General features: G+C 34.3%; 2 protein-coding genes across 3 annotated transcripts in view; both read left to right on the top strand.

Annotated features, from left to right (window-relative positions):
• Positions 1–6,046, top strand: part of LOC148943194 (uncharacterized) — a 12,069-nt gene extending 6,023 nt beyond the window's left edge. For both annotated transcript variants that reach the window (XM_089101568.1, XM_089101569.1), the window contains exons 2-3: positions 2,306–2,467; positions 5,573–6,046. In XM_089101568.1, the coding sequence (XP_088957694.1) occupies positions 2,306–2,467; positions 5,573–5,983 (573 nt within the window). In that variant the 3' untranslated portion in view covers positions 5,984–6,046. The remainder of the gene's footprint in view (positions 1–2,305; positions 2,468–5,572) is intronic.
• Positions 6,047–27,827: 21,781 nt separating this feature from the next.
• LOC148943193 (uncharacterized) lies at positions 27,828–68,476 on the top strand. Its single transcript, XM_089101762.1, has 3 exons — positions 27,828–27,908; positions 55,459–55,518; positions 68,066–68,476. Exons 1-3 carry the CDS (start codon positions 27,828–27,830, stop codon positions 68,474–68,476), a joined length of 552 nt encoding a protein of 183 aa, XP_088957888.1.
• The last annotated feature ends 3,613 nt before the right edge of the window (positions 68,477–72,089 follow it).

Genomic DNA, 72,089 nt, shown 5'->3' with positions numbered 1-72,089 from the left:
AGTTCACTCCCTGGAAACTTCCCTCCCCATGGAAAATAATCCCGTGGAAAAACCCTTAGCAAAAAATTTGTCCTCCTCCACCCCAAAATGTATGCATGCATCGCAATAACAAATATTACGCGTAAACAATGGACAAGTTTTTTGACTTAAAGACCTTTCCCCTGGGGCTTTGGGAGGCTCGTGTTATACCCAAAGGCATAGTTATTGGGCCTTTCCACTATGATGAACAAAATGGCTATCTCAAAATTTTGATCGGACGATTTTGGAAAAAAGGGGCGGGGAAGGGGGCTTCGTTGCCTTCAAATTTTTTTGGTAACTTAAAAGGGCACTAGAGCTTTTAATTTCCGTTCGAATGAGCCGTCTCCCGATATTCTAGGACCACTGGGTCGATACGATCACCCCTGGGGGAAAAGAAAAGCAAGCAAACAAATAAACGCGCATCTTTCTTCGGGAAAAAAACACAAAATTCCACATTTTGCAGATAGGGGCTTGAAGCCTGTACAGTAGGGTTCTTTGATACGCTTAATCTGATGGTGTGAATTTCATTAGGATCACTTGACTTTTAAGAGGGGTGTTTTCCCCTTTTTTTGAAATCAGGAAAATTTTCTCAGGCTCGTAAACTTTGATAGGTAAGATTAAACTTAATAAAATTCATATATTTGAAATCAGCATAAAAACCCAATTCTTCTGATATATCTATTGGTAACAAAATTCTGTTATTTAGAGTCTCGGTTACTATTGAACCGGGTCGCTCCTTACTTACAGTTCGTTACCACGAACTGTTTGATTTCTGTTCGTTTTTCAAATAATGAAGGTAAATCCGGCTCCTCCATCATGAGATAGACCCTCCCCCTACTTTTCGGGAAACTCTTCGTGAAAATTTTCATCAAACAAAAGGTACACACCTCTGTCAAGTTCCCTCCAGACAGTTCCATCTTCGCTGAGAATACCCCCTCCCTGTAAAATTTCTTGCGAACGATTCAGCCTGAAAAATTTTCCCTCGAACACTTTGAAAGACGCTTTAATCTCTAATTAGTTCCTCGATTACTCCGAAAATACCCTATTCCCTAAAATCTTTTTTCCTAAAATCGAAACATGCACAAAATAGCCCCCAAATATTTCCTCCAGAGCTTCTGCACACGCAAAATTGAGCTGGTAAAGAGAATGTAAGACAATTTAAAAGAATGTCGTATAGGAATTCTGTCAAATCCACACAGTTTCCCTGGAAAATTTATCTCCCTGGAAATATCCCTCCCGAAGGAAGATTCACTCGCTGGAAATCCACTTCAAGCAAAAATACTCCCTCTTCTTAAAAAACGTCTGTATACTTCCCAATAAAAAACACTATACGTAAACAAGGGTCAAACTTCATAACTCACAGGCTCCTTCCCACGGAGTGTAGGGGGTCATTTTACCCCTAAAGAAATCTTTTAACTATACTGAAAAAATTGCTATTTGACAAAGTATGCAATTGAATCATTGCCCCCCCCCCCCCCAACTTCTCTCAACTTGCTTTAAAAGAGTGTTGCAAACAAGCTATAAACAAAATTGGAATGGTGAAACGAGTGAGGAAACGGTCGCAGGAAACTTTTTTGCCTGGCCAATCAAACAATTAGAATCCGAAAAAAAATATTTTGGTTTCTTTGGTGCCAAGAAAATTTGTTTGTTTTTTGAAAATTTGTTTGAATTGTAGCAGACAAGTGTTAAATCTTTTTTCGAATATACCAAATTAACAACTAAGTCAGAAATCAGTGAGATGAGCAGTTGCAGTCCTGGCCTCTCTAGCGACCGGGGAAAACATTGATTAGCCCCCCCCCAGGTCTCTCATAAAATATTTAGGAGAATTTTCAGCCAAATTTATATCTTTTAATATAATTATTTTCAATCTATCAATAAATTAATAATTCATTTTTAGTTATTTTGTAACATATAATTTAAAGATTAACTTATAACTTCATATTATAGATTAATTTATAACTTCATTAAGTTGTATTCAATTGTTCTAATTTTTGTTATTTAATTATTTTTTAATTTAATTTTATTTATTGATTAATTAATAATTCACTAATTGTTTGTTTATTTACTGAACCCTCTACTTTGTCTTGATTAAAATAAAATTTCAAAAATTATAAAATGAGTATAACCATTCGATTGCTTATTTAAAATTTTTCACCCCTAAAATTTCTGTACCTGGACAAGTGCACCCTCCAAAACTGCACATAGGCATGAAAACTAACTATTTTACTTTATCAGGGTTATTTTCTCTCAGCGTAGAGTATAATACAAATGATAAATATTATTTCAGTTATACGTCTCAAGCATCATTGGGCTTGCTCTTTGTGCTCCAAAAGGTGTTGATGATGAGTCACGCACATCAATAACTCAAGTTCCCATATCGAAGAAAGTTAACGAACTCAATGATGGCTCAAATGCCTTTGGTTTTGAAGCCGGAGATAGTATTTCCAAGGTAAATATCATGCTGTATAAGTTATATATTGAATCATGATTTAATTATGATTTTAAAATAATATTCTGGATGATTTTAAAATAATATTCTGGAACGGCTACTTGTTCATTGATTAAATTGTGAATTATTTTTTGTTTAATAAAGTTTAATTCAATTCAATTCGAAAATTCAATCCGTTCCTCATGATGAAAATATAGTGTATAAATAGATTAATACAATACATATAGCAATTACAAGGTTAATGGTGGAGAACTTGATTAAATTACTGCATATTGCACATATGTAGCCATCATGAAATAACTTTACATAGACAGTTGCAGATAAGAGTAAGTTCAAAGGATTGACTTTGGGCTATAAAAAAACTAAATGTTTCAAAAAAATTAGGTTAGTTTTTTACTTCCTAATCTGCTTGCTACCTGGCTTCTCCATATATAGGTTTAAAATTACTATATATAGGGTCATTTGGAAATAGGTGGCATCTGCTCCTAGCATTTAGGCCCTTCTACTGAGGGGCGAATCTGCTGTATTTTTATTGAAAGGCAAGAAGGGACCATATCCGAATAGTCAAGGGGCTTTGGATATATAATATTTTTTTCTTCACATAATTGGCGGGAGGGGGTCAAAGAATTGAGTTTGGGCTACAAACAAACTAAATGTTTCAAAAAAATAGGTTAGTTTTTTACTTCCTAATCTGCTTAACACCTGGCTTCACCATAGCCTATATACGATAAAAGTACTGACATAGGGGTCATTTGGAAATAGGTGGCATCTGCTCCCAGTATTTATGTCCTTCTTCCCATGGGCGAATCCTCCCTCCGAACGACGCCTCTGCTTCTCCCTAGATTTCAAATTATCATTTAATATTTTCATTGAGAAAATAGTAAATTTAGACCAATCTTGACTTTGAAATCCAACTTTGACCCACCCCCGAAATTTTGATGAATTGAAGTCAGTACTCCTAGCTATTCTTCAAGCTTGTAGTTATTTTTAATGGCATTAATAGATCAAATGAACGTTACATAAGATTTGAACCTTTTGGAATAGCTTCTAAAGTTTTTGTAAAGAAGAAATTTTTGTTTTGCTTAACTTTTTTGGCTTTAACAGAGGCAGCTTTCTAGCGTTAAACTTAAGTAAACAGCCATAAGGCTTCGATACAAGATTTTCCACAGAGCCACTTTATATGAAGAGGGGGGGGGGACTCTACAACGGACTCATTTGATTAGAAATTAAAATTTGTAGGGTGATTTTAGAAATTTCTAGTTACGTCTTTTCTTTCCCATTTAAATCTTATTGAAATTTTGAGATAGCCAATTTGTTAAACCGAAGTCAAGTATAGCTAAACCTCCCAGCTAAACATACCCACCTAAGCCCTTGCGACAAAGATTCTAAGTTATGCAATATCTAAGGAGACAGTAACGCCTGGGCCCACTAGAAGTTTCATAGTATGTTAAAGGGGATGTTAAAAAGTAGATGGGGTTAATCAGCACCCACCCATACCCTTTTTACCTGTCATAACCTCAAAGACATATGATCAAAATTTTGAAACAGTGATCTTGCTCAAAACAATAAATAGGTCAAATATCGAAGCCTCCGGGGACGATATTGCCCCCTACAGATTCTAGGTCAAGGAATGAAAGTAATATAAGTTGCTCATCGTTTATATGTAAGGTTAGTTATTGGAAAAAGGGGGAATATTGCTCCTACGTCTAAAAAGGGATATACATATGAGTATTAAACACTTTGGATACCCGTCAACTAAAGATATCTATTGTCAAAATAATAATGATTAAAGGGTAATTTTTGAAATAAGTCATTTCCTAAGAATTAAAATGTATTTGCTACATGAACTTTTAAATTTGATAAATCCCTTTAATTTCCTGTTGTAATTTTTAAGGCTAGAGAACTATTGGTTCGCCAATTTGCAGTGTGTTATACATCCAGTAAAACTTGAGATCAAAAGATCTGACAGATATAGAACCGGCAAATGATTTGAAAAGTTTGGAAAAACTGTGATTCTAGAGTTTCTAAGGGGGTAATCCTTAAACTCACACTCTTTCCTGGTTGCTCTAAGAATTACACCAAATGAAAACTTTCTTCTCAGTTTTGTAATGGCTGGTCTAAAATCAGCCCAGTGCCTACTTCTGCGCTCCTATCTTAAAGCTTGGACTGCAAAGTTCAAGCTTGTAAACATATTTATGGTTCCAAAAATGTGACATAAATCCATCCTTCTCCAATAATAATAATAATAATAATAATAATATTAATAATAATAATAATAATAATAATAATAATAATAATAATAATATTAATAATAATAATAATAATAATAATAATAATAATAATAGTAATAATAATAATAATAATAATAATAATAATAATAATAATAATAATAATAATAATAATAATAACAATAATAATAACAATAATAATAAAAAAAAAACAGTTTCTGAATTCAAAACTAAATAAGTTTTAAGAGCCAAGTGATAAAACATATCGTCCATACCAAACGGTCTTAGATTGCCTAGTGCATTTAGGTTGGCTGGCCCCTAGCCCCCCATTGCACTTCCTGGCTGAAGGGCCACGAAACGGAGATCAGCACCGCCGGTTTGGACCTTAAGGGTCTAGTGCCGCATCCTTTACCTTTACCTTTAGTGCATTGCAGCACTCAAAACTTAAACAATCCCATCTCATTCCAAATATATTTTCCTTATATAAGAAGGTCAGTTGGCCTTCTTATATAGAAGGCAGGGTAGTTGAAATCAGTTGCATAACACTAGATTTACTAAGTGATATAAAATAAACTTTCCTGTACGTCTAATTTGTAGCAGCCAATAAGATCTGAAAATAAATGGAATGGCTTAATATATTTTTCTGTTATTTTTACCTATGGGTCTAAATAATAAGTATACAATGGAATAAAAACTTTCACTTGATTAAAATAGCTTTGATGTCTGTCTCCGTAAGATTTTATGGTTACGGAACGGTGATAATAGCAAGCGTATTTTCTGTTAACGTAAGTTATTGACATAGACCTTCTTATTTAAACGTCTTTGCACCAAATTTAAAAACATGTATCTAGAAACTAAAATTTGACTTCTGTTACAGGCCAAAGAAACAATAAAACTAAATAATCCTGAAGAAGACTTTAGCACGGATGCTAATGAAAATGGAATTCCAGACGCCTTGGAGAACGCCCCAGTAGCTAGAGTTTCTGCATTACCTGTTCAAACGGTAGAACCTGTGCTTCAACAGAAGGAAATAGATCCTACTTTTGCTGCTGCTCCACAAACAGTGGTTAAAACCTTTCAATTTGAGCCTTTTGCATTCATCCAGCGAGCTTCACAGGGATTTCCGTTCTCCTTTGTCAGTCCTGCTCCAAATACAAAACTTGAACAATTGAATCAAGCTCAATCTCCTCCACGTCAGGTTCCTCAGCTTGTGATTGGACAGTTCCAGTCTCATTCTTTCCGGCCTCAATCTTTTCAGTTCAACCCACAATTTACCACTTTTAACTAGGGACATGGATGAGAAAGTTTTTTTGGTGCATTTGCTTTATTTCTTAAAAATAAACAAGTTCTTACTTTATTTTGAAAAATCTTTCCAAACTTCTGTCATTAGATAATCGTTATATCATCAGCAGTACATCAGCAGTATTATTCTAACCTGGAAATGCGGTACCAAATCATTACTGACGTTTTAACGTCCAGACCCTAAGCTAAATGTCTGTATTGCAATTCCCATATCTCCAGAGGGCACCCCAAAAAGCGAGAGACTCTGATATGCAAGAGAAGAGCAAGAGAATTGGACAATAAAACACATCCCTCTATAAAATAAAAAATACTAATTATTTTTTCATCACAAATATCCAACGCCATTTCGACAACGATTCATTGTAAACATTTGTTGACGTATATCTACTATTTTTTATGATAATCTGTATTCATTAGGTAGTGCAATAGTGGTGCTTAAGAAAAGAGCGAAGTGGGCAAAATATGTTAATAATTGATTTTTTATTACTTTATTTTTCACAACAGCACTTTGTATGGAAGTACTTGTCATAGAAAATTTAAAAGCGGCTCATTTGATTGGAAAGTGAGAGTTCTAGTGCGCTTTTTAAGGGAACTATTCTTTTTTTCAAAGAAATCCGACGAAAATATTGAAGTAGACATTTTGTTAAACATAGTTGAAAGGTCTAATAACTATGCCTCTGGGGATGACAAACCCCCTCCGCCCCAACAGCCCTTAGAGCAAGGCCTGTAAGCTATAATTTTCACTCATTGTTTACATTCAGCATTGGTCATTGGGAAAGGAATTTTTGTCCTTTTTTGTCCAAAAAGGCCTAGGAATAACTTATGGTATTAATCTGGAACTCTTAGAAAATTATAAGGGTAACTGATCTATCAATCTCTATCTTAGAAATTGACCAAGAGGAGATATGTGTACAGTAATACTGCTATGAATACTTCTATAACTGCTACTACTACTACTATTACCACAACCAATACTTTTACAGCTTCTACGACTACTACTTCTATTATGAATACTGCCAAGGGGTAATATATTGAGGTGAAATTGTGAAGAAAAATTGAGATAGAAGTTGAACCAAATCAATACACACTGTTTGCATACCGGTTGTCAAATGGGTGCATCAGCAGTGTCTTAGGAGTGGCTTATTGCATTAAGTTGAAACTTCCAGGGTATGAATGGGGAAATTTCCAACTGACCAAAAGGCGATACGTACTTACTGAAACTGCTACAACTTCTAATCTTACTACTAACACTACTACTACTTCTACTGCTAATACTGCTATTACTACTATAACTACTACTATTACTACTGCTACTACTAGTATTGCTACTACCATGGTTAATGTTACTGCTACTGCTTCTAGTGAGGTTCAAGGTAAAAATTTCAGGAACAGTTGAGAAGATCTTAAACTTAGTTGAAACACGCTAGGTGTAAGGAGATTGTTAAAAGAATATTTCAATAATGTCTCAAGAACCGATTACAGTATCAGCTGGAAACCTTCAGCGTATGTTGATAGGGATGATGAATAAAGGTCCTCCGTGCATACTGCTACTAAGGCTACTGCAACTGCTAAAATTATTGCCATAAAGTATTACCCACAGGACTACTAAGTTTTTGGTTCCAAAATGATTTTGGTAACTATAGTGAAAATATGCAGTAGCGATACTATTCTGTCTTGACCCTCTTTAAGTCACCTTTATTTAAGTGTGTATAACCTCTCCCATACAAAATAAAAGATAAAAACTGCAGAAACTCGAATACAACTTTGTTAACGTTTGCCGATGGAAATGTCCCCGATTTCCAACAGTTTCAGAATACCCCAGTTAAATTTATTCTAATTATCCTGAATTATTTGAAAATAAAAAGAAATTACAAAAGAAAAGCTTGCAAAAAGCTTACAAAAAGGAATTACAAACACAAACCCCAAGCCATGGAAAAGAGGTAGGTTTTGATACACAAAATGTGCTACAATCCACCGGATGAGACAAACCAGTTCCATTAAATCACATTTAGAAACATGTAGAAATTAATCAATATTGGAAATGCAGTGGTGACGGATCACACAGAAGGTGCTAAGCCAAACTTAGTTTTGTTAGTGAGAAGCAGGGACATCCCGAGCCTCTTTTCAATGTAGGGGGGGGGGAGATGAACTTCGTAGATTTTTACCAAATCACTGCCTGATTTTTATCAAATTTTGCAAAAAAATAGATTGACCTTTAAATTATACTTTAATATCTAGAGATTTAGTAATAAATATAGATCGTAATTAGAGAGAAATTCCCCTACTTTTTATTCATGTCCACTTGTGAACTATTTGAGATAAGTATCACTGGTCAAAATAATCATTTTGACAGGCTAGTGTCAGCAAGTCACGAAGTCGTTTTTTTACCAGCTTGAGCAGGTTAAAATTTCTTTTTCATTTAGCCGATGTCACAGGGACGGTTTTTGCCACCTGGAATGCTTCCATACTAATGGAAGAACATTTGTCAGTTCTATTTCAACAGTGAAAATGTTTTCAAATGCTCTGTCAATGAGACATTCTTCCACATCATGTCTGAAGGGACGTCGTTGAGATTTGAATTCCTCTCTCGTCAGATTCAGTATGGGAGATGCTTGCAAGAAATCATCGCACTCTGTGAGTTCACAGTTGACAAGGCACTCAACAATAAGAAAATTTTTGTTTTTATTTCTCCGATAGCCTCTTTTATTTCTGAGACTAGGACTGCTGTGACTGATCATATTTCCTAAATATGGAACTCCTTGAATGTCAAGTGGTGGGCAGCTTAAGAAAGTGTTGCATCTATAAATCTTATTAGAATAGAAAATGAACTGTGGTGGTGGTTGCAGTCTGTTTCTAGGCTGTAATCTCTAGATGTTTATATTCTGTGCTCGAATCTGAAACGATACTCTTAGTAAGAATCACCGATGATTCAATCTGTTATTCGATGGCTGTGTCAGTGATGTCTGCAAATGATTTTAATCTTGATTCCATCAATCGAGTGGCAGCCAGAATTCACGGCTATCAGTTTGGAGACAAACAATGAGATTGTTGGTTTGTTTCACCAAAAGTCGCATGAAGCTCAGTGGGTAGGTGAAATAAAATCGGATAGTAGCAGAGTAGGACACTCTGGGCTTTACCTCTCGTATCAGTGTCTGATGGAGTATCACTTTCTATCATCAAAAGTAGCTCTGTGAGTTACAGAGATGGGATCCAAACTGCAAGTGAGGCCTCATGTCTGGCACACTATCTTGTCTCTGACAAAGTATTCATCTGAAGCTTTTCTTCGACCTTTTTCATGGCATCTGTGTAATAAGTAAAGCGCTTAGTGCCTTCAATGAAGAAAGAATAAAGATCTCGAAGAAAGCTGAACATGTTCTTGACAAGGCTTGAAGATTCACAAGCATGTTCCACAATGGTATTTTCACAGTGTAACGACAATGAAAATGTGGAATTTCCCTTTTGAAAATTCTGGTAACATAAGCTTGGACTCCTTCAAAACGTTCTGACATGTTGCTTTCGAAGTTGTAAGACTGGAAAGCCAGATTCCCCTCACTGAGAACAGAATTTCAAATGCACCGTACTGTATCGCTAGCTAGATGCATACCTTTCTTTAATTTCGATTCCACTATATATAATATACGCTCTCTAGCTAGTCCATCTTCACTGATATATCGAATCCCCAAGAACCAAGTACTCTGTATGGCTTGCGTCTGGCGTCGTATCAGCAAAAATTCCCAAGAACGGTAACTTGTTAACAACTTCTTGTATATTCCATTTCACTTTATCTCCAAGGACAGACATAAACTCCTTGTGGGACCTTTTACTCAAGTAGGTGACCTTATGAAGACGACTGTCACGGTTTTTATACCTATCTCTGATATCGGGACAATGTCAACCTAAAAGTGAGATAAGCTGATAGAAGTTCCCTCCTTCCTCTGATTTGGATCCCCTAAAACCTGGCCGTTGCCAGGCCAAGGATCTTGTGCTGTCTAGGAGGACAGATAAAACATGCGAAATTTTTTCCTCATCAGCAACCTGTTAAGTCTTGATGTTGCGCTGTTGTCTTTTCATCAAAGATCCTACAGAAGAGTTACACCTTGAAAATTGCATAAATTCAAGTAGAGCAGCGCGACAAGATTGGCTGCTAAAGTCTTTCTGTAGATTCCCTTACTGACCAGCTCCTTGACTTTTCATTTTGCCCCATTGACGAATCCCAGCTATAAAAGCGTCGCTACTTCTATTCCTACCGGCCCCAGAAAGGAATCGATAGCAGAACGCAGTACCCTTTTGAATTGAATGTTCCAAGTGCTGATAATCCTCATGAATTACATCATATTCCTCATTTGAATTACATCAAAGATGAGGTTAATGAGGGCCTAGGTTGACGAGGTATCGCTTTTGATTATCTTTCAGGGCTTTGGGGTGATGATCGGCAGCACGCTTCACTCTAAATTCTTGTGGTAGTAATACCTAAGTCTCCTGGATTTGGCTGCTCAATCCTCATTAAAACATTATCATTCTCATTCTCTATTCTTTATTATCATTATTTATTCTCTTTTTTAAGTATTTGTAAGCGTTAATTTGACAATGGAAAGCTCTGCTAACGTAGTTCTAACTTTATCAAGTTTCTGTATAAGTTATTCTCTCTTATGTTTTCTTTAAATGCTTTCTCACACTTTAAATAACCGATAAACGGAGCTACACCAAAGATGCTAAACAAAATATATGGTTAATATACCACCCACCATTTCCCCAAACACATCCAATCCAAATTTTGAGATAGCCATTTTGTTTGACGTAGTTAATAAGTCCGAAAATTGTGTTTGTGAGGATGACACTCCCCCCACAGCCCTCAGGGCAAGGGTTGTAAGTTATGCCCTGTGGGCATATAAGTTTTTTTTATAAGAAGTATTGTCGTAGAAAATTAAAAAAGGAATCATTCGATTGGAAATCGACATCGCTAGTGCCCTTTTTAATAGTCTAAAGTGATTGGAGGGCAAGTAACCCCTTTCTCACGCCCACAAATACCCCAAACATATCCAATCAAAATTTTGAGACAACTATTTTGTTCAATGTACTTGAAGGGTCCAAAAGTTATGTCTTTGAGGATGATAACCCCCTTAAAGCCCTCAGGGCAAGGGTTGTAAGTTATGCCCTTGGGCATGTAAGGTTTTTATAAAAAGAGTTGTCGAAAAAACTTCAAAAATGGCTCATTCGATTGAAAATTGAAAAGAGTAGTGCCCTTCTTTTAAAGTCGGAAGTGATTTGAGGGCAACTAACCCCCCTATCACGCCCACCATTTCCCCTAACACATCCAATCAAAATTTTGGGATAGCAATTTTCTTCAACGTAGTTGAAAGTTCTCGATAGGTCTTTGAGGATGACCCCCCCCCAGGCAAGGGTTGTAAGGTACCCCCTGGGGGCATATAATGTTTTTATTGAAAGCGTTGTCGTAGAAACTTCAAAAGGGCTCATTCAATTGGAAATTGACAGAGCTAGTGTCGTTTTTAATAGTTGAAAGTGTTTTGAGAGCTACTAATGCCCCTCTCACGTCCACCATTTCCCCAAACACAGCCAATCAAAATTTTGAGATAGCCGTTTTGTTTAACGTAGCGGAAAGTTCTAGAAATTCGGTCTTTGGGGATGACAACCCCCTCACAGCCCTTAGGGCAAGGGTTGTAATTTATGCCCTGAAGGCATATAAGGTGTTCATAGAAAGCGTTGTCGTAGAAACTCAAAAAGGGATCATTCTATTGGAAATTGAAAGGTCTAGTGCCCTTTTTAATAGTAGAAAGTGATTGGAAGTCTTGACATTTTTATTGTAAAGATCGATGTGGGTACAATGTAGGCCAATTATTTTTTTGGTTGTTTAGACCTGGGCACTTTGTATCGACTGAGTTGTCGTAGGAACTTCGAAAAGGGCTCATTCGATTGAAAATACAAAGGACTAATGCCCTTTTTAATAGTCGAAATTGATTTGAGGGCAACTAGTCCTCCTCCTACGCCCACCCTCCCATTTGTCAATTATGTTTAAAAACTAAATTTTGCCTTAAGATTAAATCAAAATGCACTGTGTTAATGCTAATTCCCAAAAAGTTATCTCAGCAGTATCCCAAGAACGACTCAGGGTATTATGTTCAAACTTTCGGGGCTATTTCTGCTCTGAAAATTTAACCAAATCAAAATAGCGTAAGTGTATCCAAGCTATCAAAGAAAGTAAACAGATTTTTTTTTGCGAATGGTATCAAGTTTTCTATTTTAGGTCAACTATAGGAGGTTGATACTAAATTAAACACTACTATTTGTGTCCAGATTTTTAAAAGGGTGTATGTTGTTAAAAGTTGCTGAAAATTTTTCTTCAGCATACAAATAGCAGGCCAAACTATAAAGTCTTAAAAAAACGAAAAGGTTTAAAGTATATTTTTCTTTTTCCCTGAAAAGACTATGTCAATAGAAACTGAACAGAAATTAATTAAAAAAAGTTTTTCCACAAAATAAGTTCAGAAATTACAATAAATAACCGAGTCAACCCAAAACTAGCAGAAATTAACATGAGTAGGGCTCAAAACCCCTATGCCATCCCAAGGCCAGAACAAAATTTGCACTTTACTGAAAAAAATACAAATGAATGTGCATTGTCAGTTTAATATACATATACTGATATTTAATAATCAAAATGTTAATATTATTTTATTTATTAAAGTTATAGAGGTAAAAACATTTATATTTCTTAAGTAAAGTGCAAATTATGTTCTGGCCTTGAGGAGCCATGGGGGTTCTCAGCCCTGCTCATGTTAATATCTGCTCGTTTTGAGTTTGAATCGGTTGCTTATTGTAATTTCTGGTCGTTGTGGGTTTCATTTATTTATGGATGCTGATTTGTGGTAGTTTCACGCTTGGTAGATTATTTGGTTTTAGTTTTGCTCATTTATGGTTTAATGGAGTTCTTCACTTTTCTTTGAAAAAGTTACTTTGTTGGATTTTTTTTTTTTAATTAATTTAAAACAAGAGACAAAGGAGTCTTATCTAGTCACAGGCAGATGTCAGGAATTGCTATGGCGCTCCGTGACATAAGAATTTAAAGCAAGTTCAGCTAGGAGTGATAAACGAGGAAATTTAGTGAATTTAACTATTTTCCACTGAGAGTAAGGAGCAATATTAAAACCCTAAACGAACAAAAATTATGCGTATAGGAAAGGGTTGCCATCTCCTCATAATCAGTAATGTTCAAAAAGAGGGGTTTACTGTCAGGGATCATAGCTTAAGACAACCATCAGATGAAAATTTCAAGTATCACGATGGAGCCAAAATCGAAACTTTTGAAATTATATGTTATTTCAATATGTTATTTATGTAAAACAGAATATTGGCGGACTCGAAGTTAGCTATTCTTACGAAACTAGAATTTGTGTGGCCTCCATGCTTGAAATTTATGGTTATGGTCTGCTATACTTGGCAGAATTGAACAATTAGTGTTTAACTAATTAAAACCAGGTTGTTTCTTAATTAATTAAAAAACCCTTTACTTTAGGATTATTAATAAAATTGAAGTTCCGAGAATAAAGATTCCTTATAAGCCATTTCCTAATAAAATTCAAATAAGAACATGCAGAAATCTTAAATCCAGAAATTAAAAATTATTGGCTGAAAGGAATAAAATTTGTCAGTGCATACTAGCCATAAGAGTTAAAAAGCGGAGTCAAGCATAAACCATAAGGTAAAAGTAGACATTATGTATAAGTATAAATACAAATTATAGGTAAAAATTAGATAAAAGTACAAATTGAAGATAGTCAAATAAAAGGGTTGGCGCCAATTCCCTAATGGAGTGGGGGAAAGGGTCTTTACATGGAGAGAGGGTGGATATAATCTTGCTGGTTTTCTCGCAAAAAATGTAATAATAAAACAGGCTAAAATTTTTTGAAGCCAAATTATCGTCTCTAAATGAGCAAAATAATTGGATTAAAAAAAACAAAAAAAGCTAAAAACAACAGGGTAATTAGACAGTAATAAGATAAAAAAAAATCTTGTCTGTGAAAAGGGGTGTAATATAGTTTGGCAGAATTAAATCACAAGTGTATAATCTGGAAAAAAAGGTAAATTTGCTCTCTCTGGGAGATGCTAAAGCGGCGTTCGCATGCGAGTCTAGCTAGAATCTTATGTCTAGACACGTGTTTCACCAGAAATCAATGTCTAAGCAACTACCGTTCACAAGAAGAATTCAGTGCTTATCTAAAACAAGAAATTTATTTTGAACTGGATTACATTTGTCATTTCTAGCCAATCAAGAGAGCTTATGCGGGTAGAGCTTTCAAAATTATAAAAAAAAAATGTCTTAGTGTTCTTCAATATTATGTCTGATGTTGCATATGTGCCTAAGAAAAAAAAAAAAAAAAAAAAAAAAAAAAAAAAAAAAAAAATTAATCTAACAAACGTAAACATAGATGTTGAAAATAGTGGATCTTGACACATTCTAATTGGCTGGAATCGAAAATCTTATAATTTGAGTTCTAGAGTCTAGAACTGGATGCTTAGCTGTAACTTGACTAGCAGAGCATCAAATTTTACTTGTGAACGGTAGTTGTCTAGACATTGATTCCTGGCCAGACACATGTCTAGACAAGGGATTCTAGCTAGAAACGCAACTGAACGCTGCGTTAGAAGTTTGTGTGTCATTGCGCGTCTGGCTCTTTTGAAAGAAAATTAAGAAAAATTGATAATATTATGCGAATATTAAATTAAAAACGGAATACTAGGCTGACAGATCCTGATAGCCCATCTTAAAAAGAACATTTTAAGCTTTAGTTAATACAATGAAACTAATATTATTCGAATTCCGCAATGTTGCAGTGACACTTTTTCTGTTAGATAAAAACAGATTTTCTAAGAAACGATAAAAATATTTTCTGTCAGCCTGTATTCAGCCTACCAATTGCCATCGGCTGCCCTTCCTCGTATAGAGTCCCTAGAAAATGTCTTAAAAGACTCTTTGACTATAAATTATTATGTGAACTATTGAGTCTTTTACAAGAAGCAAACAATATGCGCATAGTGTATTTTATTATCTTCAACATTCCCAGAAATTATTACCATAACATCTTTCAATTTTTTAGAAACACTGTTCAAACATGATTCTCCTTACCAATAACAAACCCCATATGTAAACATTATACTAACACAACTTAAAGTCATTGCCACTGCAGTTTTGGGGGTCTTTTTGGGGCCCTCCTCGTATAGAGACTCTACAAAAGGTCTTAAAAGTCTCTTGGGACTAGGTTTGCAGATTAATTTTACTTTTATTTGGTTAAAAGGCTTTCTCGAAAGTTGTTTTATTTTATTTACGAACGTTTTTATTAGTAATAAATACACGTAGCTTACGAATTCACTTACGTAACGAACTTCTATAATCATACATTCCTAAAACGTATTTTAGGGGGTTCGCCCCCTAATCAATACCTCACTCTTTACGCTAAAGTTCTAATTTTGTTCCAATTCTTTAAAAATGACCCCTTAACCACAAAGGCCGTTAATTAGAAAAAAATTGCTCTGATGAAAGTACTAAAAAATCTTTGGCTTAAAGAGCGAGGTATTGACTAGGGAGCGAACTCAATCATATACATAATAATTTCTGTTCGTTTTAAATTTTGATGTTGCTCCTTACTTACAGTTTAAAAAAATGTTTTTTTTAATTTAATTTCTGATCGTTTTTTTAAGTAATGCTAGGAAATCAGGCACCCCTTCATAGCTTTATCCCTTCCCCCATGAAAACCTCCTCCATGGAAAGATCCTCCCACATACCTCCCCTCCACCACTACCAGAAAAATCCCCCTGAAAACGTCTGTATACTTCCCAATAACCAATACTGATATAAACACTGAGTAAAGTTCATAAATTTCAGTCCTCCCCCCGGGACTTTGGGGGATTAACTGATCCTAAAAGACATATTTATTATATTTTCGATCATGCTGAACAAAATGGTTATCTCAAATTTTTTTGGGTCACTTAAAAAGGGCACTAGAACTTTTAATTTCTGTTTGAATGAGCCATCTTTCTAAATTCTAGGACCACTGGGTCGATACGATCACCCCTAAAAAAAAAACAAAAAAAAAAACAACAAATAAACACCCATCCGTGATCTTTCTTCTGGCAAAAAATACAAAATTCCACATTTTTGCAGATAGGAGCTTGAGACCTCGACAGTAGGGTTCGCTAATACACTGAATCTGATGGTGTGATTTTCATTAAGTTTCTATAGCTTTAGAGGGCGTTTCCCCCTTTTTCAAAAATCAGGCAAATTTTCTCAGGCTTGTAACTTTTGATGAGTAAGACTAAAATTGATGAAACTGATATATTTGAAATCAGTATTAAAATCCAATTCTTTTGATGCATCGGTTCAAAATTCCGTTTATTAGAGTTTCGGTTACTATTGAGCTGGGTCGCTTTTTACTTACAGTTCTTTACCACGAACTGTTTGATAAAAGGTGAGAGTGAAAGTAGCCCTTGTCCCTTCTTACTTCTCTTTTTTCTGCAAACATATCTGATCAACAATTTTGATATTTCCATTTCCTTCACCGTGGTTAAATGGTCGGAAAAATATGCTTCCCAGGCTGGAGAAAGGTTCCTAGAGAAAGGGCTTTAAGTTTTGCAATTTGCCCACTGTTCATATACAGTACTTGTTCATGGCAAATGTTCGGATTTTTTTGGGGGGCATATGGACTTTTTTGGAAAACATTTTCTGCGGACGGGAGATTTTCCAAGGAGATATTTTATTTGAAGAGGAAAGTTCCTGGAGGGGAAGGGATTTTTCAGGGGAAATGTTTGCGGGGAATTATCCCACAATTCATACATTAAAATAATTCTTATTTCTCATACATTTAATAGCCGTTTAATTTCAAAAATAGAGCAAATAACTGTTGAGATTTGTGCGAGGTAAACTTTCAGCAGAGAGGGAATTTTCTTGGGGATTCTCCCGAGGGAGTGTATTCCGCCGGAGAAATTTTCCGTAGAATAATAGCAGCATAAATACTTGAAAGAAACAGAAACGTGTATGAGGAGGCTGTCCACCCTAATCCCCCACTTGTTGTTCTAAAGTTTTAAGTACTTTAAACAAGCTTCAGATTACAATTAAACACACCTTGCACATCAAGAATCGTTCTTAAAGAAAAGAATTAGGACAAAAAGTCAAACGTCATCATAAACAGCAATTAATAGGGGAAGATGCAGCCCCCTAAAATACTGAATAATTTCTGTTCTTTATAAGTTTTAATGCTGTTCCTTAATTTCACTTGAGAAAAAAACAGTCAAGTTTTTTTCTTTATTTAATCTGCAAAAGTTTGTGTAAATGTCTTAATTCAGTTGATTGCGGTATTACAAGATCATTAGATCATTTCATTCGCAGATCGGGAGTGGTCATTGATCTGAACACATGCTTGTGTCAAGTGACTAATAAGAAGGGAGGATGATGAGCTGTCCCTGAAAAAAACAATTTACTGAAAAAATACAAATGAATATGCATTGTCAGTTTAATATACATATACTGATATTAAGTAATCAGATTGTCAATGTTATTTGATTTATTAAAGTTATAAAAGTAAAAACATTTATATTTTTTTGAGTAAAGTGCAAATTATGTTCTGGCCTTGGGAAGGCTTAAGGGTTTTGAGCAAAACTTATGTTAATTTCTGCTCGTTTTGAGTTTGACTCGGTTACTTATTGTAATTTCTGTTTGTTTTTGGTTTTATTTATTTATCGATGTTGATTTGCGGTAGTTTCACACTTTCTAGATTATTTGATTTTATTTTTGCTAATTTTTTGTTTAATGGAGTTCTTTACTTTTCTTTAAAAATATTATTTTGTGGAATAAGTTTATTTAATTAATCAGCATAAAAATCCAATTCTTTTCATACATCCATTGGTATCAAAATTCTGTTTTTTAGAGTATCGGTTACAATTGAGCCGGGTCACTCCTTTCTTACAGTTTGTTACCACGAACTGTTTGATGAAATCTCGTTTATAATCTAAATAGATATAAAAGTGTTATTTCAAATCGTCAATATTCCAGTGTTCCATAATAGGGCTAGCAACAAAATATGCATATCAAGTTGCATGGGCAGTTTTTTTTAAGGAATTGTGACAACAAATTCAAGCTTTATTGTAAAAAGTGGAGGAGGATGAAAGGGGGGCGCAATTTTTCACGGAATAATTTCTGTTTGTTTTAATCTTTAATGTTGCTGCCTACTTTAATTTTAAAAGAACAACTATTTAATTTTTTACTATTTTTCAAATCATGCCCGAAAATATCCTTCCCTCCCCCTCATGGTAGTTTCCTTACCAATTTCACCTGGTAGTTTCTCCTGGAAATTTTTCTCCCCGCTAAAAATTCTCCCCTTTGAAAATCCCCCCACTGGAAATTCCTTCCCAAGAAATTCCGTATTTTCCAAATAACAAATACTACTTGTGCACAATGAGGAAATTGTGTAACTTACAGCCCTTCCCTCAGGGAATATGGGGGAAAACTTTGTTCCTAAAGGCGGAGTAATTGAACGGTTCAATTATGTTAAACCGAATGGCTATAATTTTTTTTTAGTTGGGTGTCTTCATGAATTACGGGGCGTGGGAGGGGGGCTAGTTACCTTCTAATATTTTTAGTTACTTGAATGAATGCTAGTATTTTGATTTCTGTTCTAACGATTTCAACTTTGATCCTCTAAGACTATTGGTTGAATAAGCTAACCCCTGGGAAAAAAATAGTAAACACGCATCTGTGATCTTTCTTTTCGCAAAAATACAAAATTCTACATTTTTGTAGATTGAAGCTGGAAAAATTTTCAGAAGGGTTGTTTGATATGTTAAATCTGATGGTGTGATTTTAATTTGGATCACTTGATGTTTTAGAGGTATTTCCCTCTTTTCGAATAGTAGGGAAATTTTCTCTGCCTCATTGCTTTTTGTTGCTAACATTAAGCTTAATTAATTTTATATACTTGAATCAGCATAAAAAGTAAATTCTTTTAATGCATCTATTGTTATAAAATTCTTTTTAAAGTTTTGGTTACTATTGAGTCAAGTAGTTCCTTACTTACAATTTGTTACCAGGAACTGTTCGATAGGGGTGTTACCTATACATCCGCTTGTGGTAATTTTTATTCGTTATAATGTTGATTACGTTATTTATTGTAATATATGTTTGTTTTTGTTTATTTATTAACTATGAACTATGGTCGCTTTACACTTGAATTATTATTTGACTTTATTTATGCTTGTCTTTGGCATACTGTAACTCTTTACTTCCCTTTGAAACACTCCTTTTGGAGAATTTTCTATAGAATATTTACGTATAAATAGGTGTCTAGTCAGGCTTTTACGAGATTTCTTATGGTAATTACACAGTATTTATAAGTTTAATATGTTTTACATATGAAATTTTCAATAATAAGTTTATTAAACTTTTATAATTATAAGCTTAATATATATTTCATATGTTCAAACGTAAATTGATAGCTGGGTTTTAAAAGAAACAAAAACAAAGAAGTTGAAAATTATTTCCTATGCACCAACAACATAATAAACTATGTTATTTTAATTTTTGTTAATACCACTATTTGAAAATTAGATATTTCATAGGGGATCATTTGATTCAATTACAAAACATCCGACATTAAAGAAAAATCGTTTTTGAAAAGCTTAATAATGTTGAATGGATGTAAAACTGAGTTCATACTTCAGCTCACAGGTAGATTGTTTATAATTCCCCTATCAGTGGAGAGTCAAATCGTAACTATAGAATTAGAAAGTTATTCTATTAGAGGCGTTCCTTTGATAATGCACAAACAGCCGTTTGACAACTTAATAATCAAACAAACTTAATAATCTTGAATGGATGTAAAACTGAGTTCATACTTCAGCTTACAGGTAGAGCGTTGATATTTCGCCTATCAGCGGAGAGTCAAATGGTAACTATAGAATTAGAAAGTTATTCTATTAGAGCCATTCCTTTGATAATGCACAAACAGCCGTTTGACAACATGGATATATATGGTGCCTTTCGATTTAGTTCAAATTGCCTTTAGGTGTTCCCTAGATTTTATATATAACTGAGAACGGTGAACTCTACTCAGATGTACACGTTTGAAGCTAGGCAGGCATATGCAACCCGGATCTTACTAGGATAATTTTTCATCGCCAGGCTTACAGTTTCTTTTAGGTTTGCTCCAATAGGCATACCCAGGTAAGTAAGGCTGTCAGCTAAAGGAACCTCAGAGCCGGATAGACATTGAATTTCTATTCACTTTATAGTTGAATGGGAGAGCAACTGGTTTATCAGTATTAAAGCTTAAATCAACGTGTTTGTACTCTTCTTGGAGAGGCTCTAAAGTTGAAGAGTATCCTTGGAAAGTGCATGAAAGGTTCATTAAGTCATCCGCAAACGTAACTAACGAAAGATAAACTCCTTTGGAGATAAATGTACAGTTCAACTTATCCTGAGCACTGGTAACACAATTATTAAACAAAACTGGAGAAGTCAGAGCTCCTTGGGGTACACCTTTCTGAATCGGAAATAGTTGACTACAATCTTTAATTCGAACCTTCAGATTTCTATACATGAATCTTAAATAAGTAATTACCGCAGCATTAGTACCCTTCAAATGGGACTCAAGCAAAACCTACAAAAATATACAAGAGTCATAAGCTCTTGCAACATCGACTGCACACAAGACTAAGAAATCACCTCTTTCTTCAATACCCTTCAGCGCATTTATAAGCAGAAAGAGAGCGCGCTATCTACCTAAGCCTCGCTGGAACCCAAACTGACGAGGAGGAGCAGAACAATTTTTTCAATGTCTTTTATCAAAAATGACTCAAAGAGCTTGAAAGTAGTACACGAAACGGTAATGGGACGATAAGAACTGCACAGAGAAGCATCTTTTTTGCCTTTTTTAAGGATGGGAGTTATTTGTCCGACACAAAATTGCAAAGGAACTACACCACAGACAAGGATAATCTGAAACAGTAGTGCTAACTGTTGATTGATTAAAGAACCTGTAAGTTCCAGGTGCCTATTTGAAATAGAAACATTACCAGAGGAAGATTTTTTCTTTAATTTTGGAATCAAAGATTGAACAGCACTTGGCGACGTAAAAGGAAAAATTTCGTCTTATTTGAAAGAAGAAGGTCAAACTGTTTTTCGAAAAACTTCTCCGTGCTTTGGTTGGGAGTACTGAACTCCCTCTCGAAAAATTAAACCCACTTCTGTTTAGGCACACTAGAACTCTGGGGTTTGGCAGGCTTGCTATACTTCCAGAGTTGGGAGGGGCTTTCAGCAATAGGGATTATATTTTTCTGGATCAGCGTTAACTTATGGTTTTTTAGTTCTTTGTTAAATTTCCATTTTGTACGAAGCCTCAAGTTATTTACTATGCCATCTCTTGGACGGCAACAGTCGTTCCAAACAGAAAGCAATAGCTTGGCCGAATTACACGCATCCACTAGATCGGTGTTTTTTTTTAACCAATCTTTTAGCGGATACTTTTTATGAGCACATCGAAGAGGAACGGCGCTTATTTCAGCACATTTCAGCGAGTGATTTGTTTGTGCCAAGTAGGAAGTGAGCTGAATTGAGATGTTCTTTTCACTTTGTGGCAGCACAGCACGATCGCATAAAACATTGAAAGGTACTTTAATGTTGCTCAGCATCTCGTCACAGACTCTACTGAAAGACTCACTTGACACATTTTCCTAATCTCGGTAAGAAAACCAATTTTATTCTTCATTTTGAGCCATAGGCAGGGTGGAGTAAAAGCAAGTAGAGATAAGAAGGTGGTCAGAATAGAATCCATCTTTTAAAACTTTTACCTCGTGACTGTCCAACGAAGCAACTACATTGTCTAAGTTTGAAGTTGAGGAAAGCAGTCCAATGTATGAAAAGATTTCACTCTTAGGTTAATTTCACTCTTATTGTTAATTATTTCCACATTAAATCTCCGCTGATGATAACAGGTTTAGAGGCAACTTTTTTTTAGAAACCTGCCTAGAAGCTTGCAGGCAGACGCAAACCGTTAATCAGACTGTTCGTTGTTGTAATTTGTAGGCAGGTAAGCATTAATTAATACATGATTTTTAAGTTTAGCGGCAGTAAAGTAATCAGTCTCTGCTAATAGCTTGCAAGGGAACCGGGAAAGGATAGCGAGACCACTAGATGGTCTGCCTCTCGGTCTCACAATTACACTACAAAACAGGAGATTAAAATAAAAAATTAGTGGTAACACTATTTTGGCGGTCTTCCGACAGGAAATGCTCCTGAGTCACAACTAGGTCATGGGTCTGCAATAACTACGAAAGCATTGGGATTCGATCGGTAACTTTTCCATTAATGATCCACGACAAAATACGGCATCTGAATCTCATTTAGAATTAGATTTACCTTTCAGCAGAGCTTGGGCAATAAGGAATTTGTAACTGTAACATGGATGGCTGTCTAATTTGTAAAGAGCACATTTTTTTGGTTTCTGGCAGGGGGCCAGAAACCAGCAAAGGGCAATGGTTCTCGTCTTAGAGATTCCGTAACTTTTTTCTCCATAGACGGAACAGAAAATTTCGTTTATACATGTACTTCAAATATGTCCGTATGATTGGCACTTATAGCATCGAAGGGATAGAAACAAAAACTCTTGAATAGGGAATCGTTCGAAACCAATCACCAAAGGGAACTTCATTGATCGTAATGAATCCTCTTTTGTTTCAAATTTCAGCCTGAAAGATCTGGTAGAGCCACTTTGCTTTGCTTCCCTACAATTAGGCACAAGAGACTTGACGTCATCAGAGGTCAGATCTTTTGGAACACGTTTAATTATTCCCAAGTGAGAAAGACTTTCAACCTTGGCGTTAATGGTGCTGTTAGAGCTACGAAGCGCATTTTTTATGCGCATCATATTTATGCGCATTCTATAAGCACATCATATTTGGATGCAGTGATAACTTTCCAGTCACCTCGGGTGCACTTTAGCTCAACATTTTTTTTAGCTAACGTCACCACATGCTTGTTCTAGGAAGTCCACCTCGGAATTTTTATTATCTGATGTTTGAACTATTTTTAACAAAATGGCTATCTCAAAATTTTTATCTGATACATTTAGGGCATGGAGGGGAGGGGCCTAGTTACCCTCTGATCTCTTTTGACTCTTGAAAAGTGAACAAGAACTCCAATCAAATGAGCCCTTTCCGAAGTTTATACGAGCATCCCTTCCGTAAGAAATATATATGCCCCCAGAGCATTACTTACAACGCCTGCCTCCGGGCTCTGGGGGGTTGAGTCGACACAGGAGCTTTTCTTATCTGGCCTTTGAACTATTTTTAATGAAATGGCTATTCTAAAAATTTTATAAGATGGGCTTGGGGAAAAAAGGATGTGTGGGTGTGGGGGGGATTGTTGCCCTCGGATATCTTCTGAATCTTAAAAAGTGAACTAGAAATTTTAATTTCCAATCAACTGAGCCCTTTTTGAACTTTATAGGAGAATCTCTTTCATAAGAACCATATACGACCACAGGACAACATTTACATCGCCTTCCCCCCATGTCCTGGTTTGTTGTGTTGACACCGTAGTTTTTGTTATCTAATTTTTGAACAATTTTAAAAAAACTAGCTATCTCAAAATTTGTAGCAGATGGGCTTGGGGAAAAGGCATGGGGTAGTTGCCCTTAAATCATTTGACTCTTAAAAAATGAACTAGAACTTTCAAATTCCCATCAATTGAGCCCTCTATGAAGTTTATACAAGCATCCCTTTCATAAGAACAATACTTGCCTTTAGGGCATAACTTAGGGCCCTGGGAGTTTGTATTGATACCAGAGTTGTTTTTTTTCACAGACCTTTGAACTATTTTTAACAAAATGTCCAAATCAAAATTTTCATCAGATAGGTTTTGAAAAAGAAGGCGGGGGGGGGGGGGCTAGTTGCTCACGGATCTCTTTTGACTCTTAAAAATTGAACTCGAACTTTCAATTTCCAATCAAATAAGCCCTCTCTGAAGTTTATATGAGCATCCCTTTCATAAGAGCCATATATGCCCCAGGGCATAAGTTACAACGCCTGCCTCCGGCCCCTGGGGTTTTGTGTTGACACCTGAGTTTTTTATCTGACTTTTGAACAATTTTTAACTCAATGGCTAACTCAAAATTTTTATCGGATACATTTGGGGAAAAGGGGCTGGAGGGGGGGGGGCTAGTTGCCCTCCAATTTCTTTTGACTCTCAAAAACTGAACTAAAACTTTCAATTTCCAATCAAATGAGCCCTCTCGGAAGGTTTTAAGAGCATCCCTTCCATTAGAACCATATATTTCCTCAGGGCAGTACCTTACATCACCTACCCTCGGGCCCTGGGAGGCTGTGTCCACCTCGGAGCTTTCGTTGTATGGTCTTTGAACTATTTAAAAAATGGTTATATCAAAGTTCTTATTGGATGAGTTTGAGGAAAAAAGGGCAGAGAGGGGGGGGGGCTAGGTTCCCTCCAATCTTTTTTCACTCTTATAAAGTGAACTAGAAATTTCAATTTCTGATCAAATGAGCTCTCTTTGAAGTTTATTCGAGTATTCCTTCTATAAGAACTATATATGACCTCGGGGCATAACTTGCAACGTCTGCCCCCGGGCCCTAGGGAGCTGTGTCGACACTGGAGTTTTTGTTATATGATCTTAGAGCTATTTTTAACAAAATAGCTGTCTCAAAATTTTTACCGGATGTATTTGAGAAAAAAGGGCGTGGGGGGGGGGGCAGGTTATTCTCCGATATCTTTTGAGGCTTAAAAAGTGAACTAAAACTTTCAATTTCTAATCAAATGAGCCCTCTCTGAAGTTTGTACAAGCATTCCTTCCATAAGAACCATATATGCCCCCAGGGCATAACTTTTAACCCTTGCCCTGAAGACTGTGGGGGAAGTGTCCTGCTCAAAGATATAATTTCAAGAACTTTCAAATACGTTGAACAAAATGGCTATCTTAATATTTTGATTGGATGTGTTTGGGGAAATGGTGGGCGTGGAAGAGGTGTTAGTTGCCTTCCATTCACTTTTGACTATTAAAAAGGGCACTAACCATTTAAATTTCCAATCGAATGAGCCCTTTTTGAAGTTGCTACGACAACACTTTCTATAAAAACCTTATTTGCCCCCAGGGCATAGCTTATAACCCTTGCTTTGAGGACTGTGGGGAGGGGGGGGGTTAAACAAAATGGCTATCTAAAAATTTTGGTTGGATGTGGTTGGGGAAAAATGGGTGTGAGAGGCGGATTAGTTGCCCTCCAATTCTGTTGACCATAAAAAGGGCACTAGCCCATTAAATTCCCATTCGAATGAGTCCTTTTTGAAGTTTTTATGACAAATGTACCGTGAGTAGCATGTGATATAGATAAAATACAAAAAAAAATAAAATAAAATTCCTTCTTTCTAAAGATAACTCCAACATAAATTAAGCTTCCTCTAATTAAGTTTAAATCTAGTTTCAAAAAGAAAAGTTCTTAATCAGCGAAAAGAGAAACATTTTAGCCTCAACGACGCTATTAGGTTTTGAATTTCGTCGAGAAGATTGGTAATAAAAAAATCACTAGATACAGAGAGTTCACAGGAATCTTAAGTTATAACGTTTAATCATCAGATATATTTAAAAAGAATTATTGGACGGTTAGTGAGCATAATGAAGTGAATTTGTAAACATAAATTCTAGATAGCGACCCCCTCCACAGGACCTGGGCCAATCGTGAAAAACCTAGTAGAGTCCAGAAGCTGTATTTGTGTGATACAGTGAAAAAACTGATGTTTGTTTCAATTATGGACTGTCTCTATTGCCATCATCATTGTTTTTTAGAGCCACTTTTATCCTTGCCTTTGTTGCTGTCAGTTGCAGGAAAACATTGTTGTACACCTAAATATAAGTCTCAATAAAACTTTTTCTTTTCTAATTGCGTTTGTTTTATTTTATGTTTTTGTATCTAATCGCACGGCAGGTAATTAGTTCGTAGGTCTCCATCGGTAGTGCTCCCAGGAATCGGATTTCTACATAATATTAGAGGTAATCGACACGGCGATAACCCGAGGAAGCGAGGTTACGCTCCCAAATTGATAGTTGGAGAATTTATAACCTACTATAGCTACGCATTTTATTTTCTCGCTTTCAGCGATTGGCGCGATCGGTACACCGCTTCAAATCATAGTATTACATTTTTGGCCCCAGACTTCATTGCCACACTAGGTGCATCTTAATCGCCACAGCTTTAAAGAATAATATTACATATGGCACAGTCTTTAGCGCTATAAGTGGCGCTATCGGAGAACTTATAAGGTGTAAGTTCACAGCTTTAAAGTATAATATTGCATTTGACGCGGTCAATCTTTATTACCACAAATAGTCCAGTCTATTTTTTTTACCGCTACATATGGCACTGTCGGAAATTGGAGGAAAACATGCGAACTAGTTATGCTAAGAACTTTGTAATTTAAATTTAATCATTGGAGAGATACAGACATATAAGAAAAAGTACTTAGGCCTATAATCGCTAGGTTATAATAGGAAACCCTTTTAAATTATTTCATAGGAGATAATAGCGTCCCCCAAAATAGGTTAAGTGAAAAAAAAATTATTTTGAGTTAATTCAAAACCGAAAATGTCAGAAGAATTAAGCGAACTATTAATAGCGCAAATGTTGGTCGCAAAAAATGTAGAAATAGCAAAATCTATTCCACAATACGATGGACAAGCAGATATCGACGAATTTAATATCCAATTGGCCCAGTTTGAATAATTAACAAAAACAGAGCTAGAAACGTTAGTCGGCATACTCTTATTAAGATTAAAAAGGCAGGCCTTAACATTTCTATAGAAAATTAAACTAACTATAGGTGATGACGCCAGCCTACTAATAATTACGGTGGACAAACTGTTAACGGCATTTAAGTATATATTTATCGAAACTAGTTCCACAAATAAATTAAAACACGGAATGGTATGCTTTGACCATTCACAAAACGTATATTGATAAAATACGGATTTCAGTAGAAGCAAAATACGGAGAAGGTTCAGGAGAACTGCATGAAAAAGTCATACTAGATACCTTTTTGCAAGAGTTACCCCCAAAACTATATGGAGTGGTAATATCCAAAGGTATTCAAACGTTGAACCTTGCAGTTCGGGAAGTGTATCGAATGATCGAAGTTGATACGATGGTGGCAAATCACAGTAAAATAAAAATAAATAGCCTAGGCGAAACAAACGCAAAACTGACCTTCAAGGGTGATAAGGCGTCTCCCAATTTTTTTTTTCAAGGGATAACTCCCCAGTGCCACAAAGAAATAAAAAGCAAGAACCCGCTAGGCAGAAAACAGTACGTTTTCAGCCCGTCAAACAATTTAGTTATGAAAATAACCCTACAATAATAAGATGATATATTTGTAATCGACATGGGCACATCGCGAGAGAGTGCTGTTATGTCCCCAATCGCAAACCAAGAATTGCTGTCGGTAGTACGCAAAACTATTGCAACCATTTGTTCGGAAGAACAAATTTTAGCGCCAGTGGTGCACTAGGCTATAGCCAGGGAAGATTGCGTCAGTCAGTACCTTACAACGCGTACCAACCAAATTTGTACAATCTTCCCCCCAATAGACAAATTAATTACCGATTTGAAAACCCAAATACGCGCTAAAGCCAATATAATGCGAGAATGGTATATGGAAATCCCGAAAATTTGCCGACGGGAAATGCAAATTTTTCAAGCCAACGGCATTTGCAGTCAGCGCCAGCAGCCGGCACTGACGCAAGGAACCCAAACTACCGTAATAGAACATGGTGAATGCAGACAAATGTGTATCACTTAGATATGCCTACGGAATCTCACATGTCGGAATCTTTATTGCAGACACCGACGTATGAAATAAATCCACGGGGAAACGCGTCAGGCCCCTCAGAAGAATAAATTGGACCAGAGGGTGCTTAGAATATTTAATAGGTCCAAACCTATGGTAGTACCGTCTGGTAGTGAAATTATTAAAAAGTTACCTATATTTAATGATTTTTGTTTAGCAAAGGTTTACTTTAAAGCTTTGATTGACTCTGGTGCTACGGTTAATATCATAAACTAAAGCTTATTAAATATGTTGCCTCCGCATATTAGGCGACAGAGGAACCATATTAATCACAATCTAACTAGCGTGACAGGGCATAAATTGGATACAAAAGGTTAAATTCGCCTAAACGTAAAAAGAGATAATAGAATTTTTCCGACAAATTTTATAATATGTGACAACTTTCCATATGAAGCCATTATCGGCGCAAATTTTTTAAGGTCTAATAGGGTACTATTAGATGTAGGAAACGAAAGTTTGTCTACTCGGCTAAGGTAGGAGAAGGAAGTTCTACCTTAAGAAATCGTAACAGAGGTTACGAAGACAACGTAACAATAAATAAAATTTCTGGGGGTATAATGTCTCAATCTTCTGAACCTCAAGTCTTGAAAGAAGGACATGGTATAATCAGAAATTTGTTAAATTATTCTGAGAGACATAGCAAAGATGATGTAAAATTAAACAATAAGTGTTTTGAATCTGAAAAAGTAAAAATAGGAGATATGCGACATGATAGATCAAAAGAAATCAAGAAAATAGCGGAATTATGGAAAAACATAGTAAAACACAATGTGACGCCATAAGATGCCGCAATGACGCAGCATAGCGCCAGCATGAATCTATTAGACAATAATAGTGAAGAGAAATATTACGGGTTTGCGATACGGAAAAAAAAGATCCCTCCCAAAACGATGCAAAGAATTAAATATCACAGATGATTAAACCGGTGGACAGCAAATCTGTAATATGGTTTGCAATCCCGTCAAATCAAATTCCTGAAAATCGGTTATGTGAAGAACAGATTATATCTTACGACAAAGGAGAAGGTTTTATTTGGGTAACTAATAACCACGAAAATGATACAATTACAATAAAAAAGGGGATGTGTTTAGTGCAAATCCAAGTTATTTCGGAAAATGATTTAGATAGATGAGAAAATTCCAAAAGAAACCTAGTAAATGGCATTAAAACCTCAATTAACAAATACCCTCTAACTAAATCGCAATTCTTAAACAAATTTAATATGGATCATATTACGGACTTAGATCTTAAGAAAAAGTTATGCGAAATATTATGGAACTTTAAAGATGTATTTTCCGCATCTGAAGATTACATCGGACTGATACCTTTCTATGAACATTCAATTTTAACGACTGGTAACCATCTAGCAAAACAGCCATATCGTGTGCCGTATAAGCACAAAGAATGGTTAAAAAATAAAATTCATGAATTAGAAAAAAATGAAATTATACACCCCAGTATAAGTCCGTATTCTGCACATGTGATCTTGGTACCAAAAAAGAATGGTGATCTTAGACTTGTAGAAGATTATAGAGCCCTTAAAAAACAAGTAGTTAGTGATAAATTTCCTTTACCAAGAATAGATGAAATTGTTGACTCTATCTCGAGCAAAAACAAAATTTTTACTTCTTTAGACCTTACCCAAGGCTACCACCAAGTGAAAATAGCCGAAAAAGATGTCAATAAGACTGCGTTTTCTACGAATGAATGTGGTTCATATGAATACTTAAGAGTACCTTTTGGACTTAAGACAAGTTCAAGCGCGCTATGTAGACAATTATTACACCTGTTAAGAGGATTAAAGAATATCATTCATTTTGTTGATGATGTCATATGCGTGGGAGAACACGCCGAACAACACTTAGCAACATTAGCTAGGGTGTTCAAGAAACTCAGACAGGGCAACTTAAAATGCCGGCCTGAAAAAGTAAATCTATTTAAACCTAAAATTAAATTTTTAGGAGTAGTGGTGACGCAAGGAGAGATATCTCCAGACCATGACAAAATAAAATGTGTTGAAAACCTTAAACTCCCTAGAACTATGAAAAAATTAAGAGGAATTTTAGGTCTTACAGGCTACTTTAGAAAATTCGTGCGCAATTACGCGCAATTTGCGAAACCCCTCACGGAATTAACTAAAGGGAACTGCCAAAATGTTACCTGTCCCAGGAAGCTCAAACTTCCCTAGACCGTCTCAAAAAAGCACTCACTTCTGAACCAATATTATCACTGCCTGATTTCGAAAACGGACAATTTGTGGTCACAACCGATGCTAGTTCAAATGGCATTGGCGCTATTCTTTCGCATATAATCCCGGTAGAAAACCCTAATCCTCTAGAGGGAACGCCTAAACAAAAAGAATAGAAAAAGTAATATGCTATTCGAGTAGAACCTTATCAAAAGGTGAAAGTAGTTATTCCCCCACAAACTTAGAATTATTATCTATAATCCACCACTTGGACAAATTTAGATATTATTTAATTGGTATAAAATTCATACTACGATCAGACCATAAAAGCTTGCAGTACCTGCGCACATTTAAAAACCCCACGGGAATTCTAGCTAGATGGATTATGGAAATCCAAGACCTAGATTACGAATTTGAATACTTAAAAGGTAAACAAAATGCAGCTTGTGACTTTTTGAGTAGATACCCAGAAATTATGCCGTTGGACACTGAGGAAAATGAAGTTAACGCTATTAATACTAAGAGCAAACAAAAATGTAAGAAAAACAAAGTCAAAGACTCAGTAAAAGAAAATAGGGATAATTATTGTCCTTTGTCTTTAGAAAATATAAAAAGAAATAAAAAAAAAGACGAAATGTGTGTAGCACTTATTAACTATTTTGTGAATGATGATGCGTTACCTAATAAATTCAAAACTCTTAGAAAAGAGATAGATAATTTTTACTATGATCTTGATGAAGAAATACTATGCAGAATCTTGACTGCTGAGGAAAATAGAAACCAAACATCAATAATACCAGCATTACCGCAAAACTTAATAACACCTGCATTCGAATATTTTCATTCAGACATAGGTGGACGTTTAGGAGTAACGAAAACTTTCCATAAATTAAAATAGTATTTTTACGTGCCGTCGGCAGTAACAAAATTCAAGGAATTTGTAAGTACATGCGAAGCGTGTAACTGAAGAAACCCCCAAGCCTATCCTAACCCCCTATGGGAAGTGTCCCGGTAGTGAGATTCCCCTTCGATATTGTCTCATTTGATTTATATGGAACCAGTGGAGGCTTGCCTGTTTCTAACAGAGAACATACTTGTATTCTTTCGTTATAGATCACTTTTCCGGATTTACTTTTGCAAAAGTATTAAAAAATCAAGGCACTTACGCTACGAGTAAGGCGTTAGCGAAATTATTTTCAAAATTTGGCATTCCGAATAAGGTTTTAAGTGACAACGGAAGCAATTTTGTTTCAAAAGTAACAAAAGACTTAATGAATTTTCTTAACATAGAGAAATTGGTGACATCTCCATATCACTCACAAGCTAATGGTAAAATAAAAAATAGCCATAAAATATTTTCGAATGTATTAAGCATTTATAAAAAAGACAACAGGAACGATTGGGATCAATTCTTACCTTATTTAACTAACGTAATCAATAGTGCTCATTCAGAAACAACTAAAGACAACCCATTATATTTACTTTTGGTCGTGATTTTTGAATCCCCTAAGACGAGATTATTGAATCCCGGCAATATTACAATAGCTCGGAGGATTACAAACAAGAGTTCACAAATAGGATGAGGAAAACATATAAAATAGTTAGGTAAGAGTTGGAAAAATGTAAAATAAACCACGAGCTAAGAAACCAACCCAAAGTCAAGGGGAACATAAATTTCAAGATAGGAGATTGCGTCTACCTAAAGAACGAGGCAAAAACGGAAGGCAAAAAACTTTCCAACAAATCTTCTGGACCGTAGAGAATAGTCAAAAAGTACGATAACGATTATACTTTTAAAATGATGAACCCCGTTAGTGGAAGAACTTACAAGGCGCATGTTAGCCGAATAAAAAGAGCCAAATTTCCAGAAAGATGGGTACCGCGTCCCTCGTCTACCGACTCATCAGATGCAGAAAATGAGCCCCCCTAAATCAAGATTGGCAGAGCTAAAACCCTTTAATTTTAAACAAGATTATTTTGTAAATGAGAGTAATGAGGAAAACGTTGAAGAATGTCTAGAAATTAAAAATCTAGTTATTCCTAAAAAAAAATACCTAATACTAGTAAGAATAAAAACGGCTAAAGATGCTAAACGTTTATCATTAGAGAGCGCAGGAGAATTAGATTATACAATATCTCCGAAAACACAATTTTTCCCTGATAGAATTTCGACCCCCTGTCCCTCCAAAAGATTTCCAGACGATAAGGCTTGCCCTGAAATACCAATAAAGAGGCCCCTGTCATTACAGGAGGAATTTAACATAGCTGTAGAAACTCCGGGTATTACTGTAAAGAAAACTCCTCCCAAAGATTCAATTAAGACAAATCTGCGAGAAGCTATGGATTTAATAAATTTCCCCATAAAAAGAGTCAAAGTACATTGCCTAGGAATAAAACTCCCAAGGATAACCAGCAAGGACAATATCATGATATAACTGTGTCCAAGGTTAAGCCCAAACATTGGACTTCATGGAGGGAAACACTAGTGCAAAGAATGCCCCCCCCCCCGAAGACACGGCATTTAAACACTTAAGGAACCCAGCAAAAACTTTTGATTCCTCTCAAAGTTCTCAAGAATCTTTCAAATCTCCCGAGTTGAAAACTCAAAGCGATGACTTAGAGAATAAACCTTCTACATCCAGAGGAGCAGAAATTTACGAAGGAAGGGCAGGTGATACCCCAAAAACGCAAAGTGCCACTTCTAAAAGCTCTAATGTGGAATCATCGGAAACCAGTTCCGAAGTCTGACGACGAATCAGACCATATAGTAGTTAAAGAAATAGGGAAATCGAAACCGACTTCAGCGGGCGCGCACGCGAAAGAAACAAAATTAAAAGGGCAAAAATTTTTGAAAAAACAATACAAAAAATTTGATCTTATATCAATAGCAAAACCAAAAAAGAAAATACCGCAAGAAACAGAAGAAAAAGTAACGAAACAGTCAGGTAGAACGGTTAAGAAACCGGACAGATTAAAATACCCTTAAAAATACGAAAAAAATGTTTTAATGGATAGGCGTCATAAAGGAATAATGATTTAAAAACTTTTAGCTCACAAGTAAAAATCATAAAACTATAGAATGCTGTAGAAAAATTTTGTTCAACATATATCAAGGCTTCGCATGAGTCAAAACCGTCTGATACCGTCTGTTCAACATATATCAGTTCCCAAAAACAAATTCTAATTAAAAAGTTGCATATAATTAATTCGAATAATTTCCTTTAATATAAAAAGTCTACCCGTACCATTCAATTACGATGTATCCAGTCCAACTGAAAGAAGCCATGATAGGAAGCACTAAACGAGAAATATTAATACACCTTAGAAATGACCTTTAGCTCTTTTCTGTTCCAAGAGAAAACTGTTGGAACTTTGTCCTGCTATAATATTACAGAAAGAAAAAATTCAAGTTACAGGACAGAATTACTGTTACGAAATGTGGTAACGATAACCATAAAACAAGGATGTCGACTTGTAACTAAAGAGTCAACTGTTCGAACACCGTTAATTACCAAGAGCGCAAATATAATAAGTCCCAAAATAATAAATTTTATGCGAATTAACCTGTCGTACACTATTCCCAATATAGAGAGTGAGGAAATGAAAATCTCGAGATGGTCCAAAATAGAAAAGATTAAAGGGACATTAAGGCTTACAAAAATAAGAGAAGCATTAGACTCCCAGATTCCCCTATTTACAAATGAAGACCAAAGATTAACGTATGTGGATAATAGATACGGATTATTCTCAACCAATTTTTGGTGGAACATATTACTTACCGTATGTTTCGTGTTCACGATTTTCCTGACCATGAGAACCTTACTGACTTTTAATTCTGGAAAAATCCCGAGACTAAGAAGGCAAAACCCAAAAGAAGAACACGTGGAAACGGCTGAAATGCAGAAGTTAAACCCGGAACCCCATGAGAACGTCTAAGCCAGGAAATAGGGAAGACATTAGAAAACGAGTGGGTATAGAGGTCTCCACTCGTCCTTGCTATGTCTTGTTCCCTCATTGTAAGTGTCGTTTACGTAAACCGTGTGCTTATGACGCTGCAACATGCGTTTCTTAAACAGCACGGGCGTGCGTGAACAATGCAGGCATGAAATATGTTGTAAACTGAGACCTCAAATTTATTAATGTAGAGTAACTTATGTTTAAAGGATTGTTTTAAATCTAAGGGAGAATTAAATAAGTGTCAAAGAATTAAATAAGCCTTGTATCGTCGTTTCCTTTCTCAAAACAAATTAGAAGAAACCTCTGTTTTAGATTTCCCAATGGGAAGTGTATGTATCTGAAACCAATATGATAATAATGTCGTTTTATTAAAATCAATATTCATGTAGTAATATTAGTGTATCTATTTAAGGTTGTCTTGTAGGGTAACATTCACCCTAAAATACACCTCATCGTATTGTTTATTATGTATTAAGACTACTTGATTTTAAAGAACGCGTGATTCTGCCTTATTATTTTTATTACAGGCAGTTGTGAAGATACAACCTAGTAGCATCTATTTTCATCATACCTCAACCAACGAAGAGTACTCACCATAGACTCCAGGCAATTTTCATCCCAGATTGCTTACGAAAATTATAGTTACCTTTGATCGTTGTTTCCTCGACCACAAACGATATCGCGTATAAGGTAACACTATATTTGATTCTCGCTGTCCATTGCAATATCAAACAATATAATAACTTAAATCCTAAGAACCCCATCAATCAGTAAAAGATATAATTTCATAAATATCACCCTTGATAATCATTATGGACCCATGCACCATACGACTGTATAGTTATGATATTTGATGATCCCAAAAATCATTTAGGTGTAGCAGATTCACGCGTCGAATCCCTTTCGACCATTTCTCGGAATCCATCCTATAACCTCTATCAAATGCGAAAAGTTAATATCTCTGTTATCCCATAAATGTTAAGAGATAATTTCTGAAAAAATGGACCTTGAAACCAACCATTGAATTACAGAAACCAAAATTAACCCCAGTGACTAACCCCTCAGTGAAAATATTCCCCTCCCACAAGTTAAAGACAAAATGTTGAAGGAGTCACTAAAGTTTGATGTCGACCCATTCCAAATCCAAACATCAATTCCCCTGGGATTAACCAAGGAATCACCGCAAAAGTTAATAGACGCAAGCCAGGCACGAACAATTTTATAAGAGAACTATAATCTCTGAGTACACAAACGAACAATTTTATACGAGAAGTACATTCTCTATGTGCTTTAAAATATACCAAAAATGATATGCTGAGAAGGAAATGAACGCAGTCCCAGTGTTCAACCCCTGAATGATAAGGCACCCTACGAACTATCCAAAAACAGCTGGTGAGAATGAACTCTGATGTCAAAATTCCACACATCTGTACCTGGGAGTATCATTTCCCATGTGAGAATCAGAGAAAGCGTTTCGTCCAAGATGAACATAATCATGCTCGAACTGTTTTTGAAGAAACTATATTGTAAGTGTTTTAAAATTTTTTGCCAAGACGAAAGGAATGAAGGACCATAATTTACAACAGAAGGATTGAGTACGCTAAGAGACACAAAGGTGATGAAATAGGTGTGAATTTACATATGTGACATTTCTATAACTTCGATAACTTAAAAATTCCAATATCCTATCATTAATACTACATAGCAAACATTCCCAGTGAAAGTGTTCTAATGTTTACCAGTGAACGTGGTAAACATAATATTGTGTGTTTTAAATCGTTCTTATATGTAGTGTTAGATGTTCAGATAGAGTTATGTGTAGCATTGTCGTAGTATTCATTTAATTTAGCGTAGATAGGAAGCATAGTTATCCTATAGTTAGCAAAGGATAAGAACTAGTAAAAGGTGAATATTCAAAAAACCTCATAGTAAAAGTAGAATAGCCTCAACCTTGTTGGAAATGTAAAAGTCATCAGTGTTAGATGTAGAAAAGATATTTATTATAGTAACTAGGCTAGAACCATAGATAATCTCAGTCTGGTAGATGAACTTTAGAAGGGGATATATAAAAAAAAAAATAAGAAAAGTAATAAAGAAAATTTTGAGCACTCCCGATTAAGCTTATATAAAAGTATAAAATAATACAATGTCAATTAAAATTATGTAGAACAAATAGTTAATAAATAGCGAATATTTCAAAAACCCAAGGGCAAGTAAGTCCTAATGACGGGACGTCATTAAATAATGGGCAGGGTAATATGTACCGTGAGTAATATGTGGTATAAATAAAATATACAAAAAAAAATTAAATTCCTTCTTTCTAAAGATAACTCCGACATAAATTAAACTTCCTCTAATTAAGTTTAAATCTCGTTTCAAAAAGAAAAGTTCTTACTCAGCGAAAAGAGAAAAATTTTAGCCTCAACGACGCTAATAGGTTTTGAATTTCGCCGAGAAGATTGTTAATAAAAAAATCACTAGATACAGAGAGTTCACAGGAAGCTTAAGTTATAATGTTTAATCATCAGATATATTTAAAACAAATTATTGGATGGTTAGTGAGCATAATGAAGTGAGTTTGCAAACATAAGTTCAAGGTAGCGGCCCCCTCCACAGGACTTGGGCCAATCGTGAAAAGGCTAGTAGAGCGCAGAAGCTGTATTTGTTTGATATAGTAAAAAAAAAATGTTTTTCGTTTCAATTATGGATTGTCTCTATTGCCATCATCATTGTTTTTTAGAGCCAATTTTATCCTTGCCTTTGTTGTTGTCAGTTGAATGGAAGCATTGTTGTACACCTAAATGTAATTCTCAATAAAACTATTGCTTTTCTAATTGCGTTTATTTTATTTTGTATGTTTGTATCTAATCGCACGGCAGGTAATTAGTTCGTATGTCTCCATCGGTAGTGCTCCTAGGAATCTGATTTCTACATGAACTTAGAGGTAATCGTCACGGCGATAACCCGAGGAAGCAAGGTTACGCTCCCGAATTGATAGTTGGAGAATTTCTAACCTACTATAGCTACGCATTTTGTTTTCTTGCTTTCAGAGAGTGGCGTGATCGCTACACCGCTTTAAATCATAGCATCACATTTGTGGCCCTAGACTTCATTGCCACATTTGGCGCATCTTAATCGCCACAGCTTTAAAGAATAATATTACATATGGTGCAGTCTTTTGCGCTATAAGTGGCGCTATCGGAGAAGTTATAAGGTATAATTTCACAGCATTAAAGTATAATATTGCATTTGACGCGGTCAATCTCTATTACCACAATTAGTCCAGTCTATTTTTTTTACCGCTACACAAAGCCTTCTATAAAAACCTTATATACCCCCAGGGCATAACAAACAACTCGTACCCTGAGGGCTGTGGGGGAGTGTCCTTCTCAAAAACATAATTTCTTTGTGGAAATCTACTACGTAGAACAAAATGACTATCTCAAAATTTTGATTGGACGTGTTTGGGGAAATGGTAGGCGTGAAAAAGGTGTTAGTTGCCTATCAATCACTTTTGACCCTTAAAAAGGGCACTAGAACTCTCGATTTCCATTCGAATGAGCCCCCTTTGAAGTTTCTACGACGACCCCTTCCTTATGAAGTGCGTCTGGGGAAAAAAACAATAATAATAATAAATAATAAAACATTGAAGTCGTATGGCCTTTAGTATAGGCAACGCTATAGCGTTGCCTCTGACATCCAATATACAGCGTGATTTGATTTTGTTGAACATTCCCCTCAGCTTTTTCTGAAAGCTTCACTTCAATACCATAAAGTGTTTTGAAAGCCCAGGATCAAATGTGCCTCCTTTTTTCACTAAAATATCTTATAGAGAGACCATGGGCAACTTGAATAACTTGCAGTTCTAGCCCCAAGGGCTGTGGGGACGTCAGTCATCCCGGAAGAATAATTAATTTACTGTTTGACTATTTTGAAAAATAAGTATGTTTCAAAATCTTACTAAGATCTCTTTTGGGGAGGAAAGCTAAGAAGGGCATGGGGGAGCAGTTGCCTTCCAAGCAATTTTCAACATCCCCCTCAACCTACCGAGGCTACCGTAAGATTATACTTAATATCCCCCGCCGTTCTTAAGATACTAAGTTACGCCTTTTTGATAAACAGGATGCAAAACAAAGGGGTTTTCATTCAGTTCAGCATACCCCTCAACGTTGGACAAAATTCTTTGGGGCACGGGCTCAATCCCTGGCGTGGCCACTTATTTGGTTTAGGACGAGGGTCAGTGGTGTGACTCCGTAAGCTCAGCCAAAGTCGACCCAGCTCTAGATGGGTACCTAGAGAAATCTGCGGAAGGTAAGCAGGAATTGTATGCCGGAGCACAGGATGGCTGTCCCCCAACTCCTCATTGCACTTCCTATTTGAAGGGCCACGAAACAGAGATCAACAGCGTCGGTTTAGACCTTAAGGATCTACCGTCATACTTACTTACTTACACCTCAACGTTTCCCATAGTTTTTTTTTAATACCTCTGACCTTTTCAAACACACCGTGGATCAAACATTCCTACTTTTCTCAATGAAAAATCTTGCATGAAAACTACTCCATAATATATGCTTGAAAACCAAACAACCGGCCGCAAAGTATTTGTTCTGATTGCAAATAGGCCCGGAATTGCAAAGTAGCCTAATTCCTTCCTTAGCCTCAGACCGCAACTGAAGATCCCACACAGCCCCAGGGTAAGGATTGCAAATTATGTAATTTGCTCATTGTTTACATGCAAGATTTTTCATTGGGAAAACATCCCTTTCACGCCCACCATTTCCCAAAACACGTCCAATCAAATTTTGAGCTAGCCATTTTGTTCAACGTAGTAGATTTTCACAAAGAAATTATGTTTTTGAGAAGGACACTCCCCCCAAAACCCTCAGGGTATGAGTTATAAGTTATACCCTGGGGGTATATAAGGTTTTTATAGAAGGTTTTATCATAGAAACTTCAAAAAGGACTCAATCGAATGGGAATTCTATGGGCTAGTGCCCTTTTTAATGGTCAACGGAATTGGAGGGCAACTAAACCGCCTCTCACGCCCTTTTTTCCCCAAGCACATCCAATCAAAATTTTGAGATAGCCATTTTGTTTAACCCCCCCCCCCACAGTCCTCAGGGCAAGGGTTATAAGTTATGCCCTGGGGGCAAATAAGGTTCTTATAGAAAGTGTTGTCGGAGAAACTTAAAAAAGGGCTCATTCGATTGGAAATTTAAATGGCTAGTGCCCTTTTTAATAGTCAAAAGTGATTGGAAGGCAACTAACACCTCTTCCACGCCCACCATTTCCCCAAACACATCCTATAAAAATTTTGGGATAGCCATTTTGTTCCACGTAGTTGGAAGTTCTGGAAATTATATCTTTCAGCAGGACACTCCCACCACAGTCTTCTGGGCAAGGGTTATAAGTTATGCCCTGGGTGCATATATAGTTCTCATGGAATTAATGCTCGTATAAATTTCAGAGAGGGCTCATTTGATTGGAAATTGAAAGTTCTAGTTCACTTTTTAAGCCTCAAAAGATATTGGAGAATAACCAGTCCCCCCCCCCCCCACGCCCTTTTTTCTCAAATGCATCAGGTAAAAATTTTAAGACAGCTATTTTGTTAAAAATAGCTCTAAGATCATATAACAAAAAGTCCAGTGTCGACAAAGCTCCCTAGGGCCCGGAGGCAGGCGCTGCAAGTTATGCCCCGAGGGCATATATAGTTCTTATAGAAGGAATACTCGTATAAACTTCAAAGAGAGCTCATTTGATTGGAAATTGAAATTTCTAGTTCACTTTTTAAGAGTCAAAAAATATTGGAGGGTACCTAGCCCCTCCCCCTCTGTGCCCTTTTTCCTCAAACCCAGCCAATAAGAACTTTGATATAGCCAATTTTTTAAATAGTTCAAAGACCATACAACGAAAGCTCCGAGGTCGACACAGCCTCCCAGGGCCCGAGGGTAGGTGCTGTAAGGTTCTGCCCTGGGGAATATATGGTTCTAATGGAAGGGATGCTCTTAAAACCTTCAGAGAGGGCTTATTTGATTGGAAATTGAAAGTTTTAGTTCAGTTTTTGAGAGTCAAAAGAAATTGGAGGGCAACTAGCCCCCCCCCCTCCAGTCCCTTTTCCCCAAATGTATGCGATAAAAATTTTGAGTTAGCTATTAAGTTAAAAATTGTTCAAAAGTCAGATAAAAACTCAGGTGTCAACACAACCCCCCAGGGCCCGGGGGCAGGCGATGTAAGTTATGCCCTGGGGCATATATGGCTCTTATGTAAGGGATGCTCATATAAACTTCATAGAGTGCTCATTTGATTGGAAATTGAAAGTTTGAGCTCAATTTTAATAGTCAAAAGAGATCTGCCAGCAACTAGCCCCCCCCCCCACGCCTTCTTTTTCAAAACCTATCTGATGAAAATTTTGAGATAGAAATTTTGCTAAAAATAGTTCAAAGGTCTGTTAAAAAAAACAACTCTGGTTTCAATACAACCCCCCCAGAGCCCTAAGTTATGCCCTAAAGGCAAGTATTGTTCTTATGAAAGGGATATAGGCGTTGTAAATGTTGTCCTGTGGGCGTATATGGTTCTTATGAAAGAGATTCTCCTATAAACTTCAAAAAGGGCTCATTTGATTGGAAATTGAAATTTCTAGTTCACTTTTTAAGATTCAAAAGATATCCGAGGGCTAAAATCCCCCCCCCCCCACACACACCCATTCTTTTTTTCCCCAAGCCCATCTTATAAAATTTTTAGAATAGCCATTTCATTAAAAATAGTTCAAAGGCCAGATAGCTCCTGTGTCGACTCAACCCCCCAGAGCCCGGAGGCAGGCGTTGTAAGTAATGCTATGGGGGCATATATATTTCTTACGGAAGGGATGCTCGTATAAACTTCGGAAAGGGCTCATTTGATTGGAGTTCTTGTTCACTTTTTAAGAGTCAAAAGAGATCGGAGGGCAACTAGCCCCCCCCTTCCAAGCCCTAAATGTATCAGATAAAAATTTTGAGATAGCCATTTTGTTAAAAATAGTTCAAACATCAGATAATAAAAATTCCGAGGTGGACTTCCTAGAACAAGCATGTGGTTATGTTAGCTCAAAAATTGTTGAGCTAAAGTGCACCCGAGGTTTCTGGAAAGTTATCACTGCATCCAAATATGATGCGCTTATAAAATGCGAATAAATATGATGCGCATAAAAAATGCGCTTCGTAGCTCTAACAGCACCATTAATGCCAAGGTTAAAAGTCCTTCTCACTTGGGAATAATTAAACGCGTTCCAAAAGATCTGACCTCTGATGACGTCAAGTCTCTTGTGCCAAATTGTAGGGAAGCAAAAGTAGTGTAGATATAACAGTTAAGAGCGCACAGTCCCCCCCGTATAGCTATAACAGTTAAGAGCGCACAGTCCCCCCCATATAGCTATAACAGTTAAGAGCACACAGTCCCACCATATAGCTATAATGATAAGTAGAGGACAGTGCTCCCGCCATACAAGCAGACAGTACAATGACCGGATTCAACCTACCATGAAAATTTGTGCTGTTCACGAAACCATGGTTTTGGAGATAAATAACATGTTTCTGTTAAAAGTCGTGAGTGTTTTCATGGTATTGTGATTCGTTTCCTGCTATGATGTTATGAAATTATGTCTGTAAATTAATTTGTTAGGTGTGGATGTTTTATGTTTAAGCTTGAACAAGGGTATAAAAACTCTGACAATGAGTTATTTTCTCAGTTCAAAATTGGCATTTGAAATATAATGATGCATTCTAATAAAAGGAATATTGACGAAAGCTACACGTAAGAAGTAAGTTATTCTTTTATACTCTTAGTGGGTAAAGAAATTAATTCTAATAAAATTTATCGGGAGGTTTATACAGACCCCATTATAGTTAACAGATTGTTAAATATTTTTTGAACTAGGATCTCCAGAGGTCGGTAAAGAGCAATATCAAAACAAGAAAAAAGTATGTAAACACTGCATTTAAATGGCTTGCGAGCTTAGTACAAGAGGTAAATCATACCTATTTTTATTCTGGGCCAAAGTCCCCCCCCACTATGCCACAGTCGTCAACCCCCCCTCCACCATTATAAAATATGGTCGTAGGTCGAATCCATTAATACCAACAACAGTAACCGTAAACCGCCCAATAGCCAACTGTCCAGCTGCCACATCCACCATCCACAACAATATGCCACAACCATCCGGACCCATCATACACCAGGCAACTGTCAACTGGTCAATTCCCATATCCAATACTCACAACAAGATAACACAACCATCAGGACCCATCATCACACACACACACACACGGACACACAAAAACACACACACACACAAACACACACACACACAAACAAACCCACTCACACGCACACAAACACATACACACACACAAACACACACACAGACACACACACAAACACACACACACACACACACAAACACACACAAAAAAAAACACAACACACACAAAAACAAAAACACACACAAAAACACACACACACACACACACACAAACACACACACACAAACACACACACACATACACACACAAAAACACACACACACAAACACACCCATACAAACAAACAAACATAAAAAAACAACCACAGACACAAACACACACACAAACACACACACACAAACACACACAAACACACACACACACAAACAAACAAAAACACACACACAAACACAAAAACATACACTTACACACATAAAAACAAACACACACAAACACACACACACACACACAAACACAGAAACAAAAACACACACACACAAACTCACACACACAAACACACATAAAAACAAACACACACACACAAACACACACACACAAACACACAAACACAAACACACACACAAACACACACACACACACACACACACAAACACACACACACACAAAAACACACACAAAACAAACACAAACAAACAAACACACACACACACACACACAAACAAAAAAACAAAAAAACACACACACACAAACACACACACACAAACAAAAACACAAACAAACAAACAAAAAAACAAACAAACAAAAACAAACAAACATAAACACCCACAAACAAAAAAAAACAAACACACAAACACACACACACAAACACACATACACAAACACACACAGAAACACGCACATACACACACACACAAACACACACACACAAACACACACACACAAAGACACACACAAAACATACACATACAAACAAACACACACACACACAAACACACAAACACAAACACACACACAAACACACACACACACAAACACACACACAAACAAAAACACACACAAACACACACACACAAACACACACAAAAACACACACACAGAAACAAAAACAAAAAAAAACACAAACACACAAACACACAAACAGACAAACAAACACACAAGCACAAACACACACACAAACACACACAAACACACACACACACAAACACACACACACACAAAGACACACACAAAAACATACACATACAAAAACACATACACTCAAACAAAAACACACATACACACACAAAAACACAAACACAAAAACAAACAAACAAACACATACAAACACAAAAACACACACAAACACACACAAACAACAACACACAAACAAAATCACACACAAACAAACACACACACACAAACAAAAAAACAAACACAAAAACAAAAAAACAAAAAAAAACAAAAACAAACAAACCACCACCAACAAAAACCCCAAAACAAACAAAAAAAACACACACACAAACACACAAACACAAACACACAAAAACAGACACAAACACCAACACACACAAACAAACACACAAAAAAACACACAAAAACGCAAACAAAAGAACAAACAAACAAACACACAAAAACAAAAACGAAAAAAAACACAAACAAACAAACACAAAAACACACAAACACAAACACACATTCACACAAAAACACGCAAACACAAACACAAAAACACACACACAAACGCATTATTTATTTATTCGTATTCGCATTTTGTTAGGGTTCTAGTTTAGATTAGTTTTAGTTAAGAGTTTAGAGTTTTAGCTTAGAGTCTTAGATTTGAGTTTTAGTTAGAGTTGAAGTTTAGTTTAGTAATAGTTGAGAATTTAGAGTTTTAGCTTAGAGTCATAGCATAGTTTTAGTTAAGAGTTTAGAGTTTTACCTTAGAGTCTTAGCTAAGAGTTTTTGTTGAAGTTTAGTTTAGTTATAGTTAAGAATTTAGAGTTTTAGCTTAGAGTCATAGCTTAGAGTTTTAGTTAAAGTTGTAGTTTAGTGAAGTTTTATTTAATTGTTTAGAGTTTTAGCCTAGAATCTTAGCTAAGAGCTCTTGTTAGAGTTGAAGTTTAGTTTTAGTTAAGAGTTTAGAGTTTTATCTTAGAGTCTTAGCATAGAGTTTTAGTTACAGTTCTAGGTTAGCTTATTTTTAGTTAATAGTTTAGAGTTATACCTTAGAGTCTTAGCTTAGATTTTTAGTTAGAGTTGAAGTTTAATTTAGTTTTAGTTAAGAGTTTAGAGTTTTAGCTTAGAGTCTTATCTTAGAGTTTTAGTTAGTGTTGAAGTTTAGTTTAGTTATAATTAAGAGTTTAGAGTTTTTAGCTTAGAGTCTTAGCTTAGAGTTTTTTTGGAAGTTCTAGTTTAGTTTAGTTTTAGTTAAGAGTTTGAAGTTTGAACTTAGAGTCTTAGTTTACGATTTTAGTTAGAGTTTAAGTTTAGTTTAGTTATATTTAATAGTCTAGACTTATACCTTAGAGTCCTAGATTATACTTTTTGTTAGAGTTGAAGTTTAGTTATAGTTAAAAGTTTAGAGTTTTAGCTTAGAGTCTTAGCTTAGAGTTTTAGTTAGAGTTGAAGCAGAATTAAGAATTTAGAGTTTTAGCTTAGAATCACAGCTTAGAGATTTAGTTAAAGTTTTAGTTTAGTCTAGTTTTAGTTAAGAGTTTAGAGTTTTACCTTAGAGTCTTAGCTTAGAGTTTTAATTAGAGTTGAAGTTTAGTTTAGTTATAGTAAAGAGTTTAGAGTTTTACCTTAGAGTCTTAGCTTAGAGTTTTAGTTAGAGTTGAAGTTTAGTTTAGTAATAGTTAAGAATTTAGAGTTTTACCTTAGCGTCATAGCTTAGAGTTTTAGTTAAAGTTAAAGTTTAGTTTAGTCTTAGTTAAGAGTTTGGAGTTTTACCTTAGAGTCTTAGCTTAGAGTTTTTGTTGAAAGTTAGTTTAGTTATAGTTAAGAATTTAGAGTTTTAGCTTAGAGTCATAACTTAGAGTTTTAGTTAAAGTTGTAGTTTAGTTAAGCTTTAGTTAAGAGTTTAGAGTTTTATCCTAGAGTCTTAGCTTAGAGTTTTTGTTAGAGTTGAAGTTTAGTTTAGTTATAGTTAAGAGTTTAGAGTTTTAGCTTAGAGTCATAGCTTAGAGTTTTTGTAAGAGTTCTAGTTTAGTTTAGTTTTAGTTAATAGTTTAGAGTTTTACCTTAGAGTCTTAGCTTAGATTTTAAGCCAAAGTTGAAGTATACTTACGTTATTCTTAAGAGTTTAGTGTTTTAGCATAGAGTTTTAGCTTAGAGTTTTTGTCAGAATTGAAGTCTAGTTAAGTTAAAGTTAAGAGTTCGGAATTTTTTATGAAAATCTTAGATTATAGTTTTTGTTAGAGTTCAAGCATAGTTTAGTTATAGTTTAAAATTTAGAGTTTTATCTTAGAGTCTTAGCTTAGAGTTTTAGTTAGAGTTGAATTAGAATTAAGAATTTAGAGTTTTAGATTAGAATCACAGCTTAGAGTTTTTGTTAAAGTTCTAGTTTAGTTTAGTTTTAGTTAAGAGTTTAGAGTTTTACCTTAGAGTCTTAGCTTAGAGTTTTCGTTAGAGTTGAAGTTTAGTTTAGTTTAGTTTTACCTTATAGTTTTAGCTTAGAGTCTTATCTTAGAGTTTTAGTTAGATTTTAATTTTAGTTTAGTTATATTTAAGAGTTTAGAGTTTTTACTTAGAGTCTTAGCTTAGAGTTTTAGTTAGAGTTCTAGTTTACTTTAGTTTTAGTTATGAGTTTAGAGTTTTAGCTTAGAGTCTTAGCTTAGAGTTTTTGTTAGAGTTATAGTTTAGCTTAGTTTAGTTAAGAGTTTTTTAGACTTAGAAATTATCCAACATTTTTCAGGTTTTTTCTTTAGCCCATTGGCATAGAGTTTTAGCCTAGAGTCTTAGCTTATTTTTATTTAGAGTTGAAGTTTAGTATAGTTATAGTTAAGAATTTAGAGATATAGCTTAGAGTCATAGCTTAGAGTTTTAGTTAAAGTTGTAGTTAAGTGTAAGTTAAGAGTTTAGAGTCTTAGCCTAGAGTCTTAGCTTAGAGTTTTAGTTAGAGTTGAAGTTTAGTTTAGTTATAGTTAAGAGTTTAGAGTTTTAGCTTAGAGTCATAACTTTGAGTTTTTGTTAGAGTTATAGTTTAGTTTATTTTTAGTTAAGAGTTCAGAGTTTTACCATAGAGTCTTAGCTTAGAGATTTAGTTAGAGTTGAAGTTTACTTTAGTTTATTTAAGAGTTTATAGTTTTAGCTTATATTCTTAGATTAGAGTTTTAGTTAGAGTTAAAGTTTAGTTTAATTAAAGTTAATAGTTGAGATTTTTATTATAGAGTCTTATATTATAATTTATTTGGAGTTAAAGTTTAGTTTAACTTTAGTTAAGAGTTTGAAGTTTTAGCTTAGAGTCTTAGGTTAGAGTTTTAGTTAGAGTTGAACTTTAGTTTAGTTGTAGTTAAGAATTAAGAGTTTTAGCTTAGAGTTTTAGTTAAAGTTGTAGTTTAGTTTGCTTTTAGTTAAGAGTTGAGAGTTTAATCTTAGAGTCTTAGCTTAGTGTTTTTGTTGTAGTTCTTGTTTAGTTGAATTTTAGTTTAGAGTTCAGAGTTATAGCCTACAGTCTTAGCTTAAAGTTTTTGTTAGAGTTCAAGTTAGTTTAGTTATAGTTAAGAGTTGGGAGTTTTACCTTATTGTCTTATCTTAGAGTTTTAGTTAGAGTTGAAGTTTACTTTAGTTTTAGTTAAGAGTTTAGAGTTTTAGCTTAGAGTCTTAGCTTAGAGTTTTTGTTAGAGTTCTATTTTAGTTTAGTTTTAGTTAAGAGTTTAGAGCTTTTAGCTTAGAGTATTAGATTAGAGTTTTAGTTAAAGTTGTAGTTTAGTTAAGTTTTAGTTAAGAGTTTATAGTTTTAGCTTAGAGTCTTAGCTTAGAGTGTTTGTTAGAGTTCTAGTTTAGTTTAGTTTTAGTTAAGAGTTTTTAGCTTAGATTCTCAGCATAGAGTTGTTTCTGAAGTTCTAGTTTAGTTTAGTTTTAGTTTAGATTTTTAGCTAATAGTCTTAGCTTAGAGTTTTAGTTATAGTTGAAGTTTAGTTTATTAATGTTTAAGAGTTTAGAGTTTTAGCTTAGAATTTTTGTTAGAGTTCTAGTTTAGTTTAGTTTTAGTTATGAGTTTAGAGTTTTACCTTAGAGTCTTAGCTTTAGTTAGTTTTAGTTATATTTGAAGTTTAGTTTAGTTATAGTTAAGAATTTAGAGTTTTAGCTTAGAGTCATAGCTTACAGTTTTAGTTAAAGTTGTAGTTTATTTTAGTTTTAGTTAAGAGTTTAGAGTTTTAGACTAGAGTCTCAGCTTGGAGTTTAGTTAGATTTGAAGTTTAGTTTAGCTATAGTTAAGAGTTTGGAGTTTTAGCTTTGAGTCTTAGCTTAGAGTTTTAGTTAGAGTTGAAGTTAGGTTTAGTTATAGTTAAGATTTAGAGTTTTAGCTAAGAGTCATAGCTTAGAGTTTTAGTTAAAGTTGTAGTTCAGTTAAGTTTTAGTTAAGAATTTAGAGTTTTAGCCTAGAGTCATAGCTTTTAGTCTTAGCTTAGAGTTTTAGTTGGAATTCTAGTTTACTTTAGTTTTAGTTCATAGTTAAAAATTCTACCTTAGAGTCCTACCTAAAATTTTTAGTAAGGGCTCTAGTTTCATTTATAGTTAGTTACAAGCGTGGAATCTTACCTTATAACATTAGCTTAGAGTTTTAGTTAGAATTGAATTTTACTATGGATTTATTTAATAGTTTAGAGTTTTATAATAGAGTCTTAGCTTAGAGTTTTTGTTAGAGTTCTAGTTTAGTTTAGTTTTATTTAAGATTTTAGAGTTTTTTTATTAGAGTTTTAAATTATATTTTTTGTTGAAGTTATAGTTTAGTTTAGTTATATTTAAGAGTTTAGAGTTTTATCTTAGAGTCTTAGCCTAGAGTTTTAGTTCGAGTTGAAGTTTAGTTTAGTTATAGTTAAGAGTTTAGAGTTTTAGCATAGAGTCTTAGCTTAGAGTTTTTGTTAGAGTTCTAGTTTAGTTTAGTTTTAGTTAAGAGTCTAAAGTTTTACCTTAGAGTCGTAGCTTCGAGTTTTAGTTAGATTTGAAGTTTGCTTTAGTTATAATTAAGACTTTTAAGTTGTAGCTTACATTCTTAACTTAGAGTTTTATTTAGAGTTCTAGTTTAGTTTAGTTTTAATTAATAGTTAAGAGTTATATACTAGAGTATTCGATTAGAGTTTTAGTTAGAGTTCTATATTATTTTAGTTTTAGTTTAGAGTTTCGAGTTTTATCTTAGAGTCATAGCTTAGAGTTTTAGTTAGAGTTGAAGTTTAGTTTAGTTATAGTTAAGAGTTTTAGCTTAGAGTCTTAGCTTAGAGTTTTAGTTAGAGTTCAAGTTTAGTTTAGTTATAGTTAAGAGTTGAGAGTTTTAGCCTAGAGTTTTAGCTTAGAGTTTAGTTGGAGTTGAAGTTTAGTTTAGCTATAGTTAAGAGTTTGGAGTTTTAGCTTTGAGTCTTAGCTTAGAGTTTTAGTTAGAGTTGAAGTTAGTTTTAGTTATAGTTAAGAATTTAGAGTTTTAGCTTAGAGTCATAGTTTAGAGTTTGAGTACAGTTACAGTTACACTGAACTACAGTTAGGTTTTAGTTAAGAGTTTAAAGTTTTAGCCTAGAGTCATAGCTTAGAGTCTTAGCTTAGAGTTTTTGTTAAAGTTCTAGTTTACTTTAGTTTTAGTTAAGAGTTTAGAGTTTTACCTTAGAGTCCTAGCTTAGAGTTTTCGTTAGAGTTGTAGTTTAGTTTAGTTTAATTTTAATTTATAGTTTTAGCTTGGAGTCTTAGCTTAGAGTTTTAGTTAGAGTTGAAGTTTAGTTTAGTTATAGTTAATAGTTTAGAGTTTTTACTTAGAGTCTTAGCTTAGAGTTTTAGTTAGAGTTCTAGTTTACTTTAGTTTTAGTTATGAGTTTAGAGTTTTAGCTTAGAGTCTTAGCTTAGAGTTTTTGTTAGAGTTCTAGTTTAGCTTAGTTTAGTTAAGAGTTTTTTAGACTTAGAAATTATCCAACATTTTTCAGGTTTTTTCTTTAGCCCATTGGCATAGAGTTTTAGCCTAGAGTCTTAGCTTATTTTTATTTAGAGTTGAAGTTTAGTCTAGTTATAGTTAAGAATTTAGAGATATAGCTTAGAGTCATAGCTTAGAGTTTTAGTTAAAGTTGTAGTTAAGTGTAAGTTAAGAGTTTAGAGTCTTAGCCTAGAGTCTTAGCTTAGAGTTTTAGTTAGAGTTGAAGTTTAGTTTAGTTATAGTTAAGAGTTTAGAGTTTTAGCTTAGAGTCATAACTTTGAGTTTTTGTTAGAGTTCTAGTTTAGTTTAGTTTTAGTTAAGAGTTCAGAGTTTTACCATAGAGTCTTAGCTTAGAGCTTTAGTTAGAGTTGAATTTTAATTTAGTTTATTTAAGAGTTTAGAGTTTTAGCTTAGAGTCTTAGCTTAGAGTTTTAGTTAGAGTTGAAGTTGAGTTTAATTATAGTTAAGAGTTGAGAGTTTTAGTCTAGAGTCTTAGCTTAGAGTTTAGTTAGAGTTTAAATTTAGTTTAGCTATAATTAAGAGTTTGGAGTTTTAGCTTTGAGCCTTAGCTTAGTGTTTTAGTTAGAGTTGAAGTTTAGTTTAGTTATAGTTAAGAATTTAGAGTTTTAGCTTAGAATTATAGCTTAGAGTCTTAGTTAGATTTGAATTTTAGTTTAGTTTTAGTTAAGAGTTTAGAGTTTAAGCTAAAATTCTGAGCTTATTGTTTTTGTTGAAGTTCTTGTTTAGTTGAAGTTTAGTTAAGAGTTCAGAGTTATACCTTACAGTCTTAGCTTAAAGTTTTTGTTAGAGTTCTAGTTAGTTTAGTTATAGTTAAGAGTTGTGAGTTTTACCTTAGACTCTTAACTTAGAGTTTTAGTTAGATTTGATGTTTAGTTTAGTTTTAGTTAAGAGTTTAGAGTTTTAGCTTAGAGTCATAGCTTGGACTTTTTGTTAGAGTTGAAGTTTAGTTTAGTTTTAGTTAATATTTTAGAGTTTTAGCTTAGAGTATTAGCTTAGAGTTTTTGTTAGAGTTCTTGTTTAGTTTTGTTTTAGTTAAGAGTTTAGAGTTTTTTGCTTAGAGTTTTAACTTAGAGTTGTTGTTGAAGTTCTAGTTTAGTTTTGTTTTAGTTAAGAGTATAGAGTTTTAGCTTAGAGTATTATCTTAGAGTTTTTGTTAGAGTTGAAGTTTAGTTTAGTAATAGTTAAGAGTTTAGAATTTTAGCTTAGAGTCTTAGCTTAGAGTTTTTGTTAGAGTTCTAGTTTAGTTTAGTTTTAGTTAAGAGTCTAGAGTTTTACCTTAGAGTCGTAGCTTAGAGTTTTAGTTAGAGGGGAAGTTTAGTTTAGTCTTAGTTAAGAGTTTAGAGTTTTAGCCTAGAGTCTTTACTTAGAGTTTTATTTAGAGTTCTAGTTTAGTTTAGTTTTAGTTAAAAGTATAGAGTTTTAGTCTAGAGTATTCGCTTAGAGTATTTGTTATAGTTTTATTTTAGTTTAGTTTTAGTTTAGAGTTTAGAGTTTTATCTTAGAGTCATAGATTAGAGTTTTAGTTATAGTTGAAGTTTAGTTTAGTTATAGTTTAGAGTTTTAGCTTAGAGTCTTAGCTTAGAGTTTTAGGTAGAGTTGAAGTTTAGCTTAGTTATAGTTAAGAGTTGAGAGTTTTAGCCTAGAGTTTTAGCTTAGAGTTTAGTTGGAGTTGAAGTTTAGTTTAGCTATAGTTAAGAGTTTGGAGTTTTAGCTTTGAGTCTTAGCTTAGAGTTTTAGTTAGAGTTGAAGTTAGTTTTAGTTATAGTTAAGAATTTAGAGTTTTAGCTTAGAGTCATAGTTTAGAGTTTGAGTACAGTTACAGTTACACTGAACTACAGTTAGGTTTTAGTTAAGAGTTTAGAGTTGTAGCCTAGAGTCTTAGCTTAGAGTTTTTGTTATAGTTTTATTTGGAGTTCTGGTTTAGTTTAGTTTTAGTTGAGAGTTTAGAGTTTTAGCTTAGAGTCTTAGTTTAGAGTTTTCGTTAGAGTTGAAGTTTGGTATAGTTTAATTTTACTTCATAATTTTATATTATAGTCTTATCTTATAGTTTTAGTTAGAGCTGAAGTTTGGTATAGTTATAGTTAAGAGTTTAGAGTTTTTCCTTAGAGTCTTATCTTAGAGTTTTAGTTAGAGTTCTAGTTTACTTTAGTTTTAGTTATGAGTTTAGAGTTTTAGCTTAGAGTCTTAGCTTAGAGTTTTTGTTAGAGTTCTAGTTTAGCTTAGTTTAGTTAAGAGTTTTTTAGACTTAGAAATTATCCAACATTTTTCAGGTTTTTTCTTTAGCCCATTGGCATAGAGTTTTAGCCTAGAGTCTTAGCTTATTTTTATTTAGAGTTGAAGTTTAGTCTAGTTATAGTTAAGAATTTAGAGATATAGCTTAGAGTCATAGCTTAGAGTTTTAGTTAAAGTTGTAGTTAAGTGTAAGTTAAGAGTTTAGAGTCTTAGCATAGAGTCTTAGCTTAGAGTTTTAGTTAGAGTTGAAGTTTAGTTTAGTTATAGTTAAGAGTTTAGAGTTTTAGCTTAGAGTCATAACTTTGAGTTTTTGTTAGAGTTCTAGTTTAGTTTAGTTTTAGTTAAGAGTTCAGAGTTTTACCATAGAGTCTTAGCTTAGAGCTTTATTTAGAGTTTAAGTTTAGTTTAGTTTTAGTTAAGAGTTTAGAGTTTTAGCTTAGATTCTTAGCTTAGAGTTTTAGTTAGAGTTGAAGTTTAGTTTAGTTAAAGTTAAGAGTTGAGAGTTTTATTATAGAGTCTTATATTATAATTTAGTTGCAGTTGTAGTTTAGTTTAGTTTTAGTTACGAGTTTGGAGTTTTAGCTTAGAGTCTTAGCTTAGAGTTTTAGTTAGAGTTGAACTTTAGTTTAGTTATAGTTAAGAATTAAGAGTTTTAGCTTAGAATCATAGCTTAGAGTTTTTTCTTAGAGATTAAGATTGAAGTTTAGTTTAGTTATAGTTAAGAGTTTATAGTTTAATTTAAAAGTCTAGCTTAGTGTTTTTGTTGAAGTTCTAGTTTAGTTGAGGTTTAGTTTAGAGTTCAGAGTTATACCCTACAGTCTTAGCTTAAAGTTTTTGTTAGAGTTCTAGTTTAGTTTAGTTATAGTTAAGAGTTGTGAGTTTTACCTTAGAGTCTTAAATTAGAGTTTTAGTTAGAGTTGAAGTTTACTTTAGTTTTAGTTAAGAGTTTAGAGTTATAGCGTAGATTCTTAGCTTAGAGTTTTTGTTAGAGTTCTAGTTTAGTTTAGTTTTAGTTAAGAGTTTAGAGCTTTTAGCTTAGAATCATAGCTTAGAGTTTTAGTTAAAGTTGTAGTTTAGTTAAGTTTTAGTTAAGAGTTTAGAGTTTTAGCTTAGAGTCTTAGCTTAGAGTGTTTGTTAGAGTTCTAGTTTAGTTTAGTTTTAGTTAAGAGTTTAGAGTTCTTAGCTTAGAGTCTAAGCTTAGAGTTGTTGTTGAAGTTCTAGTTTAGTTTAGTTTTAGTTAAAAGTTTTAGCTTTTAGAGTCTTAGCTTAGAGTTTTAGTTAGAGTTGAAGTTTAGTTCAGTAATAGTTAAGAGTTTAGAGTTTTAGCTTAGAGTCTTAGCTTAGAGTTTTGTTAGAGTTCAAGTTTAGTTTAGTTTTAGTTATGAGTTTAGAGTTTTACCTTAGAGTCTTAGCTTTAGTTAGTTTTAGTTATATTTGAAGTTTAGTTTAGTTATAGTTAATAATTTAGAGTTTTAGCTTAGAGTCATAGCTTACAGTTTTAGTTAAAGTTGTAGTTTATTTTAGTTTTAGTTAAGAGTTTAGAGTTTTAGCCTAGAGTCTCAGCTTGGAGTTTAGTTAGATTTGAAGTTTAGTTTAGCTATAGTTAAGAGTTTGGAGTTTTAGCTTTGAGTCTTAGCTTAGAGTTTTAGTTAGAGTTGAAGTTAGGTTTAGTTATAGTTAAGATTTAGAGTTTTAGCTAAGAGTCATAGCTTAGAGTTTTAGTTAAAGTTGTAGTTCAGTTAAGTTTTAGTTAATAATTTAGAGTTTTAGCATAGAGTCATAGCTTTTAGTTTTACCTTAGAGTTTTTGTTAAAATTCTAGTTTACTTTAGTTTTAGTTAAGAGTTTAGAATTCTACCTTAGAGTCATAGCTTAGAGTTTTTGTAAGAGTTCTAGTTTAGTTAAGAGTTTGGAGTTTTACCTTAGAGTCCTAGCTTAGAGTTTTAGTTAGAGTTGAAGTTTACTTTAGTTTTAGTTAAGAGTTTAGAGATTTAGCTTAGAGTCTTAGCTTAGAATTTTTGTTAGAGTTCTTGTTTAGTTTTGTTTTAGTTAAGAGTTTAGAGTTTTTTTATTAGAGTTTTAACTTAGAGTTTTTGTTGAAGTTCTAGTTTAGTTTAGTTTTAGTTAAGAGTTTAGAGTTTTAGCTTAGAGTCTTAGCTTAGAGTTTTAGTTCGAGTTGAATTTTAGTTTAGTTATAGTTAAGAGTTTAGAGTTTTAGCTTAGAGTCTTAACTTAGAGTTTTAGTTAGATTTCTAGTATAGTTTAGTTATAGTTAAGAGTATAAAGTTTTACCTTAGAGTCGTAGTTTAGAGTTTTAGTTAGAGTTGAAGTTTAGTTTAGTTATAGTTAAGAGTTTTAAGTTTTACCCTACGGTGTTTGCTTAGAGTTTTTTCTAGAGTTATAGATTAGTTTAGTTTTAGTTAAGAGTTTAGATTTTTATCTTATAGCATTCCCTTAGAGTTTTTGTTAGAGTTCTAGTTTAGTTTAGTTTTAGTTTAGAGTTTCGAGTTTTATCTTAGAGTCATAGCTTAGAGTTTTAGTTAGAGTTGAAGTTTAGTTTAGTTATAGTTAAGAGTTTTAGCTTAGAGTCTTAGCTTAGAGTTTTAGTTAGAGTTCAAGTTTAGTTTAGTTATAGTTAAGAGTTGAGAGTTTTATCTTAAAGTTTTAGTTTAGAGTTTAGTTGGAGTTGAAGTATAGTTTAGCTATAGTTAAGAGTTTGGAGTTTTAACTTTGAGTCTTAGCTTAGAGTTTTAGTTAGAGTTGAAGTTATTTTTAGTTATAGTTAAGAATTTAGAGTTTTAGCTTAGAGTCATAGTTTAGAGTTTGAGTACAGTTACAGTTACACTGAACTACAGTTAGGTTTTAGTTAAGAGTTTAAAGTTTTAGCCTAGAGTCTTAACCTAGAGTTATAGCTTAAAGTTTTTGTTGAATCTGTAGCTTAGCATGGTTTTTTTTATTTTTTGTATGCTTTACCCTAGAGTCCGAACCAATTTTTTTAGCTTTAACTTTACTTTAGTTTCGCTAATGGTAAGAGTTTAGTGTTTTACACTATAGACGTAGATTAGAGTTTTAGTTATAGTTTACGTTAACATTGGTTTCGTTTAAGAGTTTGGAGTTTTAGCTTAGAGTCTTATCTTAAAGCTTTTGTGAGATTTCTGTCTTAGGTTATTTTTAGATAGGAGCTTAGCGTTTTTAGCTTAGAGTCCTAATTTAGATCCTTAGTTAAAGTTTCAGTTTAGTTTATTTTTAGTTGAGTTTATAATTTTGGCTTACATGGTTAGATTAGAGTTTAGTTAAAGTTGAATTTTAGTTTAGTAATAGTTAAGAGTTTAGTGTTTTAGCTTAGGGTCTTAGCTTAGAGTTTTTGTTATAGTTCTCGTTTATTTTAGTTTTAGTTAAGAGTCTAGAGTTTTAGCTTAGAATCGTAGCTTAGAGTATCGGTTAGGTTTGAAGTCTAGTTTAGTTTCACCTAAGAATGTTCAGTATTACCTTCCGGTCTTTGGATCGAGTTTTTTCTATGTCTCTAGTTTAGTTTAGTTGTGTTTAAGAGCTTAGAGTTTTAGCTTAGAGCCATAGCGTGGTAAAGCTTTCTAATTTAGTTAATTACTAATTTAGTAAAAATATATTAAGACGCAAATACAAAGTTTCAAAATACCACTTTTTATTAAGATAAAGATACAAATCGTGGAATGTATAAGCTTGGAGGGAACTTGCTCAATAACCAATTTCCTGGCTAAATGCGTCAATGAACCGGAAGGACGTGGTTGGTTTTTCATATATATGGTCAGATTTTTGAGACTGAGAAAAGACTTTTTGACTTGCAGGGTGAACCTCTGCCCGTTTATTATCTTGTTAGAAATACCTTGGGATCTTTTCTAATCATTGTAAGTGTCTTAATCTTATTTTATATTATTTTAGTTCTGAGAATTGTGGTCTACTTGGGACAGCCAGTCCCAGTAGAATATCTATATCTGGAATTATTATATGTAAATTGAATAAAAGTATTGTATTTTAGACAACCTCTCTATGATCTACCTTTAGCCCCTCGAACATACCCAGTCGGTACGCCTCATTAGTTTGGTCATAGCCTAAGGCACGCTACCAAAGATTAAATACCTTAGGGCCATAGTTTATCTCCCCTATAAAGGGAGAATAAAGGCATCTACGACTACACCACTCAAACACCATAAAATACACTTCACAACAACTGGTGGAAGTTGAAAAAAATGGGTCGAGAGGGCTAGATAAAAATAGTAGATTGAAATAAAATGGCTTTACCAGAGGAAAAATTACTCCCCTATCAACAGTACTTGAAATTGCAAAAATTATACAAGAATACGCGGGAAATTCAGACGTAGATGAGTTTATCGAAAAATTAAAAATTTTCGACGAACTAACTCAAGCGTTTGAGGATAAGGTCAAAGAGCAATGCGTTGCAGCCAGATTAAAGGGAAGCGCCCTTAAACACTTTGAGGCAATTAAGGAAAAAGAGCCCAAGGACATTAGTACTCTAATTGAATCTTTAAAAACAAGGTTCATAGAGACAAGTATCTCCGAGAGACTAAGAACAGAGGTAGTGGCATTCAAAACCTCAACTAGTATCAGGGAATATGCCGACAAAATATGTAGATCCGTGTGTTTACAATTAGGGAAAGGCAGAAATGACGATACAGTACAGAAAGTACAACTACATACTTTTACCCAAGGGTTACCAAAAAAGTTATTAAGACTAATATTATCATGAAAACCTGAAAATTTAGAGCAAGCTATAATACTAGTCGAAACAGAGGTAAAAATTGACGAGGCTATGAAAAGGTTTAATCAGATGTCAATAAATAACACAGGAGCCCAAGGAAATATAAAATATGAAAGGAGACAGAAAAGGGTGAGCTTTGAGGAACCAAATCGTGAACCAAAAAGGCGCGACGGGGGCCGAGGGTCGCCGTCTAGGGCAATAGCTGACAGATTCCACGACCTTAAGAGATTAGCAGCTAATAGCTATAGAAAATATGGGCACCCTCCCCAACCAAAGACAGATATTTGGGGAACCAACAATGAAAGATCAAAACATTTAGAAGTTACCACGAAACAAATAAAAAATTTAAGAGAAAATTTTATTGCTATTATTGTTGCAAACCAAAGCACTATGCAGCAGATTGCTTGCGTAGAATACGCAAAGAAGGCGAAACGTACAACACAAACCCCCAGTTCAGAACACAGGGGGGCAGAAATTTAGGAAAACAGGGCGCAAATAATACTTGGCAAACACCTAATAATATTCCTGAATTTAGGCCTAGGAGGCAACCGGTTAACGATACCCAGGGTTAAAATAGCAACGCTGAAGAAAACTGGGATAATCCCAGAAACTTTTGGCCAAACAGTGGGCATTTAAACGGAGAAGCCAGCCTGTAAGGATTGACAGAGCTGTTTCCTTACAAAAACCACTATATAGTTTAGAATGTTGTGATACAAATGCAAATAATAATAGTCTACCGATTCTGCGTTGTCTTAAAATTGAGTGTTTTCAAAATTTACCATGTCTACTGGATACAGGTGCATCTAAATCATTAATTCGAGAAGAAGTTTTTAAGAGGTTTCCTCCTAGTGTCAAAAATCGCGTAAGCAGATTCCAGAATACCCTGACATCAGTGACAGGGCACAGGCTGACAATCTTGGGAGAATGTCCATTAAAATTTAGCACAGGAGATAAAGAAGTAACAGTAATAATATGCAAGCAGCTACCATTTCCTTGTATTCTAGGAGTAGATGCCATCAGAAAATATGGGATCGTATGGGAACCCATATCTGATACAATAACCATAAACCAGACGAATGAAAATAATAGGCAAATTTGTGTAACAACAGATAATTTGCATAACAAAAGAACCATAGAAGGGGGACCGACAGCTCAAGTTCTAGCGACATTAAATGCAAAAGAAGGAAAGGTTAAAACAATGGATGCCATGATAGGAGGATACACCATAAGATAATACCCAATGATTTTCGTGGAAAATCAACTTATAAAAATTGAAAATGGTATAACATACTTAAAACTATCAAATCTAAGTAATAATAAAATAAAACTGAACCAGATAGAATTTGGATCAGTGGAAAAGATTTCAAATTCGGAAATAATATCTCTAAACAGTCCAGAATTAAGCGTAAACTTAACTAGCCACGAACATTTATCCTCATTAAAACCGCAACCACAAGAAAAATATGGAATGTCGAAAACGGATTGTTTGCAACAATTTGATTTAAAACATTTACCGGAAAACGTAAAAACTAGGGTGGAAAATATTCTTTGGGATTTCAAATGGACTTTTGCAAGACACAAAGCGGATTACGGATTAACTCACTTAGTCACGCACAAGATATCAACAGAGGACCCTCCAATAAAAAATTCACCGTATAAAACACCTTATCATTTAAAACCATGGCTAGAAAGCCGAATAAAAGAAATGGAAGATCAGGGAATAATTAAAGAAAGTATTAGCGATTGGTGTTTCCCACTAGTAATAGTCAGGAAAAAAGATAACACCTGGAGATTATGTATAGATTTTTGGGCACTAAATGCCGGCACGGTAAAAGACGTGATGAAGTAACCAAGAATTGAAACGATTTTAGATTCGCTAGGAGGTTCAAAATATTACACTAGTTTTGACTTAATAGCAGGATATTGGCAAATCGCTTTAGATGCAGAAACAAAGCATAAGGCTACAGTAATCTTAGACGATAGAAGAAAGTTCACATTTGAATATTTGCCTTTTGGCTTATCATTTAGTCCAAATTGTTTTAGTTGACTAATGAATTTGGTGTTAAAAGATAACGAACCAGGAAGAAAAGAAGATACCTTGGCTTATTTAGATGATTCAATTTTGTTTAATGAAAACCTGGAAGACCAATTGGTCGGACTTAGAAAAATTCTGGAAAAGTTTGAGAAAGCAGGCTTAAAATTAAAACCAGAAAATTTAAAAATAGTAGTACCAAAATTAGTTTTCCTTGGACACCTGATAAACCAAGGTACTATTTCACCAAATCCAGAAAAATTTACAGTCATAGAAAATTTACAGCCTCCTAAAGATCAAAAAAGCTGCAGATCAGTTTGCGGTTTGTTAAGCTATTTCAGACGATACATTAAAAATTATGCAACAATAGCACAACCTTTGACAAACCTTTTGAAAAAATCAGGTAAATTCGAATGTCCAGCGGACGCAAAACAAGCGCTAAATGAAATAAAAAGGCAATTATTACTGGCACCAATACTTAAACTACCAGTTTTGTCACAAGACTTCTGTTTGCAAACAGATGCTTCGGGTTACGGTATAGGTGCCATATTATTGAACATAAATTCTGAAGGAGTAGAATCAATCGTTCAATACGCCAGTAGGTCACTGTTGGAGGCAGAAAGAAAATATTCGACAGTTGAAAGGGAATGTTTGTCAGTTGTAGCTTTTAAAGAATATTTTTGACAATTTTTACTTGGAAAAAAATTCATTTTACGCGTAGACCAAAAATCATTAATTTGGCTACATAGGATGCAAAAAACTTCAGCCCGACTGATACAATGAATACTACGCCTGCAAGCATACTTATATAGCTCAATGTGTATAAAGGGGTGCGCAAACATTTTACCAGACTATTTGTCACGAAATCTAGATACGGAAGGAAATTTGATAACAACCATCCAAAACGAACTTGAAGGGGTGGAAATACCATCTAATGGAAATATTTTGAATCATCAAGATAAAGATGATTTTTGTTCAGCAATGAAATCCTTTTTATCAAAAGGAACGGAACTGCCAGAGCACTTTAAACATTTTTAGAAGACTTAGATAATTTTGATCTGGACGAAAGTAACAATCTTTTGGTAAGATATCATAGACCATCGCAAGAATATAGAAAAAATGACTTAAAAATTATTCCAGTAATTCCAAAATCTCTGGAAGGAGAAATTTTACAGATGGCACATGCAACGATTGGCTGTCACATGGGAGAAGTAAAAACTATGGGGAGGTTGAAAGGAAATTTATATTTTCCAAAAATGTACTCAAAAGTAAAAGCTTTCATACAAAGCTGCCAAGAGTGTGCCAAACAAAAGTTGCCACCAAAGACCCCTAGGGCCAAATTAGGTCTCTACCCCACCCCTTCAGGGGTAGAAGAACTAATGTCAATAGAAATTTGGGGAACCGGAGGAAGTTTAACAGTTTCCTGGAAAGGAAACAGGTGCGTACTAACAGTAGTCGACCATTTTAACTCATATTTATACGCTTTTCCAATTAAAGATGAAAAGACAAAAACCATTGCGAAAGTTTTGGTCAATCGCCTATTACTGGAACACGGAATCTTTCCTAGAGTTTTAATTAGCGACAATGGGCCATGTTTTAGAACCAAATTATTAGACGAAATTACAGAATATCTGGATGTTAAACGATGGTTTACCTCGTCTTATATGGCCGCAGCTAATGGGAAGGTCAAACGTAAGCATAGGGAATTAGCTTACATGTTGGGAATACATGCAAGAGAGGAAAATGAAAATTGGGATGAACATTTACCATTTGTAGTCTTTGCAATAAATTCGGCTATTTCACGTTCCTTAAAAGAAACGCCATTTTTTTCGCAACATATAAGAGATCCCAGAATTTGTTTAGATGAAACACAAACTGATAGAATATATTACAACCAAGACCAATATAAGCAAGAAATGGCAATGCGAATAAAAAAAGCCATGGAACAAGTTATGGGCAACCTGAAAGATGGGACAACAGAACAAAAAAAATATGATCGAAAAAGCAACAATAAAACAAGTTACTGTTTAGCGGACTTGGTTTATGTGTACAAAACTAACCTGGAAGGAACAAAAAAGTTAAAACCGAAATGGGATGGGCCCTGCAGAATTGTAAAGATTCTACCAAATAACTTAACATATGTTCTAAAGCATCAGTATAAGGAAAAGGAAGAAGCAGTACACTATAATAGAATGAAAAAGGGATATTTTTCAAAACCGTGGAAAACAGAGCCTATTCTTTCAGACGAAGAAATAGAGGACACGATTTCACCAGTATATATAAGAAGACTATATGAATTTTATGACCTTTTTAATGACCACAAAAGTTGGGAGGAGCGGAAGGAGTATTAAGCTCAATCTTGGCTACAAAATCTCCACAACAAACAAGAAAAAAGGAAAAATATTCGACGCTCATCGGATACTAGCGATGAAGAACATCAAACACAACATAAGTGTTTAAAATGTGATAAACCAAGGGTAAAATCCACAGAGGAAGAAAAATTGGAAGGAACAAATGAATTATCAGATCCTTATACATTAGACTCACCTATAGTCCTAACGCAAAAATGGCTTTTGGAACAAACACCATCTACCAGACTTGAGCTAACAGAATGTGACACTGATAATTCTCTTACAGAAACCGATATCACTAGACCTGGGCCATCGTCAAGAAAACCCTCTTTAAGAGAGAAATTATGGAGAAAAGTAAAGAAACCAGAGGGGCAGCAAAAAGTTCCTTTGTCAGCAGCACAAGTAGCTAAAACACTTATGAAAAAGGCCAAACATCATGAGAAACAAAGATTAAAGATATTTGACGAGGCAAAAAAACCGCACTCGAATTCAGAACCTTGTAAACCACACTATAGAGACCACGGAAAAACTTGCAAATATTATAGAGAAGAAAAGCAAAAATTTGGGGTCCAAAATTTGGACAAGGAAATGGAGAAAGGCAGAACAAGCGTAGCCCCCAGCAGATTAATATTTGAATAAAACGATTGTAACGGAAGAAAAATAATAAATAAAATAAAACGAGTAAAAAGCCACTAAAGAAATATCTATATTCTCTTTTTTTTAATCGGTATGTAAATAACATCAAAGGTTTCCTCTCAATATATATCGCCAGTAAAAAAAACTATTACAATCCCGTAGAAAAGAAATTCAAAAATTTTTTAGTCTAAATACTCGTAAGATTCCCAGAAAAAAAATAAGCTCCAATCTGAAGTGACATCACAGCTTCCTGCAAAAATTTTGCTTCCGAGACGAGATAAAACTTCGCGAATGGTGACAAGTATTGTCAAAACGAATTAGTCTACGTACCATAAAAGAAATTAAGTAAGGCCACGTAACTTATAAATAGGTGTTGTGAAACTATTTAAATAATACATATTTAGAATCAGCATTAAAAGGCGATTCTTTTGATATGTGTATTTAAAAGAAATATATTTTGGGGGGTTAATTTAAAAAAACGAAGGAGGGTAGTTTACTGAAATGGGGTAATTGGAAGCTAGCAAATTTGGAGTAAGCATAATCACTGCTGGTCTCTCCTTGTTAAGTACATGCAATGCATCTACTGACCTTTGACCCTCAGAGGTGGCTCTTCCAGTCAAATTTGAAAAAAAAAATGTTTTTGAAGAATTTTAAAATTATTATAATGGGAAAAACAGCAAGAGTTTACATTAAGTGCACTACATGGACAAGCTAGCTGCAACCTTGTTATAAACAGTAGAAGGTATAATAAATGAAACACTTACCAATAAGCGGTGAATATAAACAAGAAGCCGTAGATAAAATGGGTCACAATTTAAAAAGTATAGCACTGTGTAAAACAAAGTTTTTCTCAGGTATAATTGATTTCAAATATTAAATAAATTCACGACGCTACATTAACAGAAATAACCAGGGCGAGGACATTGCAGGTGAAAGACACCAATGACAGGACAATTGGCGTTTAAAAACGAAACTGCTAAACGTCTTGTCATTGGGGGGATCCACCAAGCTAACCAAATTGATATTGAAAATATCGGTCAAACTGGAGAAGGTTTGGGCTAAATGTTCGTGTAAAATCCTAGATGCTAAAAAAATTGCAAAAGAATTGGTTTTAAACGGGCACTAAACCCAAAAACCTTTAAAACATGGTAATAGTCAAAATATCACGAAAGGGACAAATTAGACTCAATGACTGCGTAAAACTAAGGCGCAAATTAAACTGAGGATAATACCAGACACGAATAATATAAAAAATTAGAGGGAAACCAGATAACCCCTATCTCTAAACAACTTTTGGCACGAACTAGGGCCTAATTTTTGGTGAAAATACTACAGACAAGGAGTATGTGTCTGCGATGAAAACCACACAATTTTGTGGAAATATGGATATTGTAAAAACATACATTTTTATGAATAAATGAGAACTAGCAAATGCGGGGCAAAACTTAATTAAAAATGTTGTAAAATCTGCTGGACAAAAATACAGTACTTTTCTAACACTTTTGGACAGAAAAAATTGAATAGTGTCAAAAAAATACAAGTTGCAAAAATTAGACACCCCCACCTCTCAAAAATAAGGAGATAGTTAATTTGACCATAGAAGGGCAATCAACATAAAAACTTGTTAAGGTTTTTGAAAAATACGTAAAACATACAAATATAGGCTTAGGAAAGACCTATTTTATTAAAAAAAAAACGGAAAAGACTTGAAAAAAAACCTTAGGCTTCATTGAAATAAAAAAAAGGGATGGGTTCAAGTTGAAAATATAGCCAGACGAAATTAAAAGGAAAAGAAACTGAATGGAGTCAGTTAAACTCTGTTATACGCACATGTTGAACTGACCGAACGAGACTAGTATGAAAATTGTACTACATAGGTACAAAATAAGTAGCATTAATTCTACGGAGCCACCGTTACAGGGGTTAATGCGGGCCGAGATTAATAGAAATATTGGAGAAATGCTCCAAGTAGACAGGAAAAAAATTTGCTTTCTTATGTGGGAGTCGTTTTCAGAAAAATGACTAACATGGCATGAAAAATTAAAAGAAGGCACATAATATCCGTAAGGAAATAATTTGAAGTTGAAACCTAAGACAAGACCACTAAAAGTTGGGAAGTTAAAGTGAAAGTTAAAATAGTCATTGTCACTTGCATGTCTAAAACTAAATTACTTGTGCCATGAAGGCCAGGTATTTTCTGCAGAAGGGCCACTTTTCTGAAAAAAGAATAGCCCAAGAGAAAATTGCGGCCACAAATCAAATAGTGTGGCAATAATATAAATAATTAATTATTGTGTGTGCAGGTTCATAATAGTTCTTTCATCTGTATCAGATGATAAGAGAATCCGGAAACGTTATAAGGAGCTACCAGAAGGCAGCCCTGGTAAACAAACCTTCAGAGTGCAGGCCAAGTCAATTGATAATGGCTAACAGGTATAAGCGGAACAGCAAAATTTTTTAACTTATCAGATCTAAGCTGTAAATGGAGCCTTATACCAAAAGGACATTAAAGCTGAAAAAAAGAGAGATTACAGACAAAAAAGTTATAAAACTGTCTCAAGTACCAAAAATTCGAAAAGAATTAGAAAGCTCAAAAGTCTGAAAAGTTTGAGCAAAGTCATGTTATATGAACCATTGCCAAGCCCTTATATAGAGGCTAATCACAGTTATCAGTTATAGTGCATAAATCTATTTGTTTGAGTTGCTTTTGTTTTGTAAATATTTTAATTGCAGTTAGGACTTAGCATATAAAAGTCTTGACGGACTTATTTAAAAGTTGTACAAAGAATAAATATTGCAGTGATTAAATAAATTATTAGAGTATATAATCATTATTTGTTTTTAACAATTAAGTTATGTATCAACATAACTTCTGTTAATATATATATATATATATATATATATATATATATATATATATATATATATATATATATAAATATATATATATATATATATATATATATATATATATATAAATATATATAAATATATAAATATATATATATATATATATATATATATATATATATATATACATATATATATATATATATATATATATATATATATATATATATATATATATATATATATATATATATATATATATATATATATATATATATATAACTTAAACTATCCATGTAAATATAGTGAATTAAATGTTGAGTATTTGTGTTTTTTATTTTTATATCATTCAAGAAGTATTCTACATTAATACTTCATAAGCAATTAAGAAAACAATAATTGGAATTAATTCCAATGATAGTCTATACCGTGTTTTTTTTTAATGCATTAAGTTTTAGCCAGTAGTTGAATATCCTATCTAGTTTTGCGAATTAAAAAAAAAATACTTGTGCAAGTTATTACACAATGCTTTTATATATATATATATATATATATATATATATATATATATATATATATATATATATATATATATATATATATATATATATATATATATATATATATATATATATATATATATATATATATATATATATATACTATGTTTTAATTTACTTTAAGTTTTCTTTATTTAAGATTTCTGCATGTTCTTATTTGAATATTATTAGGAAATGGCTTGTTATATGAGGAATCTTTATTCTCGGAACTTTAATTTTGTTTTTAATCCTAAAGTAAAGGGTTTTTGAATTAATTAAGAAACAACCTGGTTTTGATTGGTTAAACACTAATTGTTCAATTCTGCCAAGCATAGCAGACCATAACCATAAGTTTCAAGCATGAAGGCCACACAAAGTCAAGTTTCGTACGAATAGCTAACTTCGAGTCCGCCTATATTCTGTTTTATATAAATAACATATTGAAATAACATATAATTTCAGAAGTTTCGATTTTGGCTCCATCGTGATACTTGAAATTTTCATCTGATGGTTGTCTTAAGCTATGATCCCTGACAGTACACCCCTCTTTTTGAACATTACTGATTATGAGGAAGTGGCAACCCTTTCCTATACGCATAATTTTTGTTCGTTTAGGGTTTTAATATTGCTCCTTACTCTCAGTGGAAAATACTTCAATTCAGTAAATTTCCTCGTTTATCACCCCTAGCTGCACTTGCTTTAAGTTCTTATGTCACGGAGCGCCATAGCAATTCCTGACATCTGCCTGTGACTAGATAAGACTCCTTTGTCTATTTTTTTAAATTAATTTTTAAAAAAAATTCCACAAAAATAACCTTTTCAAAGAAAAGTGAAGAACTCCATTAAACCATAAATGAGCAAAACTAAAACCAAATAATCTACCAAGCGTGAAACTACCACAAATCAGCATCCATAAATAAATGAAACCCAAAACGAACAGAAATTACAATAAATAACCGAGTCAAACTCAAAACGAGCAGAAATTAACATGAGCAGGGCTCAAAACCCCTATGCCTTCCCAAGACCAGAACATAATTTGCACTTTACTGAAAAAATATAAGGGTTTTTACTTTTATAACTTTAATAAATAAAATAATATTAACATTTTGATTATTAAATATCAGTATATGTACATTAAACTGATAATTCACATTCATTTGTTTTTTTTTCAGTAAAGTGCAAATTATGCTCTGGCCTTGGGAAGGCATAGGGGTTTTGAGCCCTACTCATGTTAATTTCTGCTAGTTTTGAGTTTGACTCGGTTATTTATTGTAATTTCTGAACTTATTTTGGGGAAAAACGTTTTTTAATTAATTTCTGTTCATTTTCTATTGACATAGTGTTTTCATGGAAAAAGAAAAAAAACACTTTAAACCTCTTCGTCTTTTTAAGACTTTATAGTTTGGCCTGCTATTTGTATGCTGAAGAAAAATTTTCAGCAATTTTTAACGACATACACCCTTTTAAAAATCTGGACACAAATAGTAGTGTTTAATTTAGTATTAAACTAAATTAAACAGTATTAAACTGCTATTAACAATAATCAAGGTATTGTTGACATTTTGAATTTTTCCTAGAAAGTCCGAGGGTAGACAATAGGATTTGTACTGGGACTTGTAGGGGTCCATATTAAATACATGGATTATTTGACTGGTGTTCATGGCACCAAGTCTAGTAGAACACTGCCTTCGGGAGTGATTTCCCAATAGGTTTCATATTGATTTAGTGAGATTAGTGCAATACTCTCAGCCAATGGATCGGCAAATGTACACTCTAAACGCACACTCCCCGTACGTACCATACTCATATCCTGTGTGCTAGACAAATCCAGAACAATGATACCATGTGTTTTAGCAAACATATCTTCGGTTATACCATTTTCAAATAGTTGAGAGTCATGATCTAGGGTTTGCATGGTCAACTCATACAATGTTCTATAGGATTTATCAAAAGATAGATTGTAGAGTGGGATACCGTTTACTTTGCACACAAGAGATGAAAGTCCTAGCAGGCAATTAAAGCCGAAGAAATTGAATCTTTGTGTTGTAATAATCTCATTTCCAAACTCTGGTTAGTACGTCCCACATATGAGTTTCCGCAAGTACATGGGATCTGATGTTGCTTCCCAGAATTTAGAAAACTACCCAAAGTATTATTACTCTTTAAAGCTACCCTTAGACCATTGCTTTGTAAAATTCTCTCAAGTTTTTCACTTAGCCCGGGTACATATGGTAAGGAACAAAAAACATCCTTCTCCCGAGTTGTCTCCAAGACTTCCTTAGAAATCTCCAGAAACATTTTTCTTCTTTTTGAAAAAGTCTGGTTAATTAACCATTCTCGATACATGTTGCTTATTAGTATTTTCCTTAGAAAAGACAACTCCTCCTCAACAAATTTTGGAAAGCAAATAATAAAGATCCGATCAGTTAAAGAAATGATCAAACCAATTTTTACTTGGCGAGCGTGACCGGAACTATGTGACAAAACTATATTCTAAGCTTTGTAATGGCTGGTCCAAAATCAGCCCGGTGCCTACTTCTGTGCTCCGATCTTAAAGCTTGGACTACAAAGTTCAAGCTTGTAAACATGTTTATGGTTCCAAAGATGTGACATAACTCCATCCTTCTCCAATAATAATAATAATAATAATAATAATAATAATAATAATAATAATAATAATAATTATAATAATAACAATAATAATAACAATTTTAATAAAAAAAAACAGTTTCTGATTTCAAAACTAAATAAGTTTTAAGAGCCAAGTGATAAAACATATCGTCCATACCTAACGGTCTTAGATTGCCTAGTGCATTGCAGCACTCAAAACTTAAACAATCCCATCTCATTCCAAATATATTTTCCTTATATAAGAAGGTCAGTTGGCCTTCTTATATAAAAGGCAGGGTAGTGGAAATCAGTTGCATAACACTAGATTTACTAAGTGATATAAAATAAACTTTCCTGTACGTCTAATTTGTAGCAGCCAATAAGATCTGAAATTAAATGGAATGACTTAATATACTTTTCTGTTATTTTTACCTATGGGTCTAAATAATAAGTATACAATGGAATAAAAACTTTCACTTGATTAAAATAGCTTTGATGTCTGTCTGCGTCAGATTAGTTTTATGGTTACGAAACGGTGATAATAGCAAGCGTATTTTCTGTTAACATAAGTTATTGACATAGACCTTCTTATTTAAACGTCTTTGCACTAAATTTAAAAACATGTATCTAGAAACTAAAATTTGACTTCTGTTACAGGCCAAAGAAACAATAAAACTAAATAATCCTGAAGAAGACTTTAGCACGGATGCTAATGAAAATGGAATTCCAGACGCCTTGGAGAACGCCCCAGTAGCTAGAGTTTCTGCATTACCTGTTCAAACGGTAGAACCTGTGCTTCAACATAAGGAAATAGATCCTACTTTTGCTGCTGCTCCACAAACAGTGGTTAAAACCTTTCAATTTGAGCCTTTTGCATTCATCCAGCGAGCTTCACAGGGATTTCCGTTCTCCTTCGTCAGTCCTGCTCCAAATACAAAACTTGAACAATTGAATCAAGCTCAATCTCCTCCACGTCAGGTTCCTCAGCTTGTGATTGGACAGTTCCAGTCTCATTCTTTCCGGCCTCAATCTTTTCAGTTCAACCCACAATTTACCACTTTTAACTAGGGACATGGATAAGAAAGTTTTTTTGGTGCATTTGCTTTATTTCTTAAAAATAAACAAGTTCTTACTTTATTTTGAAAAATCTTTCCAAACTTCTGTCATTAGATAATCGTTATATCATCAGCAGTACATCAGCAGTATTATTCTAACCTGGAAATGCGGTACCAAATCATTACTGACGTTTTAACGTCCAGACCCTAAGCTAAATGTCTGCATTGCAATTCCCATATCTCCAGAGGGCACCCCAAAAAGCGAGAGACTCTGATATGCAAGAGAAGAGCAAGAGAATTGGACAATAAAACACATCCCTCTATAAAATAAAAAATACTAATTATTTTTTCATCACAAATATCCAACGCCATTTCGACAACGATTCATTGTGAACATTTGTTGACGTATATCTACTATTTTTTATGATAATCTGTATTCATTAGGTAGTGCAATAGTGGTGCTTAAGAAAAGAGCGAAGTGGGCAAAATATGTTAATAATTGATTTTTTATTACTTTATTTTTCACAACAGCACTTTGTATGGAAGTACTTGTCATAGAAAATTTAAAAGGGGTTCATTTGATTGGAAAGTGAGAGTTCTAGTGCGCTTTTTAAGGGAACTATTCTTTTTTTCAAAGAAATCCGACGAAAATATTGAAGTAGACATTTTGTTAAACATAGTTGAAAGGTCTAATAACTATGCCTCTGGGGATGACAAACCCCCTCCGCCCCAACAGCCCTTAGAGCAAGGCCTGTAAGCTATACTTTTCACTCATTGTTTACATCTAGCATTGGTCATTGTGAAAGGGTTTTTTGTCCTTTTGTGTCCAAAAACGCCTTGGAATAACTTATGGTATTAATCTGGAACTCTTAGAAAATTATAAGGGCAACTGACCTATCAATCTCTATCTTAGACATTGACCAAGAGGCAATATGTGTACAGTAACACTGCTATGAATGCTTCTACAACTGCTACTACTACTACTATTACCACAACCAGTACTTTTACAGCTTCTACGACTACTACTTCTATTATGAATACTGCCAAGGATTAATATATTGAGGTGAAATTGTGAAGAAAAATTGAGATAGAAGTTGAACCAAATCAATACACACTGTTTGCATACCGGTTGTCAAATGGGTGCATCAGCAGTGTCTTAGGAGTGGCTTATTGCATTAAGTTGAAACTTCCAAGGTATGAATGGGGAAATTTCTAACTGACCAAAAGGCGATACGTACTTACTGAAACGGCTACAACTTCTAATCTTACTACTAACACTACTACTACTTCTACTGCTACTACTGCTATTACTACTATAACTACTACTATTACTATTACTACTACTAGTATTCTACTACCATGGTTAATGTTACTGCTACTGCTTCTACTGAGGTTCAAGGTAAAAATTTCAGGAACAGTTGAGAAGATCTTGAACTTAGTTGAAACACGCTAGATGCAAGGAGATTGTCAAATGAATATTTCAGTAATGTCTCAAGAACCGATTACAGTTTCAGCTGGAAACCTTCAGCGTATGTTGATGGGGATGATGAATAAAGGTCCTCCGTGCATACTGCTACTAAGGCTACTGCAACTGCTAAAATTATTGCCATAAAGTATTACCCACAGGACTAATAAGTCTTTGGTTCTAAAATGATTGTGGTAACTATAGTGAAAATATGCAGTAGCGATACTATTCTGTCTTGACCCTCTTTAGGTCACCTTTATTTAAGTGTGTATAACCTCTCCCATACAAAATAAAAGATAAAAACTGCAAAAACTCGAATACAACTTTGTTAACGTTTGCCGATGGAAATGTCCCCGATTTCTAAAAGTTTCAGAATGCTCGGTTAAATTTGTTCTAAATATCCTGAATTATTTGAAAATAAAAAGAAATTACAAAAGAAGCTTGCAAAAAGCTTACAAAAAGGAATTACAAACAGAAACCCCAAGCCATGGAAAAGAGGTAGGTTTTGATACACAAAATGAGCTACAATCCACCGGCTGAGACAAACCAGTTCCATTAAATCACATTTAGAAATATGTAGAAATTAATCAGTATTGGGAATGCAGTGGTGACGGATCACACAGAAAGTGCTAAGCCAAACTTAGTTTTGCTAGTGAGAAGCAGGGACATCCCGAGCCTCTTTTCAATGTAGGGGGGGGGGGAGATGAGCTTCGTAGATTTTTACCAAATCACTGCCTAATTTTTATCAAATTTTGTAAAAAAATAGATTGACCTTTAAATTATACTTTAATATCAAGAGATCTTGTAATAAGTATAGATCGTAATTAGAGAGAAATTCCCCTACTTTTTATTCATGTCCACTTGTGAACTATTTGAGATAAGTATCACTGGTAAAAATAATCAGTTTGACAGGCTAGTGTCAGCAAGTCACGAAGTCGTTTTTTTTTACCAGCTTGAGCTGGTTAAAATTTCTTTTTCATTTCGCCGATGTCACAGAGACGGTTTTTGCCACCTGGAATGCTTTCCATACTAATGGAAGAACATTTTTCAGTTCTATTTCAACAGTGAAAATGTTTTCGAATGCTGTGTCAATGAGACATTCTTCCACATCATGTCTGAAGGGACGTAGTTGAGATTTGAATTCCTCTCTCGTCAGATTCAGCATGGGAGATGCTTGCAAGAAATCATCGCACTCTAAGAGTTCACAGTTGACAAGGCACTCAACAATAGGAAAATTTTTGTTTTTGTGTCTCTGATAGCCTCTTTAATTTCTGAGGCTAGGATTACTGTGACTGATCATATTTCCTAAATTTAGAACTCCTTGAATGTAAAGTGGTGGGCAGCTTAAGAAAGTGTTGCATCTATAAATCTTATTAGAATAGAGAATGATCTGTGGTGGTGGTTGCAGTCTGTTTCTAGGCTGTAATCTCCAGATGTTTATATTCTGTGCTCGAATCTGAAACGATACTCTTAGTAAGAATCACCGATGATTCAAGCTGTTATTCGATGGCTGTGTCAGTGATGTCTGCAAATGATTTTAATCTTGATTCCATCAATCGAGTGGCAGCCAGAATTCACGGCTATCAGTTTGGAGACAAACAATGAGATTGTTGGTTTGTTTCACCAAAAGTCTCATGAAGCTCAGTGGGTAGGTGAAATTAAATGTGATAGTAGCAGAGTAGGACACTCTGGGCTTTACTTCTCGTATCAGTGTCTAATGGATTATCACTTTCTATCGTCAAAAGTAGCTCTGTGAGTTATAGAGATGTGATCCAAACTGCAAGTAAGGCCTCATGTCTGGCACACTATCTTGTCTCTGACAAAGTATTCATCTGAAGCTTTTCTTCGACCTTTTTCATGGCATCTGTGTAATAAGCAAAGCGCTTATTGCCTTCAATGAAGAAAGAATAAAGATCTCGAAGAAAGCTGAACATGTTCTTGACAAGGGTTGAAAATTCACAAGCATGTTCCACAATAGTATTTTCACAGTGTAACGACAATGAAAATGTGGAATTTTCCTTTTGAAAATTCTGGTCACATAAGCTTGGACTCCTTCAAAACGTTGTGACATGTTGCTTTCAAATTTGTACGACTGGAAAGCCAGATTCTCCTCACTGAGAACAGAATTTCAAATGCACCGTACTGTATCGCTAGCTAGATC

The sequence above is a fragment of the Artemia sp. Qi Xiang Cuo genome, chromosome 15 (assembly GCF_049724085.1).
Source record: "Artemia sp. Qi Xiang Cuo chromosome 15, ASM4972408v1, whole genome shotgun sequence".
Lineage (NCBI taxonomy): Eukaryota > Metazoa > Arthropoda > Branchiopoda > Anostraca > Artemiidae > Artemia > Artemia sp. Qi Xiang Cuo.
Note: the sequence above shows the minus strand (reverse complement) of the source record. Positions and strands in the feature narration are given on the sequence as shown.

Bases quoted from the DNA above. Each gene is read 5' to 3' on its own strand.
- LOC148943193 (XM_089101762.1), top strand. From the start codon at position 27,828: ATGGTGAATGCAGACAAATGTGTATCACTTAGATATGCCTACGGAATC. The intron at 27,909-55,458 runs GTATGAAATAAA...TTTGACTTGCAG, and splicing joins TCTTTATTGCAGACACCGAC to GGTGAACCTCTGCCCGTTTA. The intron at 55,519-68,065 runs GTAAGTGTCTTA...CTTCTGTTACAG, and splicing joins TGGGATCTTTTCTAATCATT to GCCAAAGAAACAATAAAACT.